Source organism: Nicotiana tabacum, chromosome 10, assembly GCF_000715075.1.
Source record: "Nicotiana tabacum cultivar K326 chromosome 10, ASM71507v2, whole genome shotgun sequence".
NCBI classification, from domain to species: Eukaryota; Viridiplantae; Streptophyta; class Magnoliopsida; order Solanales; family Solanaceae; genus Nicotiana; species Nicotiana tabacum.
Window position 1 is genome coordinate 114570163 of NC_134089.1, and position 72089 is coordinate 114642251.

At 38.6% G+C, this 72089-nt stretch overlaps 3 protein-coding genes across 23 annotated transcripts; 1 reads left to right on the top strand and 2 right to left on the bottom strand.

Moving 5' to 3' along the window:
- The first annotated feature begins 22205 nt into the window (after positions 1-22205).
- Positions 22206-30568, top strand: LOC107763358 (uncharacterized). 20 transcript variants are annotated; one of them, XM_075223221.1, is made up of 9 exons: positions 22206-23741; positions 23948-24021; positions 25756-25894; positions 26087-27759; positions 28415-28565; positions 28711-28995; positions 29075-29246; positions 29931-30009; positions 30103-30568. In XM_075223221.1, the coding sequence occupies exons 4-9, from the start codon at positions 27233-27235 to the stop codon at positions 30329-30331; spliced, it is 1443 nt and encodes a 480-aa protein (XP_075079322.1). In that variant the 5' UTR covers positions 22206-23741; positions 23948-24021; positions 25756-25894; positions 26087-27232; the 3' UTR covers positions 30332-30568. The 20 variants fall into 20 exon arrangements, with proteins under 20 accessions (XP_075079322.1, XP_075079317.1, XP_016437340.1 ...); XM_075223216.1 differs by having other exon boundaries at positions 22206-23051; positions 23659-23769; positions 24206-27759; XM_016581854.2 differs by lacking the exon at positions 25756-25894 and having other exon boundaries at positions 22206-23051; positions 23659-23769.
- Positions 30569-31399: 831 nt separating this feature from the next.
- LOC107763356 (alpha-1,2-mannosyltransferase ALG9) lies at positions 31400-39582 on the bottom strand. The gene is made up of 10 exons (XM_016581833.2): positions 39193-39582; positions 38062-38149; positions 37812-37971; positions 37288-37505; positions 36186-36481; positions 35470-35584; positions 35252-35390; positions 32139-32335; positions 31897-31986; positions 31400-31819 (listed from the first exon to the last, which is right to left on the bottom strand). The coding sequence occupies exons 1-10, from the start codon at positions 39477-39479 to the stop codon at positions 31688-31690; spliced, it is 1722 nt and encodes a 573-aa protein (XP_016437319.2). The 5' UTR covers positions 39480-39582; the 3' UTR covers positions 31400-31687.
- A 1178-nt stretch (positions 39583-40760) lies between these two features.
- LOC107763355 (phosphoenolpyruvate carboxylase-like) lies at positions 40761-47533 on the bottom strand. Of its 2 annotated transcripts, none has more exons than XM_016581830.2 (11): positions 47378-47533; positions 46815-47012; positions 45812-46203; positions 45551-45635; positions 44383-44605; positions 44048-44151; positions 43861-43948; positions 43279-43433; positions 41910-42908; positions 41397-41783; positions 40761-41296 (listed from the first exon to the last, which is right to left on the bottom strand). In XM_016581830.2, exons 2-11 carry the CDS (start codon positions 46980-46982, stop codon positions 41003-41005), a joined length of 2895 nt encoding a protein of 964 aa, XP_016437316.1. In that variant the 5' UTR covers positions 46983-47012; positions 47378-47533; the 3' UTR covers positions 40761-41002. The 2 variants fall into 2 exon arrangements, with proteins under 2 accessions (XP_016437316.1, XP_016437317.1); XM_016581831.2 differs by having other exon boundaries at positions 46815-46996; positions 47378-47515.
- Positions 47534-72089: the final 24556 nt, after the last annotated feature.

Sequence of the window (72089 nt, forward strand, 5' to 3'; positions counted from 1 at the left end):
TTGTGCCTAGTTCATCCATCCAGCAAGGGGATTCCACCAGTTCCAGGGTGAACAGATTTCTTCAGTTAGACCCTCCAGTATTTACGGGTGCCAATCCAGAAGAAGACCCTCAGGATTTTATTGATGAGATGCATAAGACCCTCAGAATTATGCGTGAAACTGAGACAGAGGGAGTAGAGTTGGCTGCCTACCATTTGAAAGGGGTGGTATATTACTGGTTTGAGTTGTGGGAAGATTCCCGTGAGGAAGGGAGCCCTCCGGCGAGGTGGAGCGAGTTTGCTGATGCCTTTATAGATCATTTCCTGCCTGCCGAGACAAGGGCACCCGTACAGCAGAGTTTGAGAATCTAAAGTAGGGTAGCAGAAGTGTGTGGGAGTACCATATGGAGTTTGCTCGCCTGTCTAAATATGCCATTCATATGTTGCCCACAATGGAGGCAAGGGTGTGTAGGTTTGTTCAGGGCCTAAATACTTTCACTATTAATAAGGCTTCTACAGCTGCATTGAATTCTGACATGAATTATGGGAAGATGGTGGCATTTGATCAGGCCATAGAGAATCGTAAACTGAAGAAAAGAATGGAGAGAGAGGGTAATAGAAAGACCCGATCTACGGGAAACATGGGTGAGTCATTCGGTAGGGGAAGATCAACTTTCAGGGGAGGATCATCAGGGCCGTCCCAGTCTGTAGCACAGTCTTCAGCCAGTGCACCACCATCAGGGCCTAGCCAGCAGCAACAGTGGAGTCGTTTCAAGCCCAGTCAAGGCAACAGAGGATCCTATCAGCGGGGTCGATTAGGAGAGAGATCCCAGCAGCAGCAGAGGTCTCCATGCCCCAAGTGCGGGAAGATGTACTCAGGGGTTTGCTACTTGGAGTTACCCGTATGTTATGGATGCGGGATGAGGGGCCACATTCAGAGGCATTGTCATACATACCGCCAAGGAGCGGGTAGGGGCACATCACAGTCATCCAGTCCAGCAGCTGCTACAAACTCAGCCCCCTCTCCAGCTCGAAGTGCCCCAGCACCCGCAGGGCGTGGTATAGCTAGGGGTGGTGCGCAAAGTTCAAGAGGACCCAGCCGGTTCTATGCTATGAGTGGTCTCCAGACTGCAGATGCTTCTCCAGATGTTGTTACAGGTATTCTGACTGTCCAATCTCATGATGTGTATGCACTTATTGACCCCGGTTCCACCTTGTCCTATGTTACCCCTTTTGTTGCTATGGAATTTGGGATAGAACCGGATCAGCTTCATGAGCCATTTTTGGTGTCTACTCCAGTGGGCGAGTCTATTACGGCTGCTCAAGTCTATAGAGGTTGTGTTGTTATGGTACGGGGTAGGGATACCACAACCGATCTTATTGAATTAGGGATAGTCGATTTTGATGTAATAATGGGAATGGATTGGCTTTATTCATGCTTTGCCAAACTTGATTGTCGGACTAGAACCATAAGGCTTGAGTTTCCTAATGAGCCCGTTGTTGAGTGGAAGAGAGATAATGTAGTGCCTAAAGGTCGGTTTATTTCATACCTTAAGGCCGCGAAGATGATCAAGAAGGGGTGTATCTATCATTTAGTTCGGGTTGCGGACACCAATGCCGAGGTGCCTAGCCTTGAGTCTGTATCAGTTGTGAATGAATTTTCGGGTGTCTTTCCAGATGAGCTCCCTAGGATTCTGCCAGACAAGGAGATTGATTTTGGGATCGATGTGATGCCAGGCACGCAACCTATATCAATTCCACCTTACAGAATGGCACCGGCAGAACTGAAAGAGCTAAAGGAACAATTGAAGGATTTACTAGAAAAGGGTTTCATCCAGCCGAGTGTGTCGTCGTGGGGCACACCGATCTTGTTTGTAAGAAAGAAATATGGGTCGCTGCGGATGTGTATTGACTACCGGCAACTCAACAAGGTCACAATCAAAAATAAATATCCTCTACTAAGGATAGATGACTTGTTTGATCAATTTCAAGGTGCTACGTGTTTCTCAAAAATTGACTTGCGTTCTGGGTATTATCAATTGAAGATAAGGGAGCAGGATATTCCAAAAATAGCTTTCAGGACTCGGTATGGGCACTTTGAATTTATGGTGATGTCTTTTGGGCTAACAAATGCCCCGGCTGCTTTCATGGATCTTATGAATCGAGTCTTCAAGCTTTTTCTAGACTCCTTTGTGATAATATTCATTGACGATATTCTTGTATATTCTCAAAGTCGAAAAACCATGCCAACCATCTTAGGGTAGTTCTGCAGGCTCTTCAGCAACATCAACTATATGCAAAATTTTCGAAATGCGAATTTTGGCTTGAATCTATCGCGTTCTTGGGTCATGTCGTCTCCAGGGAAGGAATTATGGTTGATCCTCAAAAGATTGTGGCAGTGAGGAATTGGCCCAGACCTACCACTCCAATAGAGATTCGTAGTTTCTTAGGTTTGGCTGGGTACTATAGGAGATTTGTGGAGGGGTTTTCTACTCTTGCCTCTCCATTGACTAAATTGACCTAGAAAGCAGTCAAATTCCAATAGTCCGATGCTTGTGAAAGGAGTTTCCAAGAATTGAAATCAAGACTGACTACAACGCCGGTATTAACCCTGCCAGAGAGTACAGAGGGATTTGTGGTGTATTGCGACGCTTCAAGGATCGAGCTTGGGTGTGTGTTAATGCAACACGACAAGGTTATAGCCTATGCTTCTAGGCAACTCAAGAACCATGAAAAGAACTATCCAACCCATAACTTAGAGCTTGCAGCAGTGGTGTTTGCACTAAAGATTTGGCGACATCATTTTTATGGGGTGCATGTGGATGTATTTACGGACCATAAGAGCCTTCAATATATTTTCAAGCAGAAGGAGTTGAATCTCATATAAAGAAGATGGCTAGAGTTACTCAAGGACTATGACATTGATATTCTCTATCACTCGGGAAAGACCAATGTTGTGGCAGATGCTTTTAGTCGAAAATCCATGGGAAGTTTGGCTCATTTGGAGGCATATCAGAGGTCGTTGGCCAGGGAGGTTCACCAGTTAGCTAATTTGGGAGTTCGCCTTACGGACTCTAATGAAGGAGGGGTAACTGTGCAGAATAGGGCTGAATCATCGCTCGTGGCAGAGGTGAAAGAGAAGCAATTCAACGATCCATTGTTAGCGCAACTGAAAGAGAGGATTCATAAACACAAGACCACAACTTTTTCCTTTGGCATGAATGATGGTACCCTACAGTACCAAGATCGCCTATGTGTTCCGAATATTAACGGTCTTTGGGAGAGGATCATGGCAGAAGCTCACACTTCCAGGTACTCCATGCACCCAGGTTCTACGAAAATGTATCATGATCTCAGGGAAATTTATTGGTGGAATGACATGAAAAGGGATATGGCGAACTTTGTGGCTAGATGTCCGAACTGTCAGCAAGTGAAGGTCGAACATCAAAGACCTGGTGAATTGGCTCAAAGCATAGAAATTCCAATATGGAAATGGGAGATGATCAACATGGATTTTTTGGTAGGGTTTCCGCGCACTCCGCGCAAGTTCGACTCAATTTGGGTGATCGTGGATCGACTCACGAAATCAGCACACTTCTTGCCAGTTAAATCTACTGACATAGCGGAACAATATGCTCAGTTGTATATCAAAGAAATAGTCAGGTTGCATGGCACTCCAGTCTCAATCATTTCAGATCGAGGGGCTCAGTTCACTACCAACTTTTAAAAGAAATTTCAGCAAGGTTTGGGTACGCAGTCTTAGCACAACTTTCCATCCTCAAACTGACGGGCAAGCAGAGCGGACTATTCAGACGCTTTAGGACATGTTGCGTGATTGTACTCTTGATTTCAAAGGTAGTTGGGATGACCATTTGCCACTCATAGAATTTGCTTACAACAACAACTTTCATGCTGGTATCCAGATGGCACCATTCGAGGCACTATATGATAGGAGATGTAGGTATCCCATTGAGTGGTTTGAGGTTGGAGAATCAGAATTAATAGGGCCAGACCTTGTGCATCAGGCCATGGAGAAAGTCAAGATTATTAAGGGGAGGTTGAAAACTGCTCAGAGTCGCCAAAAGTCTTATTCGGACATTCGTCGCAGAGATTTGGATTTCAAAGAAGGTGATTAGGTATTTTTGAAGGTTTCCCTCATGAAGGGCATCATGCAATTTGGGAAGAAAGGGAAATTAAGTCTGAGGTATGTCGGACCGTATAGAATCATTCAGAGGATTGGTCAGGTGGCATACAAACTCGAGCTTCCACCCGAGATGTTGTTGGTACATCCGGTCTTCCATGTGTCTATGTTGAAGAAGGTAGTGGGAGATCCATCTGCTATTGTGCCAATTGAAGCTATTGAGGTTAATGAAGAACTATCTTATGAAGAAATTCCAATTGCCATTCTTGATAGGCAAGTCCGAAAATTGAGAAATAAGGAAATTACCTCCGTAAAAGTGTTATGGCGGAACCAGCAGGTTGAGGAAGCCACTTGGGAAGCCGAGGAAGAAATGAGAAAGAAGTACCACATTTGTTTGAATAGTCATGTAATAGCTTTTATGCATTTGGTTCCTATAAACTCTTATCTTTTGATTTGATCTATGTTAAACTATTCCATTTTGGTTATATATGTTGCCTATGCGTCCATGGTTGGTGTTGTACAAGTTATGTTATGTCTATGGAACATGTATATGCTGTTAGGATATGTATCTGGGGTCCTCTGACAAGTGGATAGGCCTAGTTACAAAGGAAACTCTGGCGAAATTTTCGGAAATTTAAGGAGTTAGCCAAATTCGGAGCTGTCGATTTACATAAGGATGGCTAATGAGTGAACCTTGGTTCTCATTCAAGGACGAATGATCCTAAGCGGAGGAGAATGTAAAGCCCCAGAAAATTTTGTTAAGTAATTTAAGAGTTCTTGGTGCCAAGGTAGGCTAATTGTTTTATCTCGCGTGTAAATGAGGATTCATGATATAATGGATATCAATTGTATATTTTAATAAGCGTATAAGTTATATTATAAGTGATTTGGGGTCTAAGGAGAGGCTTAAGTCTAAGCCAAGTTGGAAAATTTCATAATGGACTAAAGTTGTGAATGAGTACTCACAAGACCTCACTTTGGACAATCATATCTCCAGTTATATAAGGTGTTGTGTGCACAACCTATCAAATTAAATCATTTTGAGTCTAGTTTCCAACGCACTAAACCGTTTGTCATTTGGAGGTGTATACAGAAAATTAAGACCATTTTATCGGACCTTTGTCAGATGCGCGTCTGTGGCGCGACCGTGGAAAAACTGATAATTTCTGCCTCCGAGCGCGGCCACCACGTCCTGGGTGCGGTTTGACTGCGGTCGCACGCCTAGCAGCCCAATAAATACCCCAAGACCGGGTATGGAGAGTCTCTAAGTCATATTTTTGAGCTAGGGCTTGCTCTATCAAGGGGAATCCGTCCCATACTTCCCTCATATGATCCAAGGTAATGTTTTTGGAGTATTTTGAGTTTATTACTACTCCTAAACACTTATACTAACAAGGATTGATCTTGAAAACCCATAGATTCCCATTCAAATCCCTAAATTGATCAAGAACACTACAAGTGGGGATTCTCAAGATTCTTATTACAAGAGGTATGTTTGTCATCTCCAACTACCCTATGGTGATTATTTATGTATGATATATACGTTAAAACTCATGGGATGGCAATTGGAAGCCATAGGTCCTAACCTAGGTTGTGTTGGTGTTGTAGAGATTGTAAGATGGGTTATTGAGGTATGATTCTTGGGTGTAATAGTATTATGTATACATGCATGTACAAATTAGGTTTGTGGGAAGAATGTTAAACATAAATAAGTAAAGATTGGGTTGGGGAATGAAGAAATCTTGTAAAAGAGATTTGAAATCAAGATGCTCAACTAGTATTTGATAAAATGCTCAAATGAGCTGAAACCAGGAATGCCTTCCTAATTTGTGTTCAATTTTGTCATGTCTCAAGTAGATTGGGATTGCTAGAATTTCCGGAATATCATAGTAACTTAAGGAAAGCTTTAAAAAGGTATGTATGGCTAAAAACCCCTCCTCTTAGAATTGAGCTTCCATGATGCCCGTGTAAATATTGTAAGTTCGAAACGTGATTGATGCAATGCTTGTTATGTTAAGTGAATTGAAGTTGTGAAAATATATGTGGCAAGTACTTCTTCATGTGCTTAATGTGTTGTTCTTGTAAATGGAAGATGTGTGGAGAACATGATTTGTGTACTAAATGCCTAGCTATCATGCCAAAGTTACTTTGGAACTAATATGCCAAACTTGATGAATTTCCTTCTATGCTTATGACTTAAATTGCTTTTGTATATGCCTATGACTTTAAGTGGCAAGGTAAATGTTGGAAATGGGAACAATGTGAAACGTGAGTTATGAAATGTAGAAATTGTGGCCCCAAGCGCCGGTAAACTAATACATGTGTAGCCAAAGATTGGTGTGAGATGAATAACGGAAAATGGTAACGTCTCGGGGAGACGGCTTAGCCGATTGGGCCATGATCGGACGCCATGACATATATATACACATGGTGGTAATGTATTGATGATCGAAACTGGAAAGTGTAAACAAAATAATGGTAACGTCTCGGGGAGACGGCTTAGCCAATCAGGCCTTGATCGGACTCCGCTCACAAAAACGGTGGTTATATGGATAATGATGCAATAGTGTGGGATGCTCCAATCCAAAATTGCAAGAACTATTTGAAAATCATGTGAACCTCCTTATATTGATGGCATGGTGCTTATTTGATACTTTGTTGTCTATACGATTTCCTCTTTACTCTTGTATGGTTGTTCTTTCTAACAGGATGGTGTTTAGTTATACATACTAGTACTATTCCATGGTACTAACGTCCCTTTTGCCGGGGACGCTACATTTTTAAATGAATGTAGGTGGCTCCATAGCAGACAGTGCCGATCGTGTGTAGCCCTTTCCTCCTTCAAGGGGTCATGTAGTATACCTTTTGTTATAGATATCCATTTTGAGGTATAGCCGGGGCCTTATTGCCGGCGTTGTTATCCCTGTCTTTTGTATCCTTAGAGGCTCCGTAGACGTTTGTGTGGGTTATGTACGGGTATTGGATAGGTCAATGAATCATGTTGTAACCTTGTACTCTTGCTTTCTTTTAAACTATAACTGTATGGAATCTTGGACACTTAACTATGATTTAGTGTTGTGATATAAAATGAACTAAAATGTTGAATGCACTATCTTTCCCTGTCTAAATAAATGAAAGCATGATTTCTTTATTCATATTGAGGTGGATGGGTAGTGTTTGATAAGGCTTGCTTAGTTGGGTTCGCTTGACTGAGCATCGGTCGCGCCTCACGAGGTTGGGGCGTGACAAAATTGGTATCCTGGTAGATTCAATGGTACCTCGTCTGGAGGTAGGGATTCATATGGTAGAGGTCATCCTCCGAGGCCTTTTCAGTTAGCATTTCAGGTTTCTCACGTTGCTTCAGGTGGCCCTGCTTCTCAGATGCATTATTCTGATCAGTAGTCCTACAGTGCACCACCAGCTCCTATCAGTGCACCGCCGCTTCAGAGTTTCCAGGGTTATCAGCCCCAACAGCCGAGGGCTTGTTTTACTTGTGGAGCCACGAGGCACATTGCTGGGTATTTCCCTCGAGCACCGAGTATCTCTCAACATCAGGATTCCCGTGCCATAGTTTAGGCACCAGTGTTCCACAGCCCGCCCAGCCAAGAGGTGGAGGTAGAGGTATTAGAGGTGGAGCTCAGGCCGCTAGAGGTGGAGGCCAGCCAGCAGAAGACCGTTCCATAGATGTAGTTCAGGGTGGTGGGGCCCAACCCCGATGTTATGCTCTTTTAGCTAGGCCTGAGGCTAAGGCTTCCGATGTAGTTATTACAGGTACGGTTCTGGTTTGTGATAGAGATGCTTCAGTATTATTTGATCCAGGTATATGTCCTCTTATTTTGCACCGTATCTGGTCATGCCTAGTGATTCTTTGAGTGATCATGTTTATGTGTCTACACCAGTGGGTGATTTTATTGTGGTAGATCGAGTCCATGATTCATGTATAGTTGTGATTGGAGGTCTTGAGACTCGTGTAGATTTGCTTCTTTTGGACATGGTCGATTTTGATGTCATATTAGGGATGGACTGGTTATCACCTTACCACGCTATCTTGGACTGTCATGCCAAGACTGTGACCTTAGCCTTACCGGGTTTACCTCGTTTAGAGTGGAGAGGGACTCCTAGTCATTCTACCCGTAGTGTTATCTCTTATGTGAAGGCTAGGCGTATGGTCGAGAAGGGGTGTTTGGCCTATTTGGCATATGTTCGTGATTCTAGTACTGAGGTTCCTTCTATTGATTATGTGCCCATTCTTCGTGAGTTTCCTGAGGTTTTCCCTTCAGACCTGCCGGGTATGCCACCCGACAGGGATATTGACTTTTGCATTAATTTGGCTCCGGGCACTCAGACCATTTCTATCTGTCGTATCGTATGGCCCCGCCTGAGTTGAAAGAGTTGAAGGAACAATTGCAAGACTTGCTTGAGAAGGGTTTCATTAGGCCAAGTGTTTCACCTTGGGGTGTGCCGGTGTTGTTTGTTAAGAAGAAGGATGGATCGATGAGAATTTGTATTGATTACCGGTAGTTAAACAAGGTTACAATCAAGAATAAGTATCCATTGGTAAGGATTGATGATTTGTTTGATCAGGTTCAGGGTGCTAAGGTATTTTCGAAGAATGGCTTGAGATCTGGCTACCATCAGTTGAGTATTAGGGCATCTGATGTCCCTAAGATAGCTTTCCGCACTCGGTACGGGCATTATAAGTTCTTGGTTATGTCATTCGGGTTGACAAATGCCCCAGCAACTTTTATGGATTTGATGAACCGAGTGTTCAGGCCTTATTTGGATTCGTTCGTGATTGTCTTCATTGATGATATTTTGATATATTCTCGCAGCCAAGAGGAGCACGAGCAATATCTTAGAGTGGTTCTTCAGACTTTGAGGGATAATCAGTTATATGCTAAGTTCTCGAAGTGTGAGTTCTGTTGAATTCAGTTGCATTCCTAGGTCATGTTGTATCAGCGAAGGGTATTCGGGTTGATTTGAAGAAGATTGAGGCAGTCAAGAACTGGCCTAGACCAGCATCAGCTACAGAGATTCGGAGTTTCTTGGGATTGGCAGGCTACTATCGTCGGTTCGTGGAGGGGTTTTCATCTATCGCAGCCCCGATGACCAGGTTGACTATCACGACCCGATTCCTGAACCCGGTCGTGATGACGCCTTTCAGAAGCTCAAGACAGCTCTGACTACGTCACCTGTATTGGTTTTGCCCACAAGTTCAGGGCCTTATACAGTCTATTGTGATGCATCTCGTATTAGACTCGGTGCAGTGTTGATGCAGGATGGCAAGGTCATTGCCTATGCTTCACAACAATTGAAGATTCATAAGAAGAACTATCCAGTTCATGATTTGGAGTTGGTAGCCATCGTTCACGCGTTGAAGATTTGGAGGCATTATCTGTATGGCGTGGCATGTGAGGTGTTCACGGATCACAAGAGTCTTCAGTATTTGTTCAAGCAAAAGGAGTTTAATTTAAGGCAGAGGAGGTGGTTAGAGTTGTTGAAAGATTATGATATCACCATCTTATATCATCTGGGAAAGGACAATGTGGTGGCCGATGCTTTGAGTAGGAAGTCAGCCAGTATGGGGAGTCTTGCTTATATTCCGGTCGGTGAGAGACCGCTTGCCTTAATATTCGGGCTTTGGCTAATCAGTTCGCGAGGTTGGATATTTCTGAGCCCAGTCATGTGTTAGCTTGCACAGTCGCCTGTTCTTCTTTATTAGAGCGTATCCGAGATCGACAGTATGATGATCCCCATTTGTGTGTCCTTAGAGACACGGTGCAGCGCGGAGGTGCCAAGCAGGTTACCTTAGGTGATGATGGAGTTTTGAGATTGTAGAGTCAAGTTTGTGTGCCTAATGTGGATGGGCTTCGAGAGTTGATTTTAGAGGAGGCCAATAGTTCCTGGTACTCTATTCATCCGGGCTCCGCTAAGATGTATCAGGATTTGTGGCAACATTACTGGTGGCGGAGAATGAAGAAGGATATCGTTGCATATATGACTTGGTGTTTGAATTGTCAGCATGTTAAGTACGAGCATCAAAGGCCCTGTGGTTCATTTCAGAGGATTGAGCTTCCCGAGTGGAAGTGAGAGCGGATCACTATAGACTTTGTTGTTGGTCTCCCACATACTCAAAGGAAGTTCGATGCAGTGTGGGTTATTGTTGATAGGCTGACCAAGTCATCGCATTTCATTCTTGTGGCAATATCCTATTCTTCTGAGAGGTTAGCTGAGATCTATATCTGGGAGATTGTTCGTCTTCATGGTGTGCCCAAGTCTATCATTTCGGACTGAGGTACGCAGTTTACCTCACGTTTCTGGAGAGCAATTCAGCGAGAGTTGGGCACACGGTTGAGTTGAGCACAACATTTCATCCTCAGACGGACGGGCAGTTCGAGCGGACTATTCAGATTTTGGAGGATATGCTCCAAGCTTGTGTCATTGACTTTGGAGGCTCGTGGGATCAGTTTTTGTTGTTAGCATAGTTTGCCTACAACAAAAGCTACCAGTCAAGTATTCAGATGTCCCCTTATGAGGCTTTATATGGTAGGCGGTGTCGGTCTCCGGTTGGATGGTTTGAGCTGGAGAGGCTCGGTTGTTGGGTACGGATCTGGTTCAGGAGGCCTTGGACAAGGTCAGGATTATTTAGGATAGTCTTCGTACAGCTCAATCCAGGCAAAAGAGTTATGCCGACCGCAAGGATCGTGATTTGACATTCATGGCCGGTGAGCGAGTATTGCTTCGAGTGTCGCCTATGAAGGGCGTGATGAGATTTGGGAAGAAGGGCAAGCTTAGCCATAGGTTCATTGGCCCGTTTGAGATTCTTGATCAAGTGGGAGAGGTGGCTTATAGACTTGCATTGTCACCGAGTTTATCAGACGTGCATCCAGTGTTTCATGTGTCCATGCTTTGGAAATATCACGGCGATCCATCCCACGTGTTAAATTTCAGTACCATCCAGTTGGACAAGGACCTGGCTTATGAGGAGGAGTCAGTAGCTATTCTAGACCGGCAGGTTCGTCAGTTGAGATCGAAGAGTTTTCCTTCTGTTCGAGTGCAATGGAGAGGTCAACCTCCTGAGGCATCGACCTGGGAGTCCGATTCCGATATGCGAAACCGTTATCCCCAACTTTTTCCCAACTCAGGTACTTCCCTCTTCTGTCCGTACAAGGACGAACGGTTGTTTTAGGGTGGAGAATGTGATGACCCAAAAGGGGTCATCACCTATTTTAAAATGAATTCTGCGTTCCGAGGCTTTAAAACCTCTTCTAGCATCACCTCGATTTGCGTACGTAGTCCGGGCGCGTAGCCGAAAAGCCTAAATATGAAAATCTGTGAAAATGATAAATTTTGACTATAAATGAATTAATTTGACTTCGGTCAAAGTTTTGGATAAACTGACCTGGACCCATGATTTGACGGTCCCGGAGGGTCCGTAGAAAAATGTGGGACTTGGGCGTATGCCCAGAATCGAATTCCGAGGTCCCAAGCCCGAGAAATGAATTTTTGAAGAAAATTATTTTCTGAAATTGTTCTTAAGATTTGGAAATGAATTTTGATTAGAACGTGTTGGTATCAGGCCCGTATTTTGATTCCGGCGCCCGGTATAGGTCTTATATATGATTTAAGATAATTCGGTGAAGTTTGGTAAGAAACGGAATCCGTTTTGATGTGATTCGAACCTTAGATGCAAAATTTGATGTTTAAAGAAGTTTTGAGAAATTTCATTGATCTTGAGGTTTAATTCGATGTTCATGATGTTATTTTGGTGATTTTATTACACGAATAAGTCCGTAGGATATTTTTGAGGTTGTGTGTATATTTGGGTTGGAGCCCTAAGGGCTCGGGTGGGTTTTGGATAGGCAACGGGGTGCATTTTTAACTTAGAAAATATCAGGTTTTCAGCTGTGCATAGCAGGCCTGCAGGCTTCGCATGGCTAACAAATGCGATTATGCGAGCAGTTTGTCGCAATTGCGAAGAAAGCCCAGGCCAGCTCCCACTCGCAAATGCGAGATTATCTTCGCAATTGCGAAGTTTTCCATTTGGAGGTGATCGCAAATGAGATGTTGTGGTCGCAATTCCCAAGTCGCAAATGCGACATGTTGAACACAAATGTGAAAGTCCATTTTTCCCTGAAGGGTTTGCAAATGCGAGCCCTATTTCGCAATTCCAAGCTAGCAGAGGTCGGGGTTCGCAATTGCGAAACCCTGTTTGCATTTCCCATACCTGCGACCTGCAACTTTATACTTAGACTGTTTTAAGCCCATTTTTCACATCTTTTCAAAACACAAACTCCTTTGGGCGATTTTCCAAGAACAACTCTTCTTCCAAATCGATTGTAAGTTAATTTTAACTCATTTCCTTAAATCATTAACATTTTTTAACATGATTTCAACTTAAAATCAATAATTTTCATGGGAGAAATTGGGTGTTTTGGGTAGAACCTAGATTTTTCAAAAATTGGGAATTTGGACCTCGATTTGAGGTTCAATTTAAAAACAAATCATATATTTGGGTTCATGGGGGAATGGGTAATCGGGTTTTCATTCGAACCTCGGGTTTTGACCATATGGGCCCAGGGGCGATTTTTGACTTTTTAGACTTTAGAAAATTTATTTTCATGTATTGGGGTTGATTCATTTAGCGTTTATTGATGTAATTAAGTAACTTGTGACTAGATACGAGCGAATTGGTGGTGAAATCAAGGGGTAAAGCTATAGTTGAATTGTGAATTGTGTTCGTGACATCGAGGTAAGTGTTTGGTCTAACCTTAGCTTAAGGGATTAGGAGTGTGTCTTATTTGCTACATGTTAATTGTGGAGTACGACGTATAGGCATGGTGACGAGTATCAATACGTTGGTGTCAAGCATTCTCATGAATCTTGTATTATAATTGTTATGAATCCGTTGTGGTTTATTGCGCTTCATATATTATTATCACCATTGTTACCTTGCCAGGATGTTTGTTTGATATTAATGATCCCTTGCCGGGATGTTTATTTTGGTAGTATTGTTCCCTTGTCGGGATGTGTTGTTTTAATAGTATTGTTCCCTTGCCGGGATGTTTGTTTTGATAGTATTGTTCCCTTGCCGGGATGTTTGTTTTGATAGTATTGTTCCCTTGTCGGGATATTTGTTTGATATTATTATTCCCTTGCCGGGATGTTGTTGAAATATCATTGTTCCCTTGACGGGAAGTTGTTATATTGCTTTTATTCCCTTGCCGGGATTCCTTGTGGTTATTGTTGGCTTGTAACTAGAAGCGGGTGGTACGCCTACCACAAGATATAATGAAATGGGAGTGGGTGATACGCCCACCACAAGATATAATAAAATGAGAGCTGGTGGTATGCCTACCACAAGATACAATAAAATGGGAGCAGGTGGTACGCCTACCACAAGATACAATGAAATGGGAGCGGGTGGTACGCCTACCACAAGATATAATGAAATGGGAGCGGGTGGTACGCCTACCACAAGATATAATGAAATAGGAGCGGGTGGTACACCTACCACAAGATATAATAAAATGGGAGAGGGTGGTATGCGTACCACAAGATATAATGAAATGGGAGCGGGTGGTATGCCTACCACGAGATAAATGAAATGGGAGCGGGTGACATGCCTGCCACGAGATAAATGAAATGGGAGCGGATGGCACGCCTGCCACGAGATAAATAAAATGGGAACGGGTGGCACGCCTGTCATGAGATACATGAAATGGGAGCGGGTGGCACGTCTGCCACGAGATACAGGAAATGGGATCGGGTTGCACGCCTGCAACAAGATGTGAAAAGAAAGTGAAATCTGCCTTTGTTTTCCTTATTCTTGTTAGTGGTTGGATTTTGATTCCTTTATAGTTCTCTTATTATTCTGTTTTACCTATTTTCCCCGAAGCATGTTTCCCCTTCCCGTCTTTATTTGTTTATTCTGCTTTACTTTCCGTTGTATATTATATAACTGCACATGTTTATTTGGTAGTCTGGTCCTAGCTTCGTCACTACTTCGCCGAGGTTAGGCTAGACACTTACCAGCACATGGGGTCGGTTGTGCTGACACTACACTCTGCACTATGTGCAGATCCCGGAACAGCTTTTGGATTGTAGTGTGGAGGCTACCTTCAGTCCACGCGGAGATCCAAGGTAGACCTGCAGGCGTCCGCAGGCCCTGGTGTCTCCTCTATTCCTATTTCCTGTTTTATTTTCCTTTTTTCAGAAACAGTGTATTGTCATTTTCTTCAGACTTTGTATGTAGTAAATCTTAGACTGTCTGTGACACTGTGACACCAGGTTTTGGGTGCTTTAGGTTTTAAGAGTTGTAATAGATGTAGATTTCAGATATTGAATTGTTATCTTCCTCTTAATTATTTAAAGTTCCGCTGTTTTCATGTTATCGCCTTATATTTATTTTAAAGAAATAATTGGTTAATGAACTAATTAGATCAAAGGTTTGGCTTGCCTAGCTCACATTAGTAGGCGCCATCACGACTCCCAAGGGTGGAAAATTTGGGTCGTGACATTGATACATAAAATTATTACGCATATTGGAGCTTAAAATATGTTAGTATTACTTTGAATTTAAGCACAATTATATTTAGTGTATACTATATAAAAAATTAACATGCTACAAAAATTACTTGCTCTTTAATCACTCAATGAGTCTTTGCAATTCAACGCTGAAAGTAATTTTCACCAGTAAGCTTTCCTCTTTTGTGGAAGGAACCTATAATATTATAAAGTTGATAATGCTTTCTTCGTAAAGGAACTAAAAAAACTTTTATTTTCCTCTAAAGTAAAGTTGGATATGGTAAGTTTATTATTTCCAACAACCACACATTATTATGCTCCTACTCATGAGTTGTCCGTCTCAACATATCTGTTATTGTTATAAAATAATAAAAGAAGAAGAAGAGTATTGTAGAGAAAAGTAGAGAGAAGAGAATTCTTATTGATATGAGATGATTTACAATGGAATAAAACCCTCTATTTATAGGGAGAGGGTTCTACTCCATTGTAAATCATCTCATATCAATAAGAATTCTCTTCTCTCTATTTTTCTCTGCAATACTCTTTTTCTTTTTTTATTGTTTTATAACACATTATCAGCACGAGACTCTAACCAATTGAGTAGAAGGGGTTGTCTTACTTAAGTTAACTCGTTGGTTCAAGGGGTTGAACCGGTCTGGTTGGCTCGTGGGTAAATCCGTTTCAAAATATATTTAATCCCCTTTTCAAAAAAAAGTTTTGTAAATGAAACTTTTATATGAACGATAAAGATTTAGTACTTTGTATAATGAAAAATATTACACAAATTAATATGTATCGTCTATTCCCCCAAAAAAATAAATGTCGAATATTCATAAACATAAGGGACTAAAGTGTCTTTGTAATAAGGAGATTTCTTTGAACTTGAGTCGTTAAGAGTTACAGGGTTTAGTATAATTTATTTTATATTTTTGGTACAAGTGTATCCTCAAATTTAATGGTGTTATAAATAGAATTTTATTTATGGTGAATGTCTATATTTAGAGAGATTCTAGGGTTTATTACTTGGTGGCTAAGTCACTCTCTCCCTATAAATAGAGGGTTTATATTCTATTGTAATTTATCTCAAAATCAATAAGAATTCTCCTCTGTACTTTTCTCTGCAATACTCTTCTTCTTCTTTTATTGTTTTATAACACTTGAGTAGAAGCTTTGAGATTGAACATAATGATTGTCAATTGTTCCATGAACTTCCTTCATGATTAAATTCTGCTTTTAAGGTATGTACTTTACTGTATTTTTCTCTTTTATTCTATAATTTGATTTTAAATATAAGCAAAGACAATAAACTTTGATTATAACTCTAAGAGAGTTTGCAAGAAATTATAACCACCCGAAGTGGTAAATTTTTTATGTCATGCGATGATCAAATTCATGTATAATTGTGGGCAAAGAATTAAAAACTCGTCCCGTTGAATTTGCTCCATTCTCATTCCCTTAAGAGAATGTGATAGCAATATGTGATAAGTCTAAAAGAAGACAAAATTATTACTATGAATGTATCAATGGATATGGACGTGACAATAGACGAAATTATAATCGTCATTATTGTGGTAATGAGAACAATAATGATTCTCAAAATAATCTTTCACTCTGTGAAAGTAATATTTGTCATCGATTTGACATGAGATTTTATAAAGTACATATAGACGATTATGGTTCATTCATGATGTGAATGTGACAACATCTGATTTATGAATACATATTCATTTTTTGGAAGAATATGAACGTGCTAGTGGTAGTAAATATACCACACTCACCTCTAGAAGGAGTTTTAAGATGATATAAGAAAATAATATCTTTATTATGGCATGAATGGTCATTGATCATTGCCAAAATATTTTGGTAATGTGATTATTAAAGAATATCATTAATGCAAGAAACATATCTTGCATATAATTTTGACCATAACCATAATGGTATAACTTTCTCTTTGAAAGAGATATTCACCATACGGATGTTGATGAATATGTGGTAGTACCAAATTAATTGAGAGCTCTGGAAGAACCAATTATACTATTTTGGAGAAACACAATTGATTATCAATAACGTATTGTGTTGTAGTAAGTCTCAAAGAAACTTATTCAGTTTCCAAAGTATACGCAAAAGCAATTGATTATATTGAGACTATAAATAAAGGAAAGATTTAATATCTTCTATTACTACAACTTGAAGCGCGGTAATATGTATGTGAAAAGCTACTCGTTTTATTCTCCGGTTTGTACTATACAAATAAAAGAATGCCACAATAAAGTATAAGTTTATTGATATAAAATCCCATATCACAATAAACTTGAAGTTTATAGATAATTGCACACGTCATGGTGTAAATCTGAAGTTTATCAGTATTGATAATTTATTCAGTTGGCATAATTGGTTTAGCGATATAAATTTAAGTATGATATGCAAAAATAATAGAGAATTCACATGGGTAAATATTAAAGAACTAGAAAGTTCTTTACGAATTCTCTTATATTGCTTGTTCTCATTAATTAATTGACCAACTAAAATTGGGATTGAATCCCATGAATGCTGAAAATATCAAAGATGAATATGGGCTCATTCATCTGCCATGTATACCATATAAGATGCATCTATGAGATGGTTACATGTGCAATTATTATTAACTCGCAACATGGTGTTTTGCGAGGTAACTTGCTCAATAATTTAATTTTGAGCATAATTTCCAGATTTTCTATTCAAGAAGCTCATCTTGATAAGTTGATTTACATCACGGTTGGTTTAGCAAAATGATTTATTGAGTGCCTCCACTTAATAGCTAAACTATTGCTTATGAGAACAAAGTTATCTATATCAGTTTGATATAGGTTATATACGAAAGTATATTACATTCTCCCCTCACAAGTGGTTCAGGGTCAGGAACCAAATAATTTCATCTTGTGATTATTGATGTGCGGTGTATATTTTGATTAACACCATAATGCACAAAGATGAGTTCCCAAAATTGAGGAAGAAAATTAATTTATCTAACATGAGGGGGAGACATGATAAACAGTTGAGAAAAAGTTATGTGGAATGAATTATCATTTGTATATCTAGATCCTCGAATACGATAATATGAACTTGAAGTTTATAAAAAGATAATTCATCTGCAATATATTGCAAATCATGCTAGAAGCATTTGCTGACCTAAAAAAAGTAACTATATTCTCATTGCAAATGCTCCTATTAAGTCCTAGAAGAACAAAGTCTATGGTATGTTTAAAGCATATAGACAAATCGATTTCAAATAACTTCTTGATAAAGAAGATGAGCAAATGATCAAAATGATCATAATAAGGAGGCAAGTGATCTAGAAGATCACATGACATAACACTTCATAAAATCTCATGAGAGGTTCAGGTACCTGAATATATGAATGAATAGATCTCTATGTTATGTCTATATGAAAATAAGGGGGTTGGAACCGATATAAAATATTCGTCGACGACATCTATGATAGCGCTAAATATATATGAGGATCTTAAGTCTGAAGAAACAATTCGAGTAGAATTGATTCCATATGAAAGACATATAGTTTTGGACATGTAGTTCAAACACTCGATAGTATAAAGTCAATGGTGTGTGCAATCACTTTTATCTATCTTATATGTCTAGCATGACATAAAAACTTGATATACATCTAAAGTCAATTTGTATGGCTTATATGACAACATCTGAAGAATTTAAATCGCTTAAAGCATATACAATTCTTGGTCCTGAAGTACCACATCCTAAGTGCAATTTGTGCACATATGTATCTTGCTATAATTATAAGCATGATAATGTGATAGAGAGAATTTTCAAGGTGCAACATATTCATTGGAGTTAATATGGTTGATTTATTCACCACATCTCTACTGATGTCAACCTTCAAGAAGCTAGTATACAAGATTGGAATGCAAATGCTTAAAGATGTGAATTGATGCTCTCATCAGGGGGAGTCAATACGCATTGTACTCTTTTTCCCTTACAAGATTTTGTCCCATTGGGTTTTCCTTGCAAGGTTTTTAACGAGGCAACCAAGAGGCGTATTGTTAGATATGTGTACTCTTTTTCCTTCTCTAGAATTTTTTTCCCATTGGGTTTTATTTAGTTAAGATTTTAACGAGACACATTATCTGTTGAATAGACATTCAAGGGGGAGTGTTATAAATAGAATTATATTTAAGGTGAATATCTATATTTAGAGAGATTTTAGGGTTGTTACTTGGTGGCTAAGTCACTTTCCCCCTATAAATATAGGGGTTCTATTCCATTGTAATTCATCCCAAAAGCAATAAGAATTCTCTCTCTCTACTTTTCTCTGCAATGTTCTTCTTCTTCTTTTATTGTTTCATAACAGTTACTTATAACTTTAGACCTCATCATTTTTTCTTAATTAGTTGAAGAGGAAATCTTTCAATTCTTAATTAGTTGAAGATGGAATCTTTCAATTAAATGTGCGATATACGTTGTACAATTACTTTCTTTTTGTTTAGTCTTAGATGATAGTATGGAGTAAGGAACACCACACGTAAAATTTTAATCGATTTTTAAATTTAATGTAGATATTTTATTTTGTATTTATTGTTGAGGTTTTGGTATGGAATTTTGAACAAATTATTTTCTAAATCTTTATTTCTTATATGGTCACTCAACTTATGAGAACATCCTATCAAAGTCAGTTTTGTTTCTTTTAGGACAACAAAATCATTCAACAATTATATTTTAACTCGGCAAATAAATACTATATGTTTTGACATGCCATGTCATATTACCTATTTTACTTTGACTTCTCCTTCTGGATCGAAAATACTTTTTGAACCCTTGGAAGTAAGCACTTGATTACACACTCTAGGTAAGTGAATATATTTTTATTTTAAGATTGCAACACTAGAACTAAACTCACAATTTTAGAAATTTAATAGACTCGATGCCAAGAATCTTAAAAGGTTAAGCTATATAATTTAAATTATGAATTCGTCTCCACTTAATTATAAGCTGGTCAAACTGTCTTATAAGCACATTTTAACTTATTTAAATGTTTGGTAAAATACTAAAGTGCTTATAAGCCAAATCTTTATAACCTTATATCAACTAAAAGTCATAAAAAACTATGTTATCCTTTTATTTCTTTTAAATTCTTAAATTACCTTTCCACAAATAAAACTTCCTCTCCGATCCATATTTATCATTCTTTTTTTTTCTTCTTAATATACTTTTAGATATATATTTTTTGGAAAAAAATTAAAGGTATTTAATTTATTTTAATAAAAGAATAACTTATAAGTAATTATTCTACTAAATACATCAGTTGTGTATTACCCGTTTTAATATTTCTATCCAAGTAAGTAGCTACTTATTATAAGTGAATTTCAACACATAAAAAAGATTCTAGCACCTAAAGCTTAGTTATGTACAATCTAAATAGGCTCTAAGTATGTCGAGAAACTAGTAATAGAAAAAGAGGCAAGCAAGGCAAGAAGTTGCATAAAGGTGCGGAAAACTTATAATGGTAGTATGACACAACTTCACACCACAGCTTTCACGCACATAAATAGAAATCTACAGTCTTGGCTGAGCCCCTTAAACTTGTCCCTTTTTCCGCTTAGACACCTATACTAACACTTGTACGTATTGAACGCTTAATCTCAAAAATAATTTGTCAATTAAACACTTCTCTCACATCCAACCGGAAATATAAAAGGAGTGAGCTACACGCAGATGATGTAGATAAATGGGGTTCTTTCTATTTTGAGTTCTTTTATGAAGAATAGACTCGCTTCCGGTGAAAACATGGAAACGGAGTCTCTTTTTCTATTTTGTTGAACTGCGTTGATTTGTTAATGGAGTTTTTCATATGATGTGTCCTTTTCTTTTCAAATCTGGAGAAAAAAGAGGGCGGTCACTGATGATCGGCCATGGAGGGAACATGAGGGAGGGGAAAGGCTGGCATGATAGAAAAAGGTCTGAGGTATTTCTCCGGCCATGCTTCGGGGAAGGTTCTCTGGTGATCCTGCTAGAGAGAGATGGATGGAGAAAATTTTGAAAAATAAAAAATTCTAGCTTCTCACGCTCTCTGAATTTGTGTAGTGCACGCACTATGCCAGCTCAGCGGAAAACTTTTAATGGCAGTATGACACTACTTCACGCTACAGCTTCCACGCACATAAATAGAAATCTTCTTTCGTATCAAATCAAATAGTAGTAATAACATGAATATATCACCTTAATATTTTGTTTGGTCAGTAAATCATGTATAAATTATTCCGGTATTAATTTTAACATTAGAATACCGGGATAACTTATACTTTATAGAAGGTGGGGTAATTAACATCGGTATAACTTATACATTTTTTAAAAAAATTATGTAATTGTTATTTTTAATATAACGTACCAAACAACAGATAAACAACATTCCTAGCATAACTAACCATAGGTATTTGTGTGGCTATAAATCATCTCAACTTAAAATAAACATTTAGGGGTCGTTTGGTTGGAATACGATTTATACCGGTATAAGTTATGCCGGTATAAGTTATATTGGGATAAGTTATGCTGGGATTGTTGTTTATTCATTGTTTGGTATGTTGTATTAAGAATGACAATTGCATAATTTTTAAGAAGAAGGTATAAGTTATACCAGTGCTAATTACCCCACCTTCTATAAGGTATAAGTTATCCCAACGTTAAAATTAACACCGGGATAACTTATACCTAGTTTGTTAACCAAACAGAGTATTAAGGTGGTATTAAACTTTTATATGACCCCTATACCTTCTTATACCTCATACCAAACTACCCTTAATGTGACGCCCGTAACGCGGTGGCCTAATTGATACACGCATTTTTAAGCTCGATGTAACACACTGTTTTATAATGTGTTGTATTGTATCATTTTGATTGATACAACATTTGGATAGATTGTATCGTTTGCTGTTATTAAATAACATCTTTATTATTTGGTTTGACTGTATTATATTGTACTGTACTGTTATATTTACTAAAATATTCTTAATTATTTTAAATACGATACTTATTAAGAACTACTCATAAAAATAATTTATTTATTTGAGTTTCCCATCTTCCTCACAGGGAATCATCATTCTACCATAGTAATGAAAGCACCAAATTGGTTTCATACAAAAAAAAAGTTTATAGCCCAATCAAAACAGAGAACAACGGACCTTCAGTTCCTGTAGTTTGGAATGGCAAAAGCCTAAGCAAATTATATATGTAAATTTTTAGCAAAAAGTTTGCAAAGATCATAGATGAGATAAAAATACAGAAAAAAAGAGAGGGAAAACTAACCAAAAAAATAAACGGCAGAGGGATGGAGGCAAAGTACATAGTTGGGTGAAGTATAATAAAAATAATAGGGTAAAGGGTAAAATTAAAATATAGAATAATTGGTGAGGGCGTAATTGGAAAAAGAAATACGGAACAATTCTACCATACCAATTTAATTATTTTATAAAATAAGACTTTTTATTATTTTGGAATAATGAATTTAATAATATAATATAATCAGTTTTACACTAAAATACAATACAATGGGTAACAAGCATCCAAACAATACGCAAGTGAGAAAAAAGGGCAAGTTTAAGGGGCTACCCATGTATTCAGCCAATCTTCTTTCTCAAACTTGGTATCAAATCAAATAGTTCCTTTCCTACTATATAGAAGAGCGTAGAAGCAGCTCGCCGTCGACATCCCTGCTTGCCGACAGAGGGTTATTTTCGTCACTTCACATGCAACTCTGTACTAAATTGTGTCTGTTAGTGTCATTTTACGCTTACTCAGCAGTCACCGCTACATGCGTTGCTGACAATTCCATTCCCCTGTGGATTTTGCACTACTTTGTATTCATAGCTTAATCAATCTGTGAAAGCTTTCTGGGAGGAGAAATTGGGTTTCGGTTGTGGTTCCTCGCCGCTCTAGCCTCTTTTCATCAAAGTAAACGAATTGCAAAGTTTACTTCATATCTGTAATGCGAAGCTTCATCTCCGGTCTTGATTTGGCAGGCGTTTATTTAGACAATAATCATTATTTGATTTAAAATTAAAATTAGTCATTCTGCTTTCAGATTTTGTTCTTCTTTTTTTGGGGGTTCCCAGCTCATTAGTTTTTATTTTTTTGAGACTCATCTCATGGACTGAAACATTTGCACTCCACCGCAGTGCCATCTCTATTTTACCATAATTTTGCTCTGCTTCACCCTCTTCACTTTCTTCAATGTTCATCTGTCTTGTCCTTCTTTATCATTTAACCCTTGTTATTTTACTATGATTTTTATTTTCGTAAATTAAATATGAATTTTTGGAATATAAAATGGTACTTTTAACATAAAATTTGAGTTTTTTCCTAAGTTTTCCGCAGTTCAAAGATAGTCACATGGTTGAAAGGTTAGTTTTACTGTTCTATTTCTTCTCCTTCATATTGGTGACTGATTATTTTGTTTCAGGATTCTTGTTAGGAGAGGGAAACAAAATTCGATGAGCTTATGTTCGGAGTTGATGTAAAGAAGAAATAAAATTAGATACTTTGCGAATAGAATTGCTTGATTGTTCCCTAAGCATGTTGAGTTTTAAACAGGGTTTACAAGCTATCTAAAAAGAAAAAGAAGGCAATTCCTACTCCTAATTAAAGAGATTCTAAACCCTTCCCATATTTAAGAATTGTTTTTCTTTTCCATATTAACAATTTACTAATTCTTAATGCTCCGTCTTTTGTTGGAGTGTACATGTCATAGGCTCCTTATATGCCGCAAGATATACTCAATTTTGGAGCCATAGAGTGACTTTGTAAGAATATCTTCTAAATACTGGGGAATGAGTTAACTGAGTTTTGGTTTCAAGTATCTGGTGATTAGATGTTGAATGTATTAAAATGGTTTCCTATCCATCTACAAAGGATTAGTATTTAGTTGTTCTATGCTTGAATGATAATAAGTTGAATCTATTGTGCAAGGAGATTAACAAAGAATTTTGTGGTTTCATGGATCAATTCAAGTGTCATCAGTATCAACAGTTTCTCAAAGACGATGGCCTCCTGGGACTTCAAGATGATCAAAATGTTAAAGACTTTGGTGGAAGGTCCATTGTTAATCTGGTGGAATATCCAGTTTGTCAAGTTCTTAAATCTCTGTCCTTTTATTATTTCCTTTTCTCCCCTTTCCTATATCTCTATAGGTGTCTCAATTAGCTTTTCTTTATTTGACATGCTCTTTTGTTTTTTCATGATCTTATCTCCAATAATCGCTTGGTCATACTTCAACTTCATCTCCGGTTTGTTTGCACAGGAAAAAAATGTCTTGAGTCCATACTTTTGGCAAATGCTTAGAGAAATCATCAAAGTCAAGCAGGATGTCATAAGGTACTATTTCATCCTTTAGCTTTACTATCGATTAATAAATCCCTTTGTTGTTGATGTTTCATCATTATAGCACAGAGTATTCTTTGGTTGTAAAGGACTAAATCATTGTGTTTTGCACATGTTATGTATTTGTGTCAAAAAAGAGCCGTCTTTAATGTAGTTTATATTTCCGACTCCATTGCAGTTGCCTTGAGGCACTTGATAACAATTCTGACATTGATCGGAATGAAACGTTAGGACATTTTATTCAGTTTTCAATATGTGCATCAATTTGGTTCTGCCCCTCAAAAAGAGTAATGAGCTTTTTTTGCTTACTCCATTCTTTCATTTTGTCGCAACCATCATTTCTATATGAACGAATGAAGAAGGTCCGGTTTGGTTCTACCATTTTAAATCCCTATATTTTCTCATGTCTATTTATGCATTCATGTGAGTGATTTCTATCCAACTTCTTTTACTAGAAATGATGAAGATGGTCTCCATTAGGTTGATTAACTTTTGTCTTGTTTTCAAACTGCTGACTTGTTTAAGAACATATGTTTCATAATTTATTTTCTTTTTATAATAGTGTTTACTTAAGAAAAAAAAAATTCTATCAGGCTATATTTTATTTTTACCACCATGCAGTTAGGAATTACTCATGATTCTAAGGAGTCGTTTGGTAGAATGCATTAGATAAAATAATGCATGCATTAGCTTTGTGTATTAATAATACCTTGTTTGGCAGACATTTTGAGCCTATGCATTAGTTATGCAAGCATTAGTTATACATCCTATTTGGTATTATCCTATGCATAACTAATGCATAGAAAACAATGGTATTAGCAATGCAATGGGTTTTAATGCATGCATTAGCTTAGTTAAAGACAAAATTGGCCTTCAAAATTTATGCTTGATTAAAATATGCTAGTTAATATATTAATGCAAGTATAAAATAATTCAAATAGTGAGAAATAAAATTATTTTTCTAGTAAATAAATAAATAGTTAGCATATTTCGTTTTTTATAAATAAATATTTGGTTCTATATTACAATATAGGTAGACAAATCAAATAATTTTTTTAAAATTTTTTCATATAAAAACATTTCTAAACATATGTTTCTTTCAAAAAGTTAGAGTGATGGACTGGTTTTGAGGGCATTTTTGTAAACAAACAATTCTTTTAGAAATTATGCAATGCTTTAATAATCAAACCAAACAATGGATAAGAAATATGTCAGCATAACTAATACCAGCATAACTAATACCAGCATTACTAATACACCCTATTCAGCATTATTCTTATGCACCCTACCAAACGACCCCTAACTGTAAAAGAAAGAGCATATGCAGGTTGTCCATGTTTGTGCTAATAGTAAATGGTTTATCTGTCATGTAAAGTTTTTCTTCTCACAATCTGAAATATGGTTTCAATTTTTACTAGACGTGGAATGGAATTGGTCTGATGAAAATATCTTGTTACGACTATAAGGTACCAACTTGGCAAGTTTTCTTTAGATACCATCGAAACAGAACAAATGTTAATACTGTGGTTATTCTGGTGTTTTGCAGTATTTATAGATCTCCTATTCTTCTTTTTTGCTTTATGCACTACAAATATTCTTTTATGCTTTTGTAAGAAATAGTTACACTTGGAATGCATTAAGAATGCTTTCATTAGTGAAGGCTTATGACTAATCAATGAAAAATAAATAATTCTTCCTTTCGAATACTGAATATCGCATTGCTATAAGATCTGTTCTACAGAGTGACTTTGCTGAAGGTGTCCGAGCAGTCTTAGTGGACAAGGATCAGGTTTTTTTCTTGCGTTGCAAGCCCGTGATACTATAATTTCATAAATGTTGGGTTTGTGGTTTCTTAGTGCATTTTTTGGTAAGGAATTTTGACTGAGCTTAGTTGAGGTGTGGTTTCATTTTCTTAAAGATTGAATAAATTTCCTGGTTTATATATTCTTTTTTTCGCAATACAGCTTCATTTGTCCCGTTAGACCCACCATGTTGTATTGTCGATTGAGTCGACTTACAACTTGCAGGAAACTAAAACCTTTGATGATTTTGTTTCCAGAGTCCAAAATGGAATCCGTCTTGCTTGGAGGAAGAAGTTGGAGAATTGAATGTCTGACCGTGCCTGGATATCCTACACTTTTTCAGTAGTTATTATTAATAAAATACTTATCTTTTGATCAATGAGAATACATTTTTATGTGTGTAATCCCAAATGACGCCTCTTCAGATGTTGGCATTATCTCTAAAATGTGATTTATGAGGAAATAAAGTGCAATTGGTGAAAAGAGCAAATGAAGGAGCGTTTTGTAATTTATTCTTCACTTAATTTCTCTCATTATTAACACCCTGTTTAGATTTCCTTTTTCAGTGCAAAATTGGAAAGTTGAAGAAAATGAGTGGAGATCAACACATGGATATGCATTACATGAGCAATATGGGGTTTATTCCGTGACCATAACATAAAATACATGTACTTCAACTGAATATTGTACTTTTTGTACTGTGAAATAGTATTTGTCAAAGTGAAACATACTATAATTGGAAGTGTTTGTTCTGCCGCTCGAAAAGAGTAACGAGCTTTTCTGCTTATTCCATTCTTTCATTTTATCGCAACCATCTCTCAACCCATTAGCAAGTATACACTGCTATACTTTCAGCAGAGAAGATACCAACTCCATTCATATGCTGACATGTTTTTTCATTGCTTAGGAAATACTATCTCATGTGGCAAAAAGCATAAAGATGTTAGTTTTATTTCTGCAATGATAAAATGCAGAAATTCTTATGTCTTGCAAGTGTTCTTGCTTGAGCAATGTTAACTAATCTTACAAGTGATTTTTATCTTCATCACAAAGCAATACTTTTTAAGCAAGAGTTACCATATCACTATTTACGCTATCAAACAGTATTTATCGAAATAAAACACGCTCTAATTAAAAACCCCGGGCCAATCCCATCTAGTAATAACATAAAGACAAAGAAAACTCAAGTTTTTACCACTAATTAAAAAAGAAATTTAATTACTCCAAGTCAATTTAGTTTACCAAAAGAGGAAAGTGTGTGTCGTGTTCTATTTTGCCTAAAAATAGCAAGTCAGCCGTTCTCTTCAAAACTTCAACTCCCACCGCCTTTCCAGATCTCTGTGTCTCTTTGTCTTTTCAACTAAAATCTTCATTACTACTTCTTGCTTCTCTCATTCAATTCAATGGCTTCTAAGTTCAATCCTCTCCGATATGACCTTCCTCCAAATACCCGCGCTTGCTTATTCCAGGACCCTAAACAACTCTCTTCTCCTCCCAAAACTCCCATTCAAGATCCAAAACTAATTATCAATGGGGGGTCCACACTCTCTGGCCATGTCAGCATTAGTGGGTCCAAGAACTCAGCTTTACCTATTCTTGCAGCTACCCTTTGCTGCTCTGGATCTTCAAACCTTAAAAATGTACCCTGTTTATCAGATACTAGAACTATGGCTTCAATCTTGGAGTCTCTCGGTGCTCAACTTATGACTTTTAATGGAGAAATAGTGGTTAATACTGATGGACTTCTGTCTGTAGAGCCTGATTCGGCTGAAATTCGGAAACTTAGAGGTGGCTTTTTTGTGTTAGGGCCATTATTGGCTCGATTTGGTGAGGCTACTGTTGGGTTACCTGGTGGGTGTGACATTGGAACTCGGCCTATTGATCTTTATATTCATGGTCTCCAAGCTCTTGGTGCTACAGTTGAGTTGAGGTTGGTGAACTCATTGATTTTCTATTATGTTTTTCACACAAGGTGTTTACACCAAAATAAGCAATTTAACCTTAGTGCCTAAGCCCCAATTTATGTGGCACCTTTGGAATTTCGAGAGCCAAATAAATTTTTCTTTTACTGCAATTTTTTGTATATGCTTTTTAAATATGTGACTTATAGTAGTACTTTTTATGTAGTTTTCAAAGATATAAATTTTATTTGAAAAAATTAAAAGATTCCATGTCAAATTCACGCTCAGAATTTAAAAAATTTGAGTTAAAATCTAAACAGTGCCACATAAACTGAGACAGTGGGAGTAGTCACAAGTTACAACTTACAAATTAAAGTGAGAGTCAAACATAAGTGTGTATGCCAGACATATTCTATTGTATTTATTGGTTTGGTGTAACACTGGGTGCGATAAGTTCTTACCGGCAGAAAGGTCCAACTAGAGACTTAAATTGGAACTCGTGACACTACCATTTGAAACTGAACTGGCCTCCTTAGAGACTGTTGGATTTAGTCTTTATGGAGTTTTCTTTAAGCTTTTTGACATGGTATTAAGTCCAATGTTTTCAATTTGATTGTGTCATAGTACTGATAGCATGTGAGTTTCTTCAGAATGAGTAGTGATTAACTTTGTGAGTCCACATAGGGATGGAAAAGTGCAAGCACATGTATCAAATGGTAAAGGTTTGACTGGTGCAAGCTTTGGACTTGACTGCCCCAGCGTAGGAGCAACAGAAACTCTTATGATGGCAGCATGTTTGGCTGAGGGAAATACTGTAATCTCAAATGCAGCACAAGTATGAAAGTGTATTGTCTTTCAACTTCTATGACAGTTACTTGAAGTTCCTATCTAAAAATCTGTAATCTTTATTATTAGCCCTTCATTCTGAAATGCACCGAGCATTTTTTTTAAATTGTTGTACTTTGATATGTACGATGCAGGAACCAGAGATCATTGACCTTGCTGGCTTCTTGACAAATTGTGGGGCAGCTGTGGAAGGAGCAGGAACAGACACACTGTATATTAGTGGAAGGAGAAGGCTGTATGGTTCTGAGTATAGTATAATGCCCGACAGGATTGAAGCCGGAACTTATATGTTAGCTGCTGCTATTACTCGATCACATATCTCAATGTCGCCTGTCATTTACAGCAATTTGACTTCTTTATTAGACAAGCTTTCACGTGCTGGTTGTAAAATATTACATCTTAGTGATGACACTTTGGAGGTATAGGAAATGTGCTAATGTCTTAATTTTCTTCCATCTCGTGCACATCTTCTTATGATAATTTGGTTCATGAGACCAGCTTTCAGCAGTACCTGGGGCAACTGGAGACAATTTGCAAGGGTTCAGTATCAAGACGCGTCCATTTCCTGGATTTCCGACAGATCTCCAGCCTCTGACAATGGCATTGCTTTCGACATGCAAAGGCATAAGCGTTATTGAGGAAACTGTCTTTGAAAATCGTATGAGCCATGGTATGTGATAATTATGATGCGCAGCTACTTTGGTTGTTTGTCTACAGTCTAGTTGTTTCAAAAATCACCTGCATAGCTCATGTCGGAAGTTTATCCCTGTAGAAGTCATTCTACAATCTGGATTATTGACTTGTCATTCTACTTGACCCCCTAGTAAATATACCACTGTACTGCTCAAATAAAATGTGACTGCTAACTGCAACTCATTGTGTTGATTTCCATCTTTCTTGAGAACTACTTGGAATCATGAAACCCCAATTGCTTTGGTAATTTTAAGTTTGTACTTCGGCTAATAATTCTACTTTGAGCAGCTATTGGAATCAACATTGATCTCTTTATCGAGGAAGCAAACATGTTATTATGTGTATGTTGCATGATCATGACTCTTTCCAAATGTACTACAAATTTTTAGCAAGAACAGTGTGCTCAAGATTCTATTCTGTCTTATTTTTCTTTGGCCACTGTACTCTGACACATGTATTTCATCCCCTTTCTCTTATTCTGGTGCTTTGCATTCACCAATCAGGGATGCGGTTTATGTTTTCTCCGTAGAATCTGAGTCATCTCACATGATTGTCTTAGAATATCTGGTCAGAATGCATAGAAAATGTTTGATGTCTTTTCCACTGATTATTTTAATTAAATTTTTCTTCAAGTGTTGTTTCATGATCTTCTTCTGTGCAGTAACAGAGCTGCAGAAATTTGGAGCTAAAATTCAGGTTTGTGGAAGCACAGCATTAGTTTTTGGGAAGGGAAATGCAAGGTAAGTCTCTAGTTCTTGATTGATTTCCTGAAACAATTTATTCAACTGAGTATTGGGAAATTGATTTATATTCGTATATGGACCTTTTGCTAGTCCACTATGTGGTTCTCAAGTTATTGCAACAGATTTGCGTGGGGGGATGTCATTGGTTTTGGCGGGTCTAGCTGCTGAAGGATGTACTGAAATCAGTGGAATCTCCCATGTAGATAGGGGCTATGAAAGTTTGGAGATGAAACTTCAGGGTCTAGGTGCCAATGTCACAAGGATGACTTCCAGTAGCGGTCCTAGCCAGAATTTTGGTATCAGCTTCGCAAGTTTGTAGTTTATCTTTGATTGATCATAAGACTCCAATAAAGCTCATTTGACCAGTTGTTCACTAACCTACTTAATGTACCGTTTGTTTGACCACATAGATTGATTAGGGGAGGCTCTTTTCTTTTGAGTTCTTTTTCGAATTTTTGAACTTGAACTTGAAAGGATTTAGGATAGATGTCATGACTCATGACTATCAGTTTTGGCAAGAAGTAGTATATCAGAAGAAATGCAAGTTGATTTTCTACTTCTTGGTTGAGTTCCAAAACATGTTACTCAGTTGAATAGACATCAATAAATTTTTGTTATACCCCCTAAACTTTTGTTTCTCCTTGGTTTGCTTCCTACTTTTGGTGTCAGCTCTGCCAGTTGATAAATGATGTCAGAATGAGGCAATGGAGCCATTGGCCAATCATTTGCTAACCTACTAATTTATATATGAGCATTTGCCTGACCTTACGAATTTTGTGGTTAAGGCATTTCCGTGAGTTGCGACTTTATAATCTGTTGGTGTTCTTTCGGCCACTACTACTAGCAGTATATTTGGAAAGAGTCATGATCATGCAACATACACATAATAACATGTTTGCTTCCCTACTAATTGTAGTTTACTAGCCCTCCCCATTAACAAAATTGTACTGTTGGAGATATATGGCACCCCATGTCAGATAGAAAAGATCATCAAATTAAATTACTTCACTCATGACCTTATTGTCATTCGAGTTATTTCAATCAAGTCATCAGTTAATGCATTCTTCATTTCTTCCACCCAACAGATTCAGCTTGGTTAGGGTCGTATATAACTGGACATTCGTTTCTACCTTGCCAAGAAGTCAAGTACTCAATTTTCTTTCATCTGAAGGGACAACTAGTCAACATCACAATTCACAAACACTAGAAAGACTTAAAGAGTAGTAACCCAAATCGTTAAGCGAACTTTTGCCGTCCAGCTTTGTAGAACCGTGATATTTAGTTTAAATTTGAACAAGTTAAAACTGTTGAATCAATAACGAGTTGGTTATACAAAGGTTTACTTTGACAAAATGGCTTAAATCAATTCAACTAACCCAGTTTCCAAATCATGAACGCTCGTCTACTGCCGATAAAAGACTTTGACATCTTGCTTCCACATTAAAGTTCAAGCATTCATCTGTGTAATCTACACTGAAAAAAGGAGAGTACAAAATCTGACTTTCAAACTAATGGAAGATTTGATCCAATTACCAAAATCAACTGGCTGCTCTTACAAGAGCCACTAGCTAGTATCAGACTACAAAAGTGACCTACTCAATTTTAAACTACTTCTATAGCTCAGGCACGTCAAAAAGTTGCTGGACAACAGAAAATTCAGCTTGTACATCTGCAATCACTTTGGTATTCTCCTAAGTAATCTGTACTGGCCAAAGACATTCTTCTGCTGCCAGTGATATGGAATAAAGAACGACCGGTACAATGGAGGAGATAACTCCCTGTCCAGATATGGAAGTGCTGCAACAATCTGCAGGCAACAGTCTTACAAGTCAATAACATGCAGCATGGTAAGAGAGTGATAAGCTTACGAGGATGAGCCAGTACCTCCCAGGTAGACAAGTCACTTCCTCGTGTAGGATAAGGCCGTTGAAGTTGCAGCTCTATCAGAAAAGTGCATTGCTCAGGATCCGTAAGCTGTAAAATTATTACCAAACAAAGCTGAGTGTAATCCTCGAGTTGATATAAATTGTACACTACAATAGAAACAAAATACAGACTTCCTAATATGCCAAACTGTAAAAGATGGACATGTTTCTGGTTAAACATAATAGGAATTGTCCGCTTACATATTGCTCCTCTGATGCCTTGTTCTTATTATTGAAGTAAGATGGTGCTGCCGAGGTCCCACCCAAGCTAGAATTGAATGGAATTGGAAGAAGGCCTGTGAATCCATCATCCAACCATCTAACTTGGCCCACGTAATCAGGAATGAAGAACGAAGAAGGGAACCGGTGCCACTCACTTCCAATGCAAAGGACAGAACCTGAACCACATGGGGAGTTTAAAATATAATGGAGAAATGAATACTGCATGTGAATCTTTCAGAATATGAAAAGATGCAGCATGCGTCCAGCCTCATATGCTAAACAAAGCACCTGAAATGCACTGCATCTAGCAAGAACAGAGTAAATGGAGAAAAAAGAACATAGCTGTAACTTTAAAATGGAAAATATCACACATAGATGTCCTTAGTGTTTTTGCTCGCATTTGACAAATGCTGATATTAAAGGGCGATTAGCTAACTGACCAGATAAATGGAGAACCACATGATAACAGCAAATCACCTCTCATATCTCGACCTGAACACCCTTTTATTCCTTAATAAGTTCATCTAGGTTCAAATCATTAAAACAGGTATTCAATTTCAACCCTATGCCAGAAAGGACACCTTTGGCTCCCAAAAATCAGATTTTAAAAGAGAAATCCTTTCATCTGCTCATTTATCCAGTATTGCTAATGTTACTGGATAAAAATACTTCATACAACAAAAATAAGTTCAAGAAACAATTATAAGGTCTTTTTAATCCAACAAATAAAGATCTTAATGTCGGGCTCATAGAAGACTTTTTTTTAATTGATAACTTTTGTATATATTAATAACATCAATACATAGGTCATCAGTACAACCTAAATTTACAAGTAGGTGGTAAGTAGATGTGCTGGTGTGCAACCTAGCAAGATCCTAGTATGTCTACGATTGTCAATGTATCTTCTGTGTAAATCTGTTTACACCAAAAACAAAAAAGAAGAATACAATTGAGTTTGATCTTCTGTACTGGGTTGCTTCTATCTTCAAAACATCTAGCATTCCTTTCCTCCAGACTGTCCACCAGATACAAGCCGGGACAGTCCTCCATCTATCTCTGTTAGTTGCTTCAGCACCAGCTTCTTCCCAACTATAACGAACTTCATTAATCCTGCATGGCATTGTCCATGAAATACCCCTAAGACTAATAAAGATTTTCCATAGTTGGTCTGTTATCTTGCAATGTAGAAAATAAATGGCTAACAATCTCAGCGTTTTCCCCACATAGGAAACATCTTAAACACAGTGAAATTCCTCTTTTTATGAGATTATCCTGGGTTAATACAGCCTCCTTTGCTAGTAGCTAAGAGAAACATGCTACCTTATATGGAATCTTTGTTCTCCATATGTGCTTCCATGGCCAAGCATCTATCTGAAGATCATTTTGATTCAAAATCTTATATGTATCCTTCACCTGATAGACCCCTCTGTTGTGCCTCTGCCACCAAAGTGAATCCACCCCTTCCTGTAATCCTTTAAATGCTTCCAGCTCTTTGTAGAGGTCAGCTAATCTTGTTATCTCCCAGTCATTCAACTGTCTTCTAAGAGTGAGTTCCCATCCTTGATAACTCCACATATCAGCTACTGTCCTATGCTGGTTTTGTGCCAAACCAAACATATCGGGGTATCTTTCCTTTAGGCTTCCATGTCCCAACCAATTATCATTCCACAATGATGTGTTCCTTCCGTTGTTCACTCTTATGGAGGAGTGAATCTTCATTATAGGCCAAAGTTCTCTGATGGATTTCCACACACTAACTCCATATGATGTGCTGACTTTGTTTAACACCCAGTTATTTTCCTCACCGTACTTAGCTTTGATCACTTTGCTCCATAAAGTTTGAGGTTCTTGAGAATATTTCCATAGTCATTTCATTCTAAGAGCCTTACTTTGATTCTTCAAATTTCTTATTCCTAAACCACCTTGTTTTTTGGCCATTGTGAGGGTCTTCCATTTAACTAAATGGAAGACCTTTTTCTCCTTATTCCCTTGCCAGGATCTTCGAAGTTTGTCCAGTCTCTGTATGATTCCGTCAGGAATTGGGAACAAAGACATCATGTAAGTAGGAAGTGAGTCTAATACTGAGTTGATTAAAACTAGCCTGCCCCCCATTGATAGGTATTGTGATTTCCATCTTGACAGCTTATTCTCACACTTTTCAATGACTGAATTCCAGATCTCTTTGGATTTGGATCTTGCACCAAGAGGCATCCCAAGGTATACAGTTGGTAGAGACCCTACTTCTCCTCCCATTATCTGTGTCGGTTGCTCCATGTTATTAACTTCATTAATGGGATAAATATGGCTCTTTCTCCAGTTGATGTGTAGTCTCGAAATTCCCTCAAATAAGACCAAGATGATCTTTAGAAACCTAAGTTGCTCCTCTTCAGCGTCACAGAAGACTAGAGTATCATCAGCATATTGAAGATGTGTGATCTCTAGAGTGTTTGCCCTATTCCTGTGAGCCTTGAAACCTTTAATCCATCCATTTATTTTGGCCGTTTTAATCATGTTGTTCAGTCCTTCCATGACTATAATGAATAGAAAGGGAGATAAAGGATCACCTTGTCTTAGACCTCTGCGTGCATGGAAGAAACCTTCAGGAGATCCATTTATGAGAATGGAGAATGTAACAGTAGATATGCAAAATTTCATCCAACTGATCCATTTCTGCCCAAAACCCATTTGTTCTAACAATTTCAGTAGAAAGCTCCAGTTGACATGATCATAAGCCTTCTCAATATCTAGTTTGCATAGGATTCCGGGTTCTTTCTTTTTGATTCTTGAATCCACAGCTTCATTAGCAATCAACACTGCATCTATTATTTGTCTTCCTTTGATGAAAGCCATTTGTTGAGCATCTACTAGTTTTCCTACCACCCTCTTAAGTCTTTCAGTCAAGACTTTATAAGGTCTTTTTAATCCAACAAATAAAGATCTTAATGCCGGGCTCATAGAAGACATGTTATACTCAGGAAAAAATTAACTCATGCATCAAGATTTTTACACCATTCATCAGAGTCTTAAAAATTCTAAAAATGAAAATCTAACAAACAGATATTCAACTCTTCATTAAACAGGCTAATACTCACCTGTTCCAGCGTCATCGTAGTAGTCTAAATGCTTGTAAATCTCAATAGGAGCTGAATAACCATTAATAAGGGAAAATGTCCGAGCATGGGAGGAACAAAGAATCAAACCAAGAGCTAGAGGTCGGAGAAATTTTGCTATCTGCATAAGCAAAGCAAGTGAATACTATAGGCACTGAAAATTGAAGCTTGACAATTTCTCTTCGGGCATAGGAAATTACCATAACTAGGACGGATGTATCGTTGGGATTATACTTATCCCTGAACAGATCAGGAAAGCTCTCAATCACAGCAGAAGCAGCAACACAGATAAGTGGATATATTGGGTACAGAAATCTGCACAGGCAGTAAACTATGAGTTGCTACATATTCCAATTCACAGCTCATGTTACAACTTTCAATCTCAGATGCAGTTAAAGATAGATACACCTTTCTTGGCTACAAACATGATTGCCTTATGACACTAGCATCTTCCGGGCAATTATCATTTCGTGTGAAAAAAGCTAATGCATCAGATATCAAGAACAATGACAAAATTTAAATGCTAATATGTGGATTCCATACAACCCGAACAGACATACAAATCCCTGATGGATGAAATTTCAGCATAGTACTGCAAATAAGAAATTTGAAGAAGCCAAATATAGCTCCACTTTTCCTAAAAAAGGATTTTGGTAGAGCATGTTGACCAAAAATACCTTTTCAGCTAGCAATTTCAGTCTGACTTTTAGTTATTTGCTATGTTACCTTGCCATGTTCAGAAAACATACTTATTTCCTCTGTTATATCTTCAGCGGCACATGAAGCTCTACAAGTAGACATGTAATATATGATCTCTCTCTCTCGCTCTCTCTCTCTCTCTCTCTCTCTCTCTATATATATATATATATACATATATATAGTCTGGTGGCAAGGAGAAAAATTGAAGAGGACTAACCTTTCTTCTTTGTGCGGCTGTAAGGACATAAAGGCAATCCAGAGATAGACAGGTGAAACAACAACCAACAACTCAGGAGCATACTTCTTCTTAGCAATGGGTAGTATTGCTAAGAACAGTAGAGCAAACACAAAACAGAAGTTGAAATTGTTAAAGCCATTCCTCAAATAAAACGATGGCCCTTCAGTACCATAGAGATGACTTTCACCACCCCCTAAAACATTGTATACCATCAAGTTGATAACAGAGGATGTCCACCTCTTATAGTAGCGGTAGTCAACAAGAAGTGAGAGTACCTAGAACAATTTGTACAACAAGTCGAGTCATCAGGCAGCACAGATATGTGTTCCAGGGAGGGAAAAAAACATGCCAGCAGCACTAAAACGGGCAAACTAATAGGTTAAGTGGAATTTTGAAATTTCAATTTAGGAAGATGGACTTGCATATTGAAGTTTAGCAACATGAACATTTGGTTGGCGATCTTCCTGCATCTTGCGCAGTAAGCATGAATAACTCCATATGTTGGAAACTAAGTTGCTCCGACACGGCAGTTTAGGTGCCGCATCTGTGTTGACACGGCACTAGTATGGGTGTGGGTATAGGATCCATACCGGATCTGGTCAAACGATTTTGGGTACTTTCACCATGATGGACGGAAAGTATCAAGACGAGATACAATTTGATTCACGAAATCAGGACCAAATCTAGGGTAAATTTGAAGAAAATAGCATACCTTATCTATGAAATCAATCATTTACTTATCTACAACTTGAGAATAAAAATAAATTCACGCTTTACAAGTTATACGTAAGCATTCCACAAAATTTCTCATAATTTAGAGATATTCTTTTTATTTTTATATTTTTATGAATTATTTTTAGCCGGATCCTGTACTAGGATCCGTATCCCCGGATCTTAAAATTTATAGCTTGAAGGATCTGACCTCTAGATCCGCACCCCCAGTTGGACACCTGCACCCGTGTCCGAGTAACTTAGGTTGGAAATGTATAATTTTGATTCCCTTTAAAGGAAACTTCCCAAGTTTTAAGTTTGAAACACGAGAACTCAACATCACAAGAGACTTAATATGATCAAAACTTACCATAAGGATGACAGATGTGACAACACCTGTAAGAAACACAGATTTGAATCTCTTAACCAGTGAGTAAATTGTCAGTGGAAGAAAAGCTAGGATCGAAAACGGCCAGCCCAGAATCACTCCAGTGGCAGCAACAGAAAGTGCCATGGCAGGCTTATTAAAGAGGAATAGTGCTGAAGAAAGAGACATGGCATACATTGAGAATGAACTCGGCAGGAAACCTGTACAAAGGACACATAATAGGCCTTAGTATTATGAGAAAAACAGACCCAATGTACATGTGGTTGAAGGTTGTGAGCAAGACCAGATGTGTTAGCAACCAATATTAAGGAGTCACCAGTGCATATCTAGATCACACATAGTATGAAAGCACACAGAAAAAGCTAAAATTTAAAAATCATTAATTGTTTAACACCAGAAAATGAAAACCTCATATACAGTTCACTGAAAGAACATACTTGTGCTTCATTAATTGTTTACCACCAAAAAAGGAGAAACCTCAAATATAGTCTAGCGAGAGAACATACTCGTGCTAGCAAAGAAACAACCACTTGCTAAGCATAGCATTGCGAGTGTATATGATGCAAGACGCTTTCCATACTTCCGGGAAAGGGCTACGACTAGAGCAGCATCGCTGATCACAGAGAGCACTGCAAGAAAGATTCTCACAGCATATAATACTCTCACCTGACATGTTGAAAGATGGAGAAATTTGAGAAACAAATAAATGAAATGACTAACGATGGGAAATATTTCTGGAAACAAAAACAATCTCACCTTCTCCTCCCCAAACCACCATGAAGCAGGCCAACCCACCAGTTTGTGAAGTAGGATATAAAGATATGACCGCAAGGCAAACTGCGAACTGCAAATAACATGTTACCCAACTTTGTAAAAGTACCATCAAAACAAAGTGAACTCTAGTTACTAAAAGGGTTCATACTAATATCATCAACCAATCAATTGTGCTTCAATCCAAATCAAAGTTGGGGTCGGCTATAAGGTTCCTTTGTAACCATTCCTCTCTATTTGGCCATGAGTTATTTCAATACCAAATTGCTTATAAATAATTCATCTAATAAGGCAAACAATGGGTTCTCTAGATCACACACTTATCCCCACATTAGCACACAAGTCTTGAACCAAATTAAAGGACTCTTGTCAACTACTAACCTAATGTATGTGTAACAACAATGACTAAACCTTAATCGAAACTACTAGTTTGTATCCTCTATATGAATCACTTGCTGCCAATCCCAAAATATATGTCTTGGCATATGTACCAAAGGATGAATATTTAAACTACAATATGTGGTACTATAAGTAAAGTACATACTTGAATATTTAGATATCACAAGTAGAGATAAAGTACTCCCTCCGTCTCAATTTATGCGGCACTATTAATTTAAGAACGAAAGAAAGACGTCTCAAATTTGTGGTCTAAAACAAGCCATAAACATTTTTATAGTTATAAATCATCTCATTAAGGGTAAAATGAAAAGTTAAAGTTAAATGTTTCTAAATATAAAAAGGTGTCACTCTTCTTGGAGTGAAATTTTTACACCATCTGGTCACCTTTACTTATTATAGTAGGTAATCTCTCTTATTTTCAAGATTACTACTCTCACAGTTTAAGGAGGATTACATGTAGATATCCTTTGGATGACCTTATAGTGCAAGAAAATGTTTACATTGATGGTAATATAATTAAACTCTTCTTTTTGAGACAAAGTGTGCCACATGAAATGGAACAGAGGAATATCACTTAATACTACATCGACTTTGTTTGATGGATCCAGAAATTATCACTTTAGAGACATTGAACAAAAATGCTACGCATCAGCTAAAATATGATATTCCAAAGACAACATTTGACTATATAGTGCTATGTAATGGAAGAAGTTGAACCTGTACTCCCAAGTTTGGAAACCAGACTTATAGAGCAAGTAGTGAAGAGGCTCCCAGTAATTGAACACCTCATCACAATCGTGAATTATATTTGACATAGCGCTCATGTGCCTTAGCATCCCTAAGCAAATCAACGGCAGAAGCCAACCTAGTCCTTTATCGACGCCCTCATTTTCACCATCCGATCTCTTCGGCTTATCCACCTTTGTATACGACGTCGTTGGCGATGACGCCGTCGCCCGAAGATCCGACGGTAAAGGTCGTCTCTGCCTCGTCGCTAGAGCCATTTCACTGCTTAGCTTCTCTCTTTTCTGAAAATTTGTGCTTTCTTCTCCTTCTGGTTCAATAAGCGGCCTTCCGGTTGTTTTGAACCGTTTGGGAGTCCGGTTCAACGAGATCCCTTACTTATTCTTGAAGTTAAACTCATGTTTGAGCTAAACGTGATATCCTATTTTATTAAATTGCATATGATAGGTTGAAAATTTCCATATACTGGCTATTGTCTATTTCTTATTATTCATTCCAAAAAAACAATATACTTTTATATTTAAAAATAATAATTAACATTACACTCTCTGTTGTATTCTTAATGAGAAGATTTTTAACCATAAAAATATTATGAGTTTATGATATATTTAACACCGCAAGTTTTAAAAGGTTTATAATCACACAAGGGTCAGGACATGCATACAATTACAAGTTTCAATTATTTTTTTTGGGTCAAAATTTGTGACGAATAAATTTTTATTGGATTAAAGTAACAAACACCTACTACTCTATCACAAATCACTTGTTCGAAATTTCAGATGTGACGTCATCTAAATTAACAATAACTTATTTGAGGTGTTCGTTACGAGTAGATTATTTTCTTCTTGTTTTGTTACATTATATAAGGTTCACTTGTTCAACATATTGTACAAATTTATCATATATTGGGTAATTTCGGTTTTAGAAATACCAAAATACGTATTATTTCACTAAATTAATGGCTAGACTTGGCTCTAATTATGGTTATCAGGGGCGAAGCTACACTTTGGTAAGGGTGGTCAATTGATCACCCTTTGTTGGAAAATTATACTGCGTATATTGGTAAAATATCATATATTAGAAGTACATAATATATATCGAACACCCTTTGTCGGATTTTTTTTCCTTCTTTCAAGTATGAATACCCTTGAGGAAATTCCTGGCTTCGCCGCTAATGGTTATCATAGATTCTTTTGGGTCAAATTTATCAATCTTTGGCCACATTCTACATGCAATTCAAAAGTACAACAGTTAAAATAGATAGTTGTATTCTCACACTTCGATCTTTCGATTTTTATCCATTTCTTGGGTAAATGTCCCAATTATATTTTAAAATGAAATGGTTAGCCATAAAGATAAAAACTTGAAAATAAGCTAACACTGCTGAACTCGGCCGTCTTTCATTTAGCAATTAGTAGTTTGTAGCGTAAATCTCCCTGCTATTTAAACCGCCAAAATTCAGGATCCCAAAACCATTTACCACTCCAATTAAAAACTAGAAGGCAACTGGAAAAGATTCTTGAATTTTGAAGCATAAAGAATAAAAATCAAAAGGAGAAAAGCTACTTGTTGCAGCATACTTGTATTCAAGAAGCTAGTAAACAAGAGGCAATAATTATTCAGCCATCACATGGATTACTAAACTAGAAGTTGGAAGCAAAATGAACTTGAGTATACATGTATACTTTCCGGTAATCGGGTGGGCAAATACTTCACCACCACAAAACACAAGTGGGAGCAGTGCTTTTCAAGTACAAACACTAAAACATAGAACAGAATAGACTTAACCAGTATTCTGCATTCCAGCAGCAATACCCTTCATGGTCAAGATGAGAGTGTCTTCCAAGCCAGGGGCGTAATCACTTCGTGGGTTCAGTTTCACTAGTTCAGCAGCAGGCTTTGATTCCATGTATTCCTTGGTTATGTGAGGCCGCAGTGTAACAAGGTAGTTTGGATCACGAACTCGCTTTAGTGTGTAAGCTTGGCACACATTTAAGGTAGTGATATACGAATCACGCAACCTGAGTCGTTGTTTTAAGTAGGGGTCTCCCTCCAGAAGATCCTTGTGTCCAGCAATCTATACAAAAGCAACATATAAGAGAAAATGGTTATCATGCAATCAAACATGATAAGTAACAACGCATGCCAAATGCAAGAACTTAGTCATACAATTTTACCTGAAGCAGGAGGCTCTTTGTCTCCTCGTAATTGGCCCTCAAAAGCTCACCGAAGGACCACAAATCTTCAGAAACCAGAAGCTTGTCGTATAAAGCAGCAATGCCTGGGTCTCCCTTGGCAAACACCATCTCAACCAAATCAATAGTAACTCTAAAGAATGGCCATTTGTTGTACATATCCTGCAGTATATGAAGATTCTTGACATCCTTGTTAAGTGCATACTTAAATGCTGCCCCAAAGCCAAGCCAGACTGGCAGATGAAACCTAGTCTGAGTCCATGCAAAGATCCACGGAATAGCTCTAAGTGATTCTATGCCTCCACTGGGTTTACGCTTTGATGGACGGCTGCCAATGTTCATTCGACCATACTCCAGCTCAGGTGTTGCCTGTAATTATGATCCAAAAGAATAAATGAAAAAACTAACTTACTAAAGTCAAAAGAAATATTTGTTACCGTTTGGTAACACCTACTGTTTCAGAATGAATATAATGCATTTTCCTAGCACACTGACCAGGCGGAAGTACTCGACAAATCGGGGTTCCTTGAATACTATTGACCTATACTTCTCAGTAGCAATGACTGCAATTTCGTCCAGAAGGGCACGCCATTCTGGTTTTGGAGAGAGAGGTGGATTCATCCCATGTTCTAGGGTGGCAGAAGTGAAACGCTGTAGTGTCCTAAAACACAAGTGTTCCTCCCCAAATGATTGCTCAATAACCTCACCTTGAACTGTTACACGGAGAGATCCCTGAATTGTATCAGGTGGCTGAGATAATATAGCAAGATGGCTGGGACCACCTCCTCTTCCAACTGTACCACCTCTACCATGGAACATAGTTAGCTTCACACCGTATTGTTTGGAAACTTTTATAAGCTCCTCTTGAGCCTTGTATAGCTGCCATGCTGCCGACATACGACCAGCATCCTTGCCAGAGTCTGAGTAGCCAATCATGACCTCTTGCTTCCCATTAATACGGTTTTTGTACCATTCAATAGAAAAAAGACGAGCAACAGCAGCAGGAGCAGCCTCCAGATCATCCAATTTCTCAAAAAGTGGAACTACCCGTAAAGGTCGCTTCACATGGCATTCACGCTGTAGAAGCTCAACTGCAAGCACATCAGATGGTGCAGTGGCCATTGAGATGATGTATGCCCCGAAGCAATCTGATGGAAGTTCTGATATGACATGGAATGTATCCAAAACCTCAGCAATTTCTTCGGTTTTCGGAAGATCGGGTCCAAATAGAGGTCGCTTGCCGCTGAGTTCAGACAGAAGCCACTCCTGTCTACGTTCCTCAGACCACTCTCGATATGAACCAATTTCCAAATGCTGGGTAATGGCATCAAGGACATCAGTGTGGCGATCCGACTCTTGTCTTATGTCAAGTCTCACAAGTGAGAGTCCAAAGGTGGAAACTTGTCTTAGAAAATCTAGAAGGCTTCCATCAGCAATGGGTCTATCCCCACAAGCACAAAGAGATCTGTAGCAGAGCTCAAGAGGCTCTAAGAACTGCACAAAATGTGCAAAAATATTAGCACCTTATTATTCATGCAAAAGGAATCATTGTGTGACAGAGTTTCCTCTGCAGCATTTTGCTGCTCCTTAGCAAAATCCTTTAACAATCAAAAAAAAAAAACATTGTGTGGCAGAAAATGGAGGTATGTGCAAATTCTGAAATACAAAAGAGAATATCAATGCCTAGTCAACAAACTGGATATAAGTACAATTCTGGTGGTACTCTCTAGTCTTATGATCAGGAATAACATGTCAAGTTGTTCAACAAAGAATAACAACGTTTATTAATTCGGGATTCTACAAGTTGGTCACAGGATAAGATATAAAAGTAAGAAAGATGAGAAAATACTGAAGTGTTGCACACCTGCTCAATATTAGTATATGTTGCCTCCTCTGGAATATCAGAGAATCCATTGGATAACAGTTGGCGAGTACGTTCACGCGTATGATACAGCTTATCTCTCACATCACCGAGAATTACACGATACGGTTCACTTGGTGGAATTTGTTTCCAGAACTCTACATCAAAGAAAAGTTTGTAGCTCAGGAGTTATGCAATTGCTCTGTTAAAGATAGGTATAGAGACAGTCTCATGCAACTTCTCAAGACCGACTGAACAGCAGACGGTGAAATTACTTTTTTTCTCTCTCTGTCTCTGTAAAATCAGCGACAACACCCTTTGCTCACTTGAAATGGAGAACATAGAAAGCATTCATAAAAACAGCATCAACACAATCCAATTGAATTTGTATGGAAGTACGAAGTTCTCTTTTCTTTAGATTGGCAATCATGGAACACTTCAAGAGGATTCATGCTTCGTTACCTATGTTCACTTGAAGTGGAGAACATTCAAAAGGTTACCTCAGGCCAGAACTCCGGGCTGTGCTATCAAATGTATATGAAACTAGCAGGTTATCTTTATGTGATTCAAATTCACGCTAGTTACCTATGTAGTGTTTTTCATCTCTCTTTGATGAACTGTGGAGTTCATCCGCTCGAACGCGAAGCTCATCATTGCAACGCCACATAGACATCTGAAACAATGTGCTAGTTCGAATCATATGTTGGAAATGATGAAAGTTTTTCAAAATAGACCAAGAGGAAAGTCAGAAAGATATATGCGTTGTTAAAACCTCAAACATTAGATCATCAATCTGAGAATAGTACAAATTAGCTGCCATCATTCGGGCCAATAAGCAAACATCCCTAGTGACCTCTGGAGTTACTCTCGGATTACCTGCATTTACTAGAAAACACATGCTGAGCGAGTGATGGAAGAAGTATTTATCCTATCTTCTACCAAAGATATCTAGTAATCTTAAAACCCGACTTCCATTCAAAAGAGAAATCTATGTAGCAAATACTTCCGAGTGCCCTTCAAATAATGTATCATGACAATATCACAGGTTTCGAATGGTTTGTGTTCTCTACTTAGAAAATAACACCATTAAATGGAGAGGAATTGTACCGTCACGATCGCCACCCATCCAAGAGGAGAACTGAATAAGAGGAGCACTATAAGGAACTCGTTCATTAATCCCTATGTTTTTAAGAGCTGTGTCTACACGGCGCAGAAACTTTGGAACACCCTTCCAAATTGTTTCATGGAAGTAGCTCATTCCAGCTCTCATTTCATCTTGTGGAGTAGGAGGAGTCCTCCGAATTTCATCAGTGCGGAAAGCAGCTTGAATCTGCACAGGTTGTAAGCAGGATGCATTGAGAAAAGCGAACATATCTTCTTCTAGAAATGTTCAAGTTCAAAGCTTGAGTTCTTTTCTTTTTCTGGAATGCCACTCGTAAAGTATCAAGAGCAATGATTTCAGCACTGCTTCAGTTTTCCAACTTTATTGGATCCATGTAGCAAGACAAAGTTTGCCCAGAATTACTCGCAATTTCCAGAGTAAAGTTCAGTCATTTGTCACAAATTCCACAAGTCTCATGTAAAATGAAAGAACACTATTGGAGTAGAATCTAAGAAGATTATGACTATATGAATATATACCAATACAGAGAGGCTAAGAAGCAGTTAAAAACCTGTATAAATACATACTTAGCATCCATATTCTGGAGAACGACAGAAGTGGCCTAGATTCTAAAACCTACTTGAAATCCCTACTCAAAGACAGGAATCATTGTGTTCATAAAAGGAGCACCTCATTTATAAATGCAACTTGATCGTGATTGAATTTGACTGAATAGAAACAATGTCATATAAGCTTCTCAAACTAAAGTTTTACAAAATTCTTTTATTTGGAAAAGATATCTGACACCCTAATACCTGAAAACCAAAGTTTGGTTGCTACATTTTTAGTCGATGAGACGTCTGTCTATTGGTAATAAGTTAAATAAGTGGTGAGAGATGAATTTGGTTCCACCAATTCCTTATATCAGCAGTTAACAAGCAATATGTTTAGCGCATCACATTAAGAAAGCTTAAAAGGTACAGGACCTTCAAAGTGCACAAATAGACAGCGATAGTCCGACAGATGAATACAACTTGATAGGACATTAGCAGCCATATATCTACTATAAGAGCCGGACAGTCTACAGAAAAGCATACAAAATTGAAGAAGCCAAATGATATAATTCAGTCAAGGCATATCAGATGCAGCCAGTAAGTGCGCACTGATATTTACCTCCCTCTGTAAAGCCTCATCAAGCTCCTGTTTATCATCAGGTGTAATGTCCTTAGCATACAACTGCGCCAGGCAATTCCGGATCCTAAACAGAAGAAAAGTCAGCACTAAACCAGTAAAACAACTGAATAAAAAGGGAATAAGAAGATTCCCATGGATTATGACTAATACTATAGAAGGAATAAACAAACAAAATCAAACTTGTATAAAAGTGTAACAAATCTAAGAGTCCTCTGGTATTTAGTAAACAAGAGACCAGACCTTGCATGCTTTTGAAGCAAAGATCTTCGGATGGATTGAGTAGGATGAGCAGTAAAGACCAAATCAACAGTCTGATTCTTGAGAGCATCAAACACTTCTTGAGGAGACTTCTTCAAGTCCACCACAAGTCTCTTGAGAGTTTCTTCAATGTCTGATTCAGTCATCGCATTGTTCTCGTCTAAAAAATCACCTTTTTTCAACTTTTGCCTCCGACGATAAGCAATCTGAACTTCTTCAGCCAAGTTGGCCAAGTTAAGCATGTGAGAGATAGATTTAGCGACAACAATTGAATCCCCTGGATCCAAACTTGTCAACACATTGCCGAGCTCCTCAAGCTTCTTCTTATCACGCTTGCTTTCATACTCAGCAGAAAGCTCATAGCACTCCTGGACCTAATATCACATTCAACAAATGAACTTTAAAACTCGACCAGTTTTATCTACTACCTCTCAATTAATTAACGTAGATGAAGTAACAATTATTTAAAAATAACTTTAGGATCCTCAATAACTACACAAATGTTGACTTTTTCTAATTCTCTAATATAGTCAGACTACTTAAAAAGCAAACACACTTTTTGATTCATCCAAAAGCTTTATTTTGTGATAATCGTGGTGTTTAGGCCAACTTGTGCACCCCTCGACTAATTACACTCATACCTGCTACCTACCACCAGCACAGATAGCACGTAACTCTATCTATCTAAATAAAGTTGTAACATTACTTTGTTTAAAACTCATGTTTATTGTTCAACTAAGTCTATACAGACATAAAAATCAAAACTTTAGTTCAAAAAAACAAAAAACAACATTAAAATAATGAAGAAAGACACGAACTTGTTGATCGAAAACCAAGCAAAATCACAAAGCTTACTCCATGCTAAACTCCGGTTACACAGCATAAAACAAAACACCTAGTATTATGAATAGTTGAGGCTAAACATAGTACCTGAAAATTCACAAAAAATAAGGAGAAAAGAAGAATGATATAGGAAAATGCATACAGTTTCTTTGAGACCCTCGCCATGCAAATCCTGAAGAATGTCAAGAAAGCGATCCAACAGCAAAGCATCATACTCAACAAGCTTGTCATCCTCAGAAACCTTTGCTGGAACCAAAAGCCTCAACTGCGCATCTATTGATGCCAATTTCTCCAAATTACGAGTCGCCATCCTTTTAAGTTAAACTACAAAATCAAGATCCTGTAAAAAAAAAAGTGGGGCATAACATGAAAAACTGAAAAAAATGGATTTTGTACAAATCACAAGCCCCACATTATCTGATCATATGACCCCATAAAAACAGAAAAAGTTATGTGGGGGCCCCACAAAATATGAAGGAGTATCCTTTTTAACAACAGAACCCAGATGCAACTTCATATGAGTTAAACATTCTTATTTTTTTTATTTTTCCAATTATATGGATTTCGAAACATAGATAAAACAAAAATGAAAGAATCATAGGGACATGATGTGCAGAAAATGAAATATCAAGTTTGGACATATTTTTCTAGAAAAAGAGAAGTTTGAACATTTGAGAAAGTGAGTCTAAGTGTAACATAAAGTACCTGAATCCAGACGAAGAACATGAAACAAAAAAAAAAATACAGACGAAGAAGGAGGAAAGAAAGAAACTTTTTTTTTTTGGTTTTGAGTGAGAGGTGTGATCTAAAGTTACGGAACTGGTTCGCTATATATAGACAAAGTGGAACTCTTTTGTTCTTATTTGTGACATGTGTTGACGGATAGTACCATGTGTTGAATTGAATTAATGTGACTGCCTGGTTTCACGCTTTTGAAAAAAGAGGATGGTCAAACTAAAATAGTTACACTAGTTCAGTTTACTCTACTCTCCTAACATGGCACTAATTTCTCTTCCCAATATGCCTAAAGATCCTTCATTTCTTTTCCATAGGAGGCCACCATGCCGCATGACCGTCCAAAAAAGATACGTGGAACCTAAGACGGAGGGAATATCCAAGATTAAAGGCAGTTGTTCCGTCTGTCATCGTGGAGAATAACGCTCATAGGGATGTAATAAATACTTCTCGTTCGGTAGTATTTAATAAAGAATATTCCATGACATTAAATACGATTGCCCGTTACAAAGAATTTGGCATTAATGCTCACCGTTACATCTTTATCAATGACCCTCATAATTGACATTAAAGAGGAGCACGATTCTAGGATCTGCTTCCCTAGACGTATCTATAAATAGTAAGCTCAACTATCATTGTAAGGGGATATAAAATTCTCTAGCAAACTTATACTACTTTATCCAAAGTTTAACATAATTTTATCTTCTTGCCTTTCTATTTCATTATTTTTGTGCCTGGGACTATTGTGTTTCTGCTATTTTGTCTCCATCTCAAGTTAAGTATTGTATATTTCTTCAATTATCTTACTATTTTAGGATTAAATTAATTCACTCATCTAGAACCACGTATAAATTCAACTGTATCATTTTATGGGTAAACAGTTTGGCGCCCACCGTGGGGCCTAGACCGTGGGGCCTAAACAGGAGCACGTGTTTCTGTCTTTTTACTAACGTATTTTGATTATTTTATCTTTAAAAAATCATAAGAAATGGCAAATAACGGTGTTAACCACACGCATAACCCCGAGAATCGAGGGGATCAGCCTCATTTCGAAGACTCAATCAGTGACACCCACTACGAGGGGGACGACGCCACATCGGTGCATGACATGCAATATTCTCGAAATGTTCGGGAGACAACTCCCTATGACGTTGAGGAGTAACACGCCGTCGACGCGGTAAAGGTCTTGCAAGAGCAACAAGCGATCATTCTAGACCACCTCACGCGACATGATAAAGTTATGACAGAGTTGAAACAGGCGATGTCGGGGGCTTCAAATAATATGAAAAGATGAGAGTCGGTTCCTCCCGATGCTCTTGTGGGTTAAACAATGCAGAGGTCAACCAAAACACCACGAGGGGCAAAGTTAGCTCCAATGGGGCTGGGGAAGTAGATCCGGTTCCAATAACGAAAACGATCCCTTCAAAAATGAACTCTTACGATTTATAAGGGAAGTGAACGCCAGCATGGACCAAATCTCAGGCGCACCACCATTGCTGAAAGATCCAAACTCAAAAAAGTATACTCAATTGACATACAAGCCAAGTGCAACACCATAACTAATTCTAAAGCGGTTTAAAATGCTCGACGTGCCAAAGTATGATGCGACTTCAGACCCTCATGAGCATATTACCACCTACACAATGGCGGTGAAGGGAAATGATTTAGCTCCTCATGAAATTAAATCTGTTTTACTGAAGAAATTCGGAGAGACTCTCAAGAGGGGGAGAATTCCATAGACTCCTTTGAGATGCTCACATATTCTTTCATCAAGGCTCATGCCGGGGCCAGAAAAGTACAAGCCCGAAAGGACGACATATTCATGATTGTGCAAGGAGAATCCGAGTTGCTACGAGAGTTTATTACCCGATTCCATAAGGAAAGAATGTTGCTCTCGGTTGTCCCGGATGAATGGTCAGCCAAAACATTCACCAAGGGACTGAATCCGAGAAGTTCGGATGCTTCCCAAAAACTGAAAGAAAGGCTGCTTGAGTTTCAAGCAACAACTTGGGCAGACGTCTACAATCGGTACGAATCCAAGATAAGGATCGAAGATGATTAGGTTGACTTTCCATCATCAATCAAAGGATAGGAGAAGAATAGAGAAAAATCAAAAGACGATTTCGACACGGACAGATGACCTTCGAGGGGACGGGTTTTGCCTTATGAACGGACCAAAGGCCGCGGCAGAGGCTTTTAGATAACGGATGGGTTTGCCATTAATAGAAGGATTGATCGCATTCAGAACAATAGATCACTACAGGATAAAGAAGCGTCAGGGTCGCGGGATCCTTCCTATCCCAAAGCTATCAGAATACAATTTCAACGTTAGCATAGTAGAGTTGGTGTCCGCCATGAGAAACATCAAAGAAGTACATTTCCCGAAACCAATAAGATATGATCCCAGCCAGAGAGATCCCAACTTATGGTGTGGATACCATGGGACAAATGACCACCGGATTGGGGATTGCTGACATCTCCGAGAAGAAGTGGGAACATTGTTAAAGAATGGTCATCTCAGAGAATTCTTAAGTGATCGAGCTAAGAACAATCATGGTCATAATCGGGACAGTGCGGAATCCTCGAAAGCAGGAGAAGATCCCCCGCGCCAAACGATCAACATGATCTTTGGGGGGAACAAGATCAACATGGTTACCTTTTCGGCAGCAAAAAAGACAAAAGTATCAATAACCCATAGAAAAAGGCTCCGGGAAGTCGCCGCAGACGATATCACTTTCACGGAGGAGAATGCACACAGATTGCTGCTACTACACAATGATGCACTGGTTATTTCTTTAAATGTGCTAGACTTTAAAATTAAATGTGTTCTAGTGGATCCAAGAAGGAGAATATTGGAGCAAGCTAAACTCACCGGAAGTATTATTCTAGCAACAAAATTCCTCGCCGGATTCAACCCCGCGAGCGTGACAACCCGAGGGGAGATTCTGCTTCCCACGAACACCGAAGAGGTAATGAAAACAACTCTTTTCGAAGTGGTACACACTGATATGAGATATAACATTATTCTAGTGGAAGACCATGGTTGCACGAGATAAAAGTTGTACCATCAACATATCATCAATTGCTAAAGTTTCTAATTCTTGAGGGGGTTAAACAGATAAGGGGTGACCAACCGGTGGCAAAGGAGATGAATGCAATTTCGGTCTCCAGTAGTAAATAAAAGGGACGTGTGTCATAGCAACTACAGAAATCGGCGCCTGCTCCCGAACTAGATGAAGTTAGCCCGGGGGCAAAAATGTCAAAATATTATCAGGTGTCGTGGTATTTCCAGGTTCCAGAAAAGACGGATGCAATGAAATCCACAGTGGAGGAGCTTGAGCAAGTTGCATTGTTCGAAAAATTCCTAGAAAGGAAATTCCACTTAAGGACAGGACTACACCCCGAACTCAGGTATGGCTTTATTGAATTTCTTAAATCTAACGCCGATTATTTTGCATGGTCGCATGCGGATATGACATGTATCCCAACAGAGGTAGCCGTATATAAGTTAAGTATGTACCCCAACATACCTCTGATAAGACAAAAGAAACGCCCTATCGCGAAAGTCAGGAATAAATTCGTCAAAGAGGAGGTAACTCGCTTACTTAACATGGGGTCGATCCGAGAGTTAAAGTATTCCGACTGACTAGCCAATGTAGTAATAGTTCCTAAGAAGAACAATCGATTTTGCATGTGTGTCTCTTAATAAGTCATGCCCGAAAGATTCTTTCCCACTACCATACATCGATCGAAGGATTGATGTCACGGTCGGGCACGAGTTAATGAGTTTCCTTGATGCCTATTTTTGGTACAACCAAAGATGAACCCCGATGATCAGGAAAAGACTTTGTTTATAATGAATTTCGGTTAAAGAATGCCGGAGCCACTTATCAGCGGCTCGTGAACAAGATGTTTGAAAAAAGAAAAGAAGAACTATGGAAGTTTATGTAGACGATATGCTCGTTAAGTCTTTAAATGCAGATGATCACCTTATGCATCTGCAATAAACCTTTGATATCCTAAGGAAGCATAACATGAAGCTTAACCCTAAAAAATGCGCGTTCGGAGTTAGCTCCGACAAATTACTAGGATTTTTGGTATCGCAAAAGAGGCATTGAGGTAAATCCCGACAAGATTAAAGGCATCGAAGATATCCCAGACCAACTGTGAAACGTGAAGGAAGTTCAAAGCCTCACAGGGAGATTGGCAGCCTTGAGCAGTTTCATTTCCTGGTCATCAGAAAACTTTCATCTTCTTCACACTACTCAAAAAGAAAAATAATTTCGAATGGACCCCAGAGTGCCAGCAGGCCTTAAGAGATTTGAAAAGGTACTTGTCAAGCCCTCCATTACTTTCAAAACCAAAAGAAGGTGAAACATTGTTAGTCTACCTCGCGGTCTCGGATGTTGCAGTAAGTGCGATTTTAGTCCGCGAGGATGAAGGTACGCAATCTCCCATTTAATATGTTAGTAAAATTTCAACGGGAACAGAAGCTCGCTACCACATTTGGAGAAATTGGCCTTAGCTCGTGTAATCGCCGCTCGGAAGTTGAGACCCTACTTCCAATGTCACCTGACAGCCATGGTGACCACTTTCCCTTTGCGAAACATCCTTCACAACCCTGAGCTCTCAGATAGATTGGCCAAATAGGATATCGAAATGAGTGAGTTTGACATAGAATATAAACCAATGAGTGCAATTAAGTTACAAGTCTTGGCTAACTTTGTGGTCGATTTCAATTCGGGAGTGCTGCCTTTGGCAACCAAAGAGGCAGTAATGGTGTCGGAATCAACATCAAGGGTTTGGACATTATTTACGGATAGAGCTTCCAATGGAAAAGGTTACGGGCTTGGTATAGTATTAATCATGCCTTCGGGGGAAACCCTCAGGCAAGCCATCAGAATGGTTCCTTTAACTAACAATGAAGCAGAGTATGAAGCTTTGATTGCAGGACTCGAACTAGCTCGTGGACTTGATTTCGAGGTCATCAAAATCAAATGCGACTCACAGCTAGTAGTAAATCATGTCTACGGGATCTTCAAAACCAAAGAGGAGCGCATGTAGCAATACATGGTGAAGGTCCAGGCTTAGTTGGAACGATTCCGGGAGTAGTCGATTACTCATATCCCAAGGGAAGGTAATGCAGAAGTAGACATATTGGCTAACCTCGGATTATCAACAAAAATAAAGGGATCAGAATCCAAGACGGTAGTACAACTGATGAACTCAGTCCTAGATACAGATGGTTATTATAAGGTAAATACGACTAATTTAGTCTGGGACTGGAGGAATGAAATCATCGATTATCTAGAGCACAGGAAGTTACCTGAAGATCCCAAAGCATCCCGGGCGTTGCACACCAGATTAGCACGATATAACTTCAAGAGAGGCCAATTGTATAGAAAACTTTTCAAGGCCCGCTGGCCCAATGCTTAAGGGCATCCAAAGATGATTACGTCATGCGAGAAGTCCACAAAGGGATATGCGACAACCATTCCAGTGCAGATTCCTTAGTACTGAAGTTGGTAAGGGCAGGATATTATTGTCCCCGCATGGAACAAGACACTAAAGACTTCGTACGAAAATGTGATAAGTGCCAACGCTACGCACCACTGGTGCATCGATTGGAAGAACCCTTACATTCAGTTCTATCCCCGTGGCCGTTCATGAAGTGGGAGATAGACATCGTCGGACCACTACCAACGGCTCCCGAAAGGTAAGATTTCTTTTAATTTTGACTAACGATTTTTCTAAGTGGCTAGAAGCAGGTCCTTATTAGAGGATCAGCAAGCGTGAAGTGGTGGATTTCTTGTGGAAAAATATAATTTGTAGGTTCGAAATACCAAAATAGATAGCATACGATAATGGGCCACAATATATCGGTGCAAAAGTCACAAAGTTCCTCGAAGACTTGAAAATAAAGAGGATCACATCTTCACCCTATCATCCGAGCGTACGGTCAAGAGGATTCAACGAACAAAGTGATTATACAAAACCTCAAGAAAAGGTCGGAAGCGGATAAAGGTAATTGGCCCGAGGAATTACCATGATTTTTATGGGCATACCAAATGACGGCCAAATCGAGCACAGGAGAAACTCCATTTTCCCTTGTGTACGGTGCTGAAGCTTTAATCCAGTAGAAGTAGGGGATCCCACCTTGAGATATTTCCAAGCAAATGAAGAATCAAACAACGAAGCAATGTTAGTCAACTTAGAGCTACTCAATGAGCGCATGGACTTGGCGCATGTAAGAATGGCAGTCCAAAAGTAGAGAATGGAGCGGTATTATAATCAAAGAGCCAACCTCTGTTATTTCAAAGTAGGAGACTTGGTCCTAAGGAAAGTAACTCAAAACAGCCGGGAGCATAACACAGGTAAACTAGGTCCAACATGGGAAGGCCCCTATCGGGTTTCAGCTGTCACCGAGAAAGGATCATATGAATTGGAGAATCAAAATGGAGAAAAGTTGCCCAACAATTGGAACGTGGTGCACCTCAAAAGATATTACTGCTGATGAACATCACCCAAACTAAAAGTATGTGTTGTACTATTTTTTCCTTCGTTCAACTTTTGTCCCAATTGAGTTTTTCTGGCAAGGTTTTTAACAAGGCAGCAAAAAAAAGCATACTACGAATAAAACTTCAACAGCAGCAATAAGACCTTTAATAACAAGGCACACAAGCAAAGATTCACTCTGGGACGGTTAGATAGTCTGTGACTCTATAGCAAAATTTCCATCGGGAAATTAAGTTTTCTATAGGACAAATTTTATCCGACCGTTCATAAGTGCAAGCCATTAAAGGATTGTTAGATAGTATTTTTCTCGATAGCATAAATTCCTAAGGGGAAGCGAGGTTTGTTACCGAGCATAAAGTTGTCTAGCAATTCATTAATGGGACCCCTAAAGGTGCAAGACGTCAAGTGTTCCAATTTGCATTCTTTGCATTCGAACATTGGGGGGGGGGGGCGATATGAGGATACGGCAATAATGACTGCCACATCAACCGGAAAACAAAAAATCAAAAACATAACTATATCATCGGGACCGGGGACTACGCAGACAGTCCCGTAGAAATAAGTTGTACAAATTAGCCACAAGTAATGGCAATTTCATTTTACCATTGCAAATGGTTATGTACTTTTTGAAAATAGAAGTAATAAAATAAAATGAAATCCTTTTGTTTTTATCTTGTTTCTTATCTGAACGATGAATTAACTTTGTCATTTGAAATTTAAACAAGTGCTTCAAATGCTAATGCCGTAATGAACAGGAGACATCCTCTTCAAGAGCACCATAAACATAAGAGGGCCCTCTCTATAAAAACCCTCATGATACAAGGTTGGTTTCTGAAGAATTTATGCCCAGAATCAAAATGGCTTCGGGAAAAAAATACACCTGAAGTCGTATACGAAAGGACGCAAAAAGTAAACTTGTGCAAATACTTATCAAATCCCTCACGAAAAAGGGTTGATGCCCAGAGCCAAAATGCTTTCGGGGAAAATACACCCCAGGCTTCACATAATAAGATGCAAACGGAATAACTTGCATAAAACCCCTAAACAAAGGAAGAAAATGTAAAGATTAAAGGCTTGCATGAATATTCAAACGAAAGAAAGACTCAAACAAAAAGATGTTTTTATTTACAATAACATGCCAAAACAACACAGATATAAGAATTGGAAATAGAAAAGAAAAGCTATATTGCAGTATCTCTGGAACCAGGAGGAAGAGAAGTGTCCGCACCCCTGAGAGAAGTAGGTGGATCCACCGATGGCTCAATATTTGGTCATCACCAGTTTGGCCTTCAAAATCATCATCCTCCGATTCTTCTTCAGTTACCGAGAACTCAGAATCGAAACTAGAAGGACCAGGAGCATCAAACCTCGCTAGGAGTCCATATTTTGTAGCTAAATAAAGCTCACCAGCCTTAGCAATTTCAGCATCAAAATCAATGATACCAGCTTTGGCCTCTTCCAAGGTTTTTCTCCTCATGCTGTACATAGTGTAAGTTTTCTCAACAATAAGGGAATCCTCTCGGTGCTTGAGTTCTTCTTTGAGTCGGGTTACCTAGGTTGAAAAGCTTTCCCGATGGATCGAACAAATTTGAGTCTAACATCAAGGTCACGAACAGTTGAACTAAAGAGCCTATTATGCTCGATAGTTTTCCTGTACTTCTCCTCCAACTAGGAACGTTTCACCCATATAGCAGAAAGCTCTTCAGTTTTGGAATTCAAGACTGCCTCCAAATTATTCGATCTTTTAGCGGTGGCAACCTCAAGATCGGATGCAGCAAGAACGACGTTATGGACTTCAACCCATTTAGCTTTAGCTTCTTCAAATTGAACCCTCAATGAGGCGATCTCTTGGCTAAGGGCTTCCACCTCTTTCTCACTTTGCTGCAAACGAGCTTCCAATACAATGGCCTCAGTGGCCTTGGCTTCCAGTCCCGAGAGGCGAGCAACACTTTGCTCCCGCTCTGCCAAAAGCTGATCCCGTGCAGAAGTAATTTCTTCTTTCTCGCGAATCAACTTCCGAAGGCCCTCGAAATCAAGAAAGTTGGCCCACAAAGCAAGAAAGGTAAAACTCAGAATACGTTCATACAAAAGTAGAAGAAATAACAAAGGAAGAAAGGAATGTACCGCTGCGGCATTGTGCATGGCATTATTCAACGAACACTCTCTTGAGAGTGCCTGAATCTTTTCCCAATCTTGGCTTCAGATAATTAGCAAGCTCCACCGTCCGGGATAGCAAGTTGCATCCAGTAGAGACCGAAAGAGTAGCATTCCTTCTCCTTTGTGGATCTTCAAAAGGGGCAGCATAATTTTCCCCCAAGATCCCATGAACTGGGGAATGGAGAAGAGGAACACATTCTTCATGGCTAGATGCAGTCGGTGGAGATGATGTAGCAGTTATTGGTGGAAGAGTTGATGAAGATGGAAATGATGTAGCAGTTGCTGGTGTTGGTGAAGATGGAAATGAAGCTGATGGAGTTGAAAAATGAGAACCAGCTGCATCAAATGTAGTGCTGGTTGTTGTATGATCGCCAACCTAAGACAACAGGGACTCGGTACTCAGCCCCGCAGTATTGGGCACAGCAATTGGGGCCCTAAAATGGGAGTTAGCATTTTCTACTAAATAAAAGTCCCCCCAAAGTGCTGAGGCGTCATCCTCGATTAGTGTAACTAACTCAACAGATTGAGCATTCTGTTGAGTTAATCATAAACGTCACCTTCTGTGTAGAGAAGCTCCATCATCACTAGCTTCTCTATCATCGTCGATTATCATGGTGTCTATGACCAGCCCAGGAGAAAGGCTAGTGATCACAACTTCCGGAGATGACTGGGGGGCAATAGTCTTCTCCCTCTTATTCTTTTCCCCGGCCACGGAAGAACGCCTTCTTTTTGGTTTCTTGTTCTCTGGCCAAGGACTCCATAGTAAAACACATGTGCCTGAAGCAGGCCTGGAGACACCTGTTCGAGTAAGCGCTTCCTGAAGCAGCCTCGCCGCATCAGCAAGATCAACCAAAACATCCTCCTCGGGGACAACAGCAGAGCCCGCAGGCAGACCTGATTTCAAGAAAAAGATAGAAGGGATAAATCAATTTCCTTACATAAAAAGTTGAGACAAGGTTAGTCTAAATTACCATAATTTTTGGCCTTCCACCCGTATTTGATGGACATCTCTTTCCACATATGGGTCTCGGGCATAGTAACATACAAGATCTTTTGGACCCACTGGCCCAAGCCTTCAACTATAGGGTAGCCCATCAAATTGCTGAAAGAAGCATAGAATGAAGGATCAATACAAATATTCAAGAATCCCTAATCAACTAAATATGAAACAAAAAGTTTACGAGTGCGGTTCCACGCTTTCGGAAAGGATGAAGCTGTCACCGGGATGATATCACTGGTAGCAATTGAAATGAACCGTTCCATATATCCACGGTCATTGTCGTCATCCATACTAGATAATAGAGCATGATGGCCACACTTGCAAAGGTTTATCATTCCCTCGCGGAAGATCTTGTGAGAATAAAGATTCATCATTTGAGTTAAAGATAGCTCATCTCCTGTTTCCTAGCATAAACGCTGAAGGCAGACAACCGTCCTCCATGCAAATGGACTTACTTATGCAAAACATACCTGGTAGCAGAAACAAAACTCTGCAATAACAGAGTCAAGCTCTCCGTTCAAAGAAAACTCACCCAAAGTAAAGGGATACATGTAAAAGTATGTAAAACCCTCCTTGGGTAGGGTCACTCGCTCCGATAGATCAGGAGTAACAATATCCAAATCATGGCAGTTGTAGTCTTCCTTTACAGCAGGAATGCTAGAAGGACGGATAGAATAAGGATACCTACTGACAGCCCATGTACGAGGGTTAGCAGTAGGAAATTTCTCTTCAAAGTCTTTTGTGGTAACAAGACTTCTAGGGATGATGGATCATACTGTTGGAGGAGCAGAGTCCTCGGCCTTGTTCTTGTTCTTTAAAGAACTGATAGTTTTGAGGAAGAAGCTATTGTACGAAAGAAAGAAAATGTTTTTGCTTGAAGAGAATTAGGGAAAAGATGAAGAGCAGGATGCAAGTCGAATAAAGGAAGCTTGGAAAATTATGGAGTATAAGGGAGAAAGTTGATGTGTATAAGCAAAAGTTTTGGCGGCTAAATTCATGGCCATGATTACCTTGATAATTGGCAAAAGCTATGCTAAATCGTGGGATGATGCATGTTCGAGGCATTAAATGCGGAAAGACGTGCGTCTAATCAACCGTCAGAAGCCTTTAATAGAAGTTATTGTAATTCCTGCCAAAAGAATATTTTTACCAACTTCCCGGTAACACAAAGTTATATCACCGGAAAGTAGGGGTACTATCTGTATAAGGTAAAATACGTTATGCCACATGACCATCCAAAAGAGGGACACGTGGAACCTAAGACGGACGAAATATCCAAGATTGAAGGTAGCTGTTCCGTCTGTCACCGGGGAGAATAATGCTCATAAAGATGTAATAGATACTCCTCGCCCAGTAACATTTAGTAGGGAATATTCCATGGCATTAAATACGATTACTCGTTACAAAGAATTTGACATTTATGCTCACCGTTATATCCTCATCAATGACCCTCATAATTGACATTAAAGAGGGGAACGATCCTAGGACCTCTTTCCCTAGACGTAGCTATAAATGGTAAGCTCAGCTATCATTGTAAGGGGATATAAATTTTTCTTTCAAACTAATACTACACTCTATCCAAAGCTTAAATATAATTTTATTTTCTTGCCTTTCTATTTCATTATTTTTGTGCCCGTGACCATTGTGTTTCTGCTATTTCGTCTCTATCGCAAGGCTAAGTATTGTATATTTCTTCAATTATCTTACTATTTCAGGATTAAGTTAATTCACTTGTCTAGAAACCACGTATAAATTTAACTGTACCGCTTTACAAGTAAACACACCTGTACTAAAACCTTCTTTCACAGGAATGGCAGAATATGCTAATTTTAGATGGTAAGGGAGAAATTATGGGCACATATAATTTACGATTTGAATTTGGAATATTACTATAATTTATATGTCTTCAAGTTTTGAGGTTCATGAATTTCTGTTCGAAATACTATTGCAACTCATTTGATTTATTATGTTCCAAAATTAATTATTTGTACTTATTTGTTAATAAATTGTTTAGCACGTATTATCAGGACCGAGCCAATACAATTGGGTGTCAATGAACCCATAACTTACACTCTACCGTTCCCCCAGTTGATATCTCCCCGGTAAATAAAAAAAATTCACATACAGTTAATATTTATATAAATCAAATGAATTCAAGATATGTGTAAGTTTTAATCAATTTACCATGGTTGAATGCGTTGTACTCATATTTTATTGAGTTTTATAGGTTATTAGTTAAACCACAGTTTTTCTTAATTGTGATATCTATATTTATTTTTCAAGCGTGGTGTTACCGATCCAATCGCACTAGCTAGTTATACAGTTCAGATTTTTCAAAAATATCATCGGACGCATGTTGGATCTTCCAAAGTAGTGTATTTTTGGAGGATCCACCACTAGAGGTGCATCCCGTGCAATAGCTACAGACTTTTGTTTAAATTCTGTATTTATATTGAACAATCAATTAAATGTATAGGAATATTTCGTTTGGAACCTAATCCGTTAATCCGGTTAGTATTGTATATTAACTTGAGATTTTTGTAGAAATTTATAAATTTAAAATCTTGGATCTGCGTGTCCAATAAAATAATGGAGAGTATGTAAGGAAACAAGATCTGATATTCGATTGAGCTGAAGGGTAACACTATATGATCCTCAATCCTTAGGGAAAACATGGAGAATGAAAAACAAGAAAAGAGAGGTTCCAAACTGGTACAAGGTAGCTAATAAAATAAAAAGCAAACTTCATCCACACCTATTCTAATTGTTGTTGCTGCTATATATGCTATTCCTTGCCAAGCAATTCTTGTCCCTTCTCTAACGGCTTGACAGATACAAAATTCTCTTTTGGATTGGGGACCACATAGTGGTGTAAGTGACTTGGCAAATGCCTCTCTCTAGTACTGCGTCTATGTATTGTTGGAGTGTGCTGCTGATTCATTATTGCTGACCCCGTGAAGATGAACCTGCCCTCAAGGTTCAGATTCGGGAACTTCTGCAGAATAGCGTGAGTATCCTCCCAAGTTGCATCACAAGCAGGAAGTCCAGACCATTTGATAAGACATTGTGGAACCTGATGTGCTCCCCTCGAAATAGTGCGAGTTCACAAGACATCTTTAGGTTGTAGTATCAAGGAAGAGAATTGATCCAAAAGGTCAATAGGAGTGACCTGGTGCGATGGATTGCCCAGACACTTGTGGAAAACAGAAACATGAAATACGCGGTGAATTTTGGAGGATGAGGGTAGTTCCAACTTATAAGCAACTTCGCCAATGCATTGTATAATCTGAAAGGGACCAAAGAATCGTCTTCTCAGTTTGTTATTGATGCTGCAGACGGATGGAGAGCTGACGATAGGGACACAAACGAACATAAACCCAATCACCTACTTCAAACACAACCTCTCGACGACCTTTATCTGCATAAACCTTCATACGCTCTTGTGCCTCCATTAAATTTGCCTTTAATATAGCCAAAACCTCATCACGTTGGCAAAGAGAAGCAGCCACGACTGCATTAGTTAAATTATCTTTGACATAGTGTAAAACAGTTGGTAGAAGACGACCATATACTACCTCAAAAGGAGTTACTTTAGAACTATGGTGATAGGATGTGTTATACTAGAATTCGGCCCATGGGAACAAAGAAAACCAAGCAGTTGGTGTATCAGCGGCGAAGCAACGAAGGTTCATCTCGAGACATTTGTTGAGAGCCTCGGTTTGACCATCTGATTTTGAGTGATAAGCAGAACTCATAGCCAATTATGTTCCCTGAAGCTTGTGCAGTTCACGCTAGAATTTAGAGAGAAACAAAGGGTCCCTATCCGATACAATAGTGACTGGAAAACCATGGAGGCGAATAAACTCCTATACAAATACCTCTGCTACTTTATGACTGGTGAAGTTTGTGGGCAAGGCAATAAAATGGCCGTATTTGGACAAACAATCCACAATGACCAAAATAACAGTACGACCATTGGAAGGAGGCAAATTCGTAATGAAATCTATTGAAATATTTTCGAAGATAACCAGAAAAAATAAGTACTTTCATTATTATTAAATGTTAATAAGCAAGACTTTTTCTTAACTCCTATTTTACTTCACATACTGGAATTGGCAAAGAAGACCCTCCTGAAAGGAAAAGTGAGGTAAGACAGTTAGATCACTCTCCAATTTCCTTTGCAAGGCTAATAACTTAGGATCTATTTGTTCAGAGCCCGCAGCCGGTCAATTAAAGCCAATTCAGTAACAGCCAAGGTGAGGGCATGCAATGTAGGAACCCGAGAAAGAGCATCAGCGGCTGAATTAAGTCTTCCCTATCTATAAAGAATCTCAAAATCATACCCGATTAGTTTACTGAGCCAACGTTATTGTTTGGGTGTTTGGATCACTTGACTAGTGAGGGATTTTAAAGGCTATTGGTATGTGATATAAACTTGCGGCCCAATAGGTACTGCCACCACTTTTGAATAGCTTGTGTGATAGCAAACATCTCCCTATTATAAGTCGAGGCAGCCTGCATTCTTGAAGATAATTTCTGGCTGAAGAAGGCAATGGGATGACCTTTTTGAGATAGCACTGTGCCAATCCCTGTACCCGATGCAGCTGTCTCCACTGTGAAGACTTTGGAGAAGTCAGGCAAGGATAAAACAGGAATGGAGATCAGGGCCTTCTTGAGTTTTAAAAAAGCAGCAGAAGCCAAATCAGACCAAAGGAAAGAATCTTTCTTCAACAAGTCCGTGAGAGGTGAAGCCAATTGGGCGTATCCCTTGACAAAACATCGATAATAGCCCGTTAGGCCAAGGAATCCGCGTACATCTTTGACTGATGAAGGATACGACCAAGATATGATAGCAACAATTTTCTCTGGATCAACTTGAAGGCCATCTAAAGATAGAATATGACCCAAATAGGCAATGGAGGACTGACCAAATTGATATTTTGATCATTTTACCACTAAAGCATTGCTACAAAGACTGTCAAATACAGAGCGAAGGAGAGCTAGATAATCTTGTAAGTATTGGCTATAAATGAGAATATTGTCAAAAAACACGAGGACAAATTAGCGAAGAAATGGTTTGAAAATGGAGTTCATTGTGGACTCGAAAGTGGAGGGGGCATTCGAAAGCCCAAATGGCATAACAGTGAACTTATAATGCCCATCGTGAGTGCGGAAGACAGTCTTTTCAATACCGGGGGATGGAGGCAAATTTGGTGGTACCCTACTAATAAATCCAGTTTAGAGAAGAACCGAGCATTGTGCAACTCGTCAAACAATTCATCAACAGTAGGTATAGGAAAATGATCTTTAACTGTAATGGAGTTAAAGGCCCGGTAATCAATGAAAAACGCTATGTCCCATCTTTCTTCCTAACTAATAGAACATGGGAAGAATAAGAACTTGAACTAGGACGGATAACACCATACTTAAGCATTTCGTACACTTGGCATTCAATTTCAGCCTTCTAAAAATGGGGGTATTGATAAGGATGTACATTAATTGGATTAGAACCCGGAAGCAGTGGAATATAGTGGTCCTGAGGTCTAGAGGGTTGAGTGACTCTGGGGATTTGAATACATCATCATAGGATTGGAGGAGGAGGGATAAGTCTTGAGGATAATCAGGTAAAGAAGTGGTTGATGTAGAGTGGAAATCTAACCGCAGGAGATAAGAAATGGCATCAATTTGTGAAAAACGACGAATGGTGGACATATTGATTTGGGTTGAGGAAGAAACAGGGTCACCTACCCAACAAATGCGTTGCCCAGAAATGTTGAAATCAAAGAGACGGTTGACATAGTCTGTAGTACTAGGACCTAGTATGGCAAGCCAAACCACTACCAAAACAAGGTCAGACCCATGAAGATCAATGACAAAAAAATTAGTGGAAAAAAAGACCTTGAATAGTAATAGGAACATCATGTATCACTCCAAGACACGTCAACGCATGCATATTTCCAACCATAATAGAAAATCTAGTAGATGGTTCCATAGCCAATTTAAGTTTCCTAGCAGCAGGCGGATTGACAAAATTACGAGTGCTACCTCCATAAACGAGAATCTGAGCTGCAAGGCCCTTGATGTAGCCAGTCACGTGAATACTTGGAGGAGTGTAGTCCGCCAGACAAGGAATGAAGACTGATGGTGAGAAGAGAGGGTGAGGCAGGTGATATATCAGGAGGAGGGGAATCAGATAGTGGTGGTAACAATTCCGATGGAGGATCCTCAAGGGCTTCGTCATCTGCTAGAAGAAGAAAAAGCTGGGGTGTAGAGGAGCAACGATGACCCTTGTGGTATTTTTCGTCACAATTGAAGCACAAATTTAGCTCGCATTTGCGTTGAACCTATGCTGGTGTCAGTTTTTTAAAAGGGATGCGGCCAATTCCAGGAAGAGAGGCAACCGGAGACACTGAAGAAGGAGAGATTGATGGGGTTGATTTAGGGTTCCAAATGATTTGTTGTGGCAGGGAAAGAGGTTGTGATTTAGAGAAAGAAGTGCAACGGGTTGTTTGTTTAGGTTGGGCCCAATATTTCTGCTCTTGTAAAAAAGCCAAACCAATGGCCTCATTCAAGTCCACCAGACGAAAGGAAAGCACATCAGCCTTTATCTGGTAGAAGCCCTGAAGTAAAGCAATGTTTCAACATCGGCGATGACATCTATGTCGTACGATTAGCGAGCTTTTCAAAACGGGAGAGATAGACATGAACGGAAGAAGTCATTTGCAATTTTTCAAGAAAACTCTCCGATGATTCCAATGATTTTGACCCAAAACGAGTCACAAAAGCTCTCATCAAGTGAGCCCAACCACATAACTGATGATTCCGCTACATCATTGATACTAATCTCTAGCGTCGCCTTCAAGGAAGAAGGAACATTGGTTGATGCATTCTTCGTCGGAAACATTATAGTGGTCGAAATACGGATGGGCCTAGAAAATCCAACTCTCCGCAGCATTACCGTCGCACTTTGGCAATTCAATTGTTGTGTCTCTGCGAAAGTGATTAGAGGGTTGTTGTTGTTGGTGTTGTAGTTGAGTGACGTTAAAAACTGGTATGTGTGGTGATGTATGCTTGTTGTTGCGGTGTCGATGATTGACCCAACATAGAGGAAGAAGGGCTTGTCGTGCCCCCTTTTTTCCCTCTATGGAGAGAAGGTCCGGGTTTTGACATTCATGGGGAACAACTCATTTCCTTTTTTAGGAATTGGGTATTTGAAGAGTCGCCACCTAACAGATTATGTTGCGTTAGGGCACCTAGAGCAATTAATTCTTGTAACTAGTTTGCATCACCAAAGATTAGAGTAAGAGCTCGAAATGACCTTGAGGGGAAGATGTTAGTCACCCTTCGCGGTCCCCGACGATGGTTCCTGGCCGAACTTATACTAATGGACTAGTCCATTAACAAATAAATAGTTTTAAACATATAATTACAAATAAGAGCAGGTTTTGGACATTATATGACTCAAATAATGAGACAAAGGAAAGGCTTAAACAAATTGTATACATATGGAAAGTGAAGGGAATTCGGGAAGGAGGGGTCCTTGGTTAGTTAGCCTACAGGATCACCCCACGAAATGTCCGGTATACACTCCTCAATGAGGGGCTACACGTGATATTAGCGCGTAGTCATCATATACATATCTACCCTTCCCACCCCTTAGCGGTTATTAAAGCGAGTGTTGGTTAGCGATCTCTATTGCATGCTGTTACTCGTCCCTTCTTAATGGTCCTGGAGGAGGTTAGGACCTCTACCTATGGGCAGTTCTAGATAGACCCCTAAGGTTTAAAGGAGAAAATACTAAGGCGACAAACAAGAACACATAGAACTTCAACAAATAAAAGCAAGAAATAACATATAAGAGGCTCAGGTTCACCTCTACAGATAATGCATGTAAACAACACGACTCAAACACAAACAAGGGTATTATTATTAAATAGGATCCTAAAACATGATGTCTAGGTGAGTATCAGAGCATAAGAGATATGCAGATTAGTTTATAACTCAGAAGCAGGGGCCCCATCAGTTTGCCTACTGATTTTAAGCCTGTTAAACATTAATCAGCAAACACAAAGAGACAGTTTTTAGACTTATAAGAATTTGTTACCTAAGGCTTGCCTAGGCGTGAGACAGTGCACAGTTGTTACCAGAATTATTAAAGAAATTGTTATAATTGTTTTACCTAATCCTATCGTTCTAAGTGTCACAAAATACAGGACCATTACTAATTTATTTAAAAACAAGGTGGGACTGTTTATCCATTTTCATGCATCAGTAGTTTAACTAGGTGTAGTCTGAGCGATTGTGAACGATATCCTAAAATAGGGTATTTAATATGCAGGCTTTCTAAAGCAGGATTTCTAAATGTATAGCATGATTGCAGAGTTTCCTAAAGCAGGATTTCTAAATGCATACAAGGTTACAGCATTGTAGAGCATAATTTCAAGTGTGCAGGAGCAACAATTTATTTAGTGTCGTTTATCCTAGAAACAGGATTTCTAAGTGATAATAAGAATGTCAAAGTGAAATGCCGAAAATAGTATACATAAAACCTAGGGAGCATGGTATCTAATGTATGATATGCTTTGCACGTATTAGTCCTAAACAGGAATTCTATTGCGCATATAGGGAATGTAAACCTAAAAGCATGGTTTCTACCTTTTGATATATGTAACATGTGTAGCTACCCTTCCCTTTTCACTAGCCATCCCCAACATCTGTTTACAATAATTATTACAAACCAGTGTCGAATGAATTAAATAAGTAGATAGGAAAAATAAGAAGTTACACTATAGGGAGCCTACAAATAGGCCCAGATTTCCAAAACCTCAACTGCTCTGATTGTTTCATAGCCTTTCTCAATATCCGGGTGTGTCAGAGTTTCCTAAGGACCTCAAGGGATCTCGGTCAGTGCTCACACCTAGATTTCACAACCATATTTAAGTAAGTGCAGTGTGGAAGGGCCAGCTCTAATGCATCAGAGTTCAAAGGGATCTCATAGGGATCCCTAAGCAGTCACACATTAGAGGGGTAGAACTTAGGGATCTAAGAATAGAGTGAGAGTGCTTGACATAGTTTTGAAAAAAGTTTAAGTAGGAGAACAATTTCAAAAGAGGCTAGAAAATAGTTTTGTAAAACAATAGAGGAGTTATTCAATAAGACAGTTTTGAAAAGAGTAGGGCAATCAACAAAAAACAGATCAACCTCAGAACCAAAACAGGTTCAGAATCACACATAGAACAAAGAACCAAGATAGGTTTAGCACCACAAGCCTTCACACAGAGGTAAATGGGAATTGAGGACAGGTAAAGCACATAATAGTAAACACATAGCAGGCAGAAGTCTTTGGAATTGGTACATATATGCTCAGAAACACTGATTAGACATAGTCATAGAATCAGCAATGCTTAAGGAGTTTAGTATATGATCAACATAATTTAAAATCAATCCTTGAATCATACAAGTTTAGGAGTGCAGACTACTTTACAAGGAGATTCATACCAGAAACCAGATAGAGCAAGATCACATGGAGACAAACTATATAGAGGGGGGTAACATGTTCATATTGATCCTAAGGAAGAGGAGTACATAACATGCTAATAATGTGAACATATCAACTACAGGTTTTACAGCAAAACCATAAGTAAAAGCAGACTAGAAACAGAATAAATTGAAGCAATAAAATGACCATATTGTTTTTGGATCTTGAATAGAAATCAGAACATACCAGTAAAGAAGGTAGTAAAGACAAAGTGAGGAGCAATAGAGTAGAGCAATCAGCATTGGCTTGCAGCCGGCTGACTTAGAACAATAGCAAGTAATCAGATAAAAGAGAGCAAAAGAGAGTATTTGTGTGAGAGAGAGTTTTTGAACCAATGTGTTTGTCTGTTGTGTTAATGAAAGAGCAGTGTATTTATAGTTTTAAAAACAGGCAGCAAATAAGGTAAAAATCAGGGTTCAGCAGTAATTATGAACTATGTATTAATTTGAATCAAATCAGTATAAGGACTTCCCTTAATTAAGGAAATTCAAACGGTTATAAACAGTGATAAATAAGGAATGAAATCATGTAAGACTGAACATAACACACAAGGAAATAAGCATAGTATAGAGCATGTAATAGAGGCTAGGGTTCGACAAATTCTAATTAAGGAAAATGTCTAAGAATCAATTGGATATCATAATCAACCACAGAATATGGCAAGAAAATATGTAGCGGTTGAAATCAGTAGAGAACAGAGTATGCCAATTATAGGGAATCAAGGATTCCATTAGAAGGTAACACTGACCAAAGGAAAGTATCATAACTGAACGAAGCAAACATAACACAAACAAGAATAGGGTAAAATAATCACATAAATCTGGGATTCAAATTAAGGGATGGTACTGATGAGAGGAAATAACCACAAATTTTCTGGGACTAAACATATAATAGGCAGGATAGTCGAAGTTAGAAAACCTAACGAGCAAACATAGGGTAAAAATCATATAATCTCAGAATGTTTCATGAGAAACATACAGACTAGTTGAACATATTATCAAAACCGAACTCAGAAACCCAGGATTAGAACTAAGAAGTTTTTAGGGTTTTAACAAAATACGTCAGACAAAAGGGGAAAAGATAATCTAAACGCTTAAACATAATGAAAATCATAGGATAATACTAAAAAATCAAAAAGAAAATCGTTTTGAAAAATGGTTTAAGAACCCTAGTTTGAAGATGAAGAGTCATTCCACAAAAAATTAGAGAAATCATTAAGAAAATAGTAAAATAACTCAAAATATACTCAGATCTGTTATAGATATGAGAAGTTAAGAGATGAGTTAGGGTTTCAGAGAGAGATAACCCAGAGATAGAGAGAATAGGCCTAGAAACCACAGGTTCTAGCGGAGATGGTGGAATCGTGCTCGGACGACCATGAACGGCCAGAAAATGTCATGAAAAACTATGGGAGGTGAGTGAACCGCCTTCTGGTTCCTTTTAGGACCTCAAGGCAGCAACAAACCGGCGTAGGAAGGAGCCATGGGGCTGAGGATGGTGGTGAGACGACCATGGTTACCGGTAAGGCGACGACCGGTGAGAGCCATGTAGGTTTAAATAGAGAGAGTTTGAGAGAGAGAAGAGTGAACGACAGAGGGAATGAGAGAAATAAGAGGGGAAGGGGGGCGTAGTCTATTAGGTTAAATTAGGAAAGGTGGGATTTGAATCGTTGATTAGAATAGATCAACGGTCCAGATTGGACCAGGGATTGGGTCGGGTAATTTTGATGGATTGGGCCTGGGGTTTGGGCTATTTTAATTGGGTTGGGGTCAGATATAATTAGGCTATAATTGAAATGAAAATGACTATTTCTTAAACACCCAATAAAATAAAATAAAATAATTTATAAAATAGCTGATAATAGTACAAAATAAATTTCATGCATAAAAATAGTTAAAAATGATTACTTAATATTTTAAAATACAAACAATTAATTTCTAGATAAAAATAGTATAAAATCATATGATTGGGCTATAATTGCAAAGTTATTATAATTATAGCCAAAAGGTGCCAATTTGGCTAATTATGAAATAATTTGGTCTTAATAGGACCAAAAATAATTAATGAAACTAAGAAATACTTTTGAAATCATTTGTAATACAATTTTTATAATTATTTATTGAAATACAATACTGGATAAAATTAATAAAAAATATAGGAAAATCATGGAAAAATATCAATTACTATTAATGCATGATTTTGAAGCTATATATGCAGATTTAAAATATTTTTGAAAAAAAATGGGTATCAACAGCTGCCCCTCTTTACCCGGAAAGGATGAAAGAGTTTGTCGGGTAAAAATATGATGGCCAATTTTGACCGAGTGAAACGGCTAGAGAGATTCAGGCCGCACCCTGGTTTCTGAGCTGCCTACATATCCCTAGTTTTATAGGAATCAGGCCATATGTAGTTCTGGAGTCATCGACGAAGTATACCAGTGAAGTCATTACAGTAACGGACGCAATGTCTAGGGCTGGATGAGTGAATGGTTTACAGAAGAGGTTAGGATTGATATGACTGGGAGAACCGGAGCGGGATCGCTCCTACTTGGATAGCCTTCGCTCGCCAGGCTACCTACAAATAAAGCAATACAAGCATATATTGTGCGTAAATTTAAACATGATGCAAGTTCCCGTTGGACTATGAATGTTGTCTTCAGACAGTTAGGGATGACATCCTCAGACCATGATGTCATGGGCCATGAATTGCTTGATGAGAGATTTGCAGGCCACGAAATGATATTCTCGGGCTATGACAAATGGTGCCTCCGAACCATGATGCCTTTGAATAATGATATGCAAATTTGAGGGATCCTCTGGCCATGACATGGTGTCTTCCGGCTGTGAGGATGATGCCTTTTAGACTATGATTCCTTTGGATAGATTGGTGATATTTCAGCCCATGATATGCAATAGTCATGATGTTAAGAAGACAAGGCTTACTCTTGTGAAATGGAGGGTAGAGCTTAGCCCGATTAAAAAGCAAATAAATAGTACTAGAAATAGAGCGATTTTCGTGTAAAGAGGGACATTGCTTAGTCCCATGCAGATGGGGAAGCAAGGATTAGCCTCATGTAAATATGGAGGCAAGTTTAGCGTCACGCAAACATGGAGGCAAGGATTAGCCTCATGCAAGTAGGGAGGCAAGGATAGCCTCATGTAAATATGGAGGCAAGGATTAGCCTCATGCAGGTGGAGAGGCAGGGATTAGTATCATGCAAGTATGGATGCAAGGATTAGCCTCATGCAAATGGAGAGGCAAGGATTAGCCTCATGCAAATATGGAGGCAGGGATTAACCTCATGCAAATATGGAGGCAGGGATTAGCCTCATGCAAATATGGAGGCAGGGATTAGCCTCATGCAAATAGGGAGTCAAGGATTAGCCTTATGCAGGTAGGGAGATAAGGATTAGCCTCATGCAAGTATGGAGGCAAGGATTAGCCTCATGCAAATAGGGTGGCAGGGATTAGCCTTATGCATATGTGGAGGCAGGGATTAGCCTCATGCAGATGTGGAGGCAGGGATTAGCCTCATGAAAGTATGGAGGCAAGTATTAGTCTCATGCAAATAGGGAGGCAAGGATTAGCCTTATGCAGGTAGGGAGGCAAGGATTAGCCTTATGTAAGCATGGAGGCAGGGATTAGCTTCATGCAAGTATGGAGGCAAAAATTAGCCCCATGCAAAGAGCGAGTAGCAAATAAGAGTAGTGTATGTCTTAGCTGGAGATATATTCAGTATCTGATGACCGGATGGATAGTGAATTTGCTTTGTGTATATATGTTTGCGAGTGCTATCATTACGTCAAATGTGCCTGCGTTCAAAGAAAAATTGTAAATTTTGTGGGGGGAGGTTGGTTCGTGCTTCTGTCCGTTGGCTTTGCTTTGCTCCGTTCTAAAGGCCTTTCGAGTTCCCCTGGGTGACATCTGACTGTTATGGAAATAAAGTTTTCGAAAATATGCAATTATTGATAAAAATAGAGTTGTTTTAGAAACGTATTGATATATCAAGTAATTTTTTGATGAACTAGTGACTGTAACACGTCTCAAAGGCATTGCAACTCTCTTATGTCGGAATTTTGAGGGCCCTCCTCAAAATTCTGCCCCATTTTAGTAGATGATCCTTCGGTTGTTTGCGGATAACAGATCTTGCTGAACCTTCTTCGGAATTTTGAGAATCTTCTCAAAATTCTACCCCAATTTCTTAATTGATTATTGACCGTCTGACACATGTTGGCGTTGGCTGGACCTGCTCCAGAATTTTGAGGACCCTCCTCAAAATTCTGCCCCAGTTTCTGATCTTGGGGGAAATGAAAATTTTATTATGATATGACCAAACCCATAAGGCTGCCTACGTATCCCCCCTTAAACGGGAATTAGGTCAAGTGTAGTTCAATTATATCATATGAGAAAAATGTAAATAATCTAAGCATAGTATCTCTTGACTGCATCTGAATTGATTGGTTTTGGCCAGATTTCTCCATTCATTTCTGCAAGTATGAGTGCTCCCCCTGTCAGCACCCTGTGAACCATGTACGGACCTTGCTAGTTGGGAGAGAATTTCCATTTGACTTCATCTTGATGTGGAAAAATCTTCTTTAGCACCAACTGACCTGGTGCAAACTGCCTTGGTTTGACCCTTTTGTTGAAAGCTCTGGACATTTTGTTTTGATAAAGTTGGTCGTGACACACTGCGTTCATCCTCTTTCTATCGATGAGGGCCAATTATTCATAGCGACTCCTTATCCACTCTGCATTGCTGAGTTCATTTTCCTGTATGACTCTTAAAGAAGGAATCTCTACCTTGGCTGGGATGACAGCCTCGGTACCATAAACCAGCATGTAGGGAGTTGCCCCAGTTGATGTGCGAACTGTAGTGCGGTATCCCAATAAAGAAAAAGGTAGCTTCTTGTGCCATTGTTTGTGGTTCTCTACCATCTTCCTTAGTATCTTCTTGATCTTTTTGTTGGCGACTTCTACGGCTCCATTCATCTGAGGTCTGTAGGCTGTGGAATTCTTGTGCTTGATTTTGAAAGTTTCACACATAGCTTTCATCAGATCATTGTTGAGATTGGCGGCATTATCAGTAGCAATGGATTCGGGAACATTGAATCGACAAACAATTCGATCCTTGACAAAATCTGCAACGACTTTCTTGGTTACAGCTTTGTAGGACGTAGCCTCTACCCATTTTATGAATTAATCAATGGCTACCAGAATAAACTTTTGTCCGTTTGAAGTAGTGGGCTCAATCGGACCAATAACATCCATTCCCCAAGCGGCGAATGGCCAAGGTGAGCTTGTTGCATGAGCTCATTTGGCAGCACTTTTATCATGTCGGCATGCACCTGACATTGAAAGCATTTGCGTACATACTGGACGCAATCTGTTTCCATGGTCATCCAAAAGTAACTGGTGTAAGCACGTGATTTTTGCCCTATATGAGAATTACTCCCAAAAATTCAAAAAATAAA

What these genes read in the sequence shown, in the direction of transcription:
- LOC107763358 (XM_075223211.1), top strand. Translation starts at nt 27,233, where the DNA reads ATGGCTTCTAAGTTCAATCCTCTCCGATATGACCTTCCTCCAAATACC. An exon ending in TGAAAATCGTATGAGCCATG is followed by an intron (nt 29,247 to 29,930) that starts GTATGTGATAAT and finishes TCTTCTGTGCAG; the next exon opens with TAACAGAGCTGCAGAAATTT. An exon ending in TTTGGGAAGGGAAATGCAAG is followed by an intron (nt 30,010 to 30,102) that starts GTAAGTCTCTAG and finishes ACCTTTTGCTAG; the next exon opens with TCCACTATGTGGTTCTCAAG.
- LOC107763356 (XM_016581833.2), bottom strand. Translation starts at nt 39,479, where the DNA reads ATGGCTCTAGCGACGAGGCAGAGACGACCTTTACCGTCGGATCTTCGG. An exon ending in TTGTTTCTTTGCTAGCACGA is followed by an intron (nt 37,506 to 37,811) that starts GTATGTTCTCTC and finishes TCCTTTGTACAG; the next exon opens with GTTTCCTGCCGAGTTCATTC. An exon ending in ATACATCCGTCCTAGTTATG is followed by an intron (nt 35,391 to 35,469) that starts GTAATTTCCTAT and finishes TTGCTTATGCAG; the next exon opens with ATAGCAAAATTTCTCCGACC.
- LOC107763355 (XM_016581830.2), bottom strand. Translation starts at nt 46,982, where the DNA reads ATGGCGACTCGTAATTTGGAGAAATTGGCATCAATAGATGCGCAGTTG. An exon ending in TTGCTTCAAAAGCATGCAAG is followed by an intron (nt 45,636 to 45,811) that starts GTCTGGTCTCTT and finishes TCTTCTGTTTAG; the next exon opens with GATCCGGAATTGCCTGGCGC. An exon ending in CAAAGAGCCTCCTGCTTCAG is followed by an intron (nt 41,297 to 41,396) that starts GTAAAATTGTAT and finishes GCTTTTGTATAG; the next exon opens with ATTGCTGGACACAAGGATCT.